The sequence below is a fragment of the Alligator mississippiensis genome, chromosome 5 (genome assembly GCF_030867095.1).
Source record: "Alligator mississippiensis isolate rAllMis1 chromosome 5, rAllMis1, whole genome shotgun sequence".
Taxonomy (NCBI): Eukaryota; Metazoa; Chordata; order Crocodylia; family Alligatoridae; genus Alligator; species Alligator mississippiensis.
The window spans coordinates 89,299,280-89,371,368 of record NC_081828.1 but is presented as its reverse complement, the minus strand read 5'-3'; the positions used below and the strand labels follow the sequence as shown (position 1 = coordinate 89,371,368).

Below are 72,089 nucleotides of genomic sequence, written 5' to 3'. Positions count from 1 at the left end.
CGAAAATCATCCATTTTAGAATCATAGAAAATTAGGGTTGGAAGGAATTTCAGGAGGTCATCTAGTCCAACCCCCTGCTCAAAACAGGGCCATCCCCAACTTCATCATTTCAGCCAGGGCTTTGGCAAGCTGGACCTTAAAACCTCCAAGGATAGAGATTCCACCATCTCTCTAGCTAGTCTACTCCAGTGCTTCTTGTACTTGAAGGATATATCTTAATTCCGAGGCAACCTGAATTTTAGCAGTTCCCAACTTTTATGAAGTTGACTTTGTATTCTTAATAATTTTCTTTTAATACCTTTGTTGTGTAATTTCCCAGCTCATGAAAACATGATTTACAAAATAAACCCAGAGATTTCAAATAGGAATTCATAGTGTAAAAAACATTCTGACCTGTTGCGGTCTTTTTGAGTTCTTTGCAGCAGAAGCACTCTATTATTTTTCTGTAGTCAAAACAGTGAGTGAAAATTAACAGCTGGCATTGTCTAAGGTGCCTTGAGTCTAATAAGGTTGAAAACCACTGTTCAAGTTGTTCAAGAACATATTGGTTGCTTACAGAGATTTAAAAAACACTTGGCTCCTATGCTGAGCCCAGGATATGCACAGAAGAGGCATCACATTAGTTGGATCCAGCTTGCCCAACATCTTTATAGATTGGGCACTTTAGTGAGGCTTTTTTTGGTGCTTTTATCTAATCAGCTATTAGATAAAGCACCAAAAATCCCTGATGAAGTGCCCAATCTATATAGATGCTGAGGTGCCAGGTTGGACTAATGCACTGCTTCTTCCAGTAAATTGTGTTTTGTTTTGTTTTTTCTGTAAGCAGCCGTAAGTAACAACTGGAGGCTCCTCCATCTTGATCCTGATATTCATATAAACTGTCTCATTAGCATCAATGCACTTGCTTATGGCAAATTTTGCAAACTTAATTGCCAATAATAGGCACAGAAAAAAAAAGGACTTAAGTGCTAAAATCACTTTAAATGCCTAAGTCCACTACTGGAATCCTCAAAAGCTCTGCCTGCCTGCTGCCTAACTCTGAAAGCATCTAACCTTACTTTTTATTTTAAAGTTCCCCAGACTCCAAAAATCTTGCTACTGTTCCTTCCCAGAATGTCCTCGGTCTTAACAGAGCTGATCATTTTACCACAAACCCGTGCCTCATCTCAGTCATGATCCAGGAAATGTAGATCAGCAGTTCTCAAACTTTTTAGACTCAAGTCACCCCTTGGAAAATGCTCCTATATTTAACCAATTTTTTGACAATGGAAAAGTAACAGAGCAACTCTTCTGTTGCAAAGAACTGAAAAAGATGACAATAGGTCAGCTTGTTTTTGGCAACATGAATTCCTATTTGAAATCTCTGGATTTACCTTATGAATCATGCACAGGTGTTTGTACATGTAACAGTGCTAATATTGCATGGCATCCTTTAAAGGATCTCATGGCACTTTGGTTTAGACCTAGATGTTCCTTCTCCAAAATCCCCCAAGATACTCAATCCAGGCTGTCTTACAGCATGCCTAACACACTGACAGCATTAGGCCTTACACAAAATGCAGCCACAGCTTTTATCCCCTGAGAACAGTACCCCCAGGGGTGCTGTGGAAGCAATGTGGTCACATCCTTGTGTTCTCAAATCCCAGCAACTCTTCTTGGAAGTGCCACAAAGATAGGAAGCTATGTACATACTTAGAAGATGCCATGACATGACTCAGAGCTAAAAAAAGCCTAATTATTAATCCAGTGTCTATCACAGTGGGGCTCCCGACCCCAAATATAACCTCTCATTATTAGCACAGTACCAGATAAAATGTGACATCATAAAACAATGGGTTAAGTTTAGCTAATAAGAATTAGTGGGGAAAGTTTTAGGGATGAAGATTCCACACAAGAAAATGAAGCATTTTATGTTTGTTTCTTAATCAAGTAAAACTGCAAAATCTTTCTCTGAGTTAATGTACCCTGGAAGGTAGTTTAATTAATGGCTTTAGAAAAAAAATGTAAGAGACAGGATAAAAATCATGGCCTACACTCTGCTTTCACTCCTTAATATAGCACTAGAGGAACTGTAACCCCTGAGCTGGAAGTCCATATGGAAGTTGGGGAATAGGGTCTGGATCCTAGGAAAGCCACAGGCTTTTAAGGACCAAGCTTCTGGCATACAATCTCAAACCCCGTGGGAGGTGCCTAGATTCCACTTACAGAGAGAACCAGGCACCTCAGTCTGGGATCTATAATGCAAAACATCAGCACAAAGAACAGATACCCCAAGAACTAAAAAATAGAAGGGTAGGGCTATGCCGGAAATTCTGTCCCTCTTTGGAGGAACAGAATTTCATCCCTTCTTTCTCTGGAGGGACAGAGGGATGTACAGAGGAGCCTCTGTTTACTTAGGATATATAGCCTGATATCTTCTCCTGAGGGTTGGCACCTACCAAAGAACTAAGCAGGCCAGAGATGGCCTCTTTCTATCTCATCTATGAAATCTTTATTGTACAGTGGAACAATTATAACAGGATTCATGGAGAATATTACCACCCAGAATAACCTACCACCTCATGGTAAGGCTTTGCTTCTGGGAAGTGGGAGATAAGGATTTCAAGCCCTCAGGTCAGGCAGGAATTGAACCTGGGTTTTCTGCTTTCTGGTTTAGGCTGTAAGCACTAGGGATAAAAAGTACACCATCATCCTCAGCTTCATTTTGTGAAGAGTGTTGATATGGCATATCCTAAGAAGGACTATATCATGCCTAAATCTCATTGTAGGCAGCTCTTGTGGGTTGGAGCCCACATGGTATATGCCCAGGATCATAATTGCTGAATATGAACTTGATGTTTTCTCAATTAATACATTGCTGTTATAGCTGTGGTGGTCAAGGCAGATGAGAGAGTTGGGAGAGATAGGAGACAAACTTTTAGGCTTTAAGCTCTGGGAAAGAAGCATTCACAACCCAGGCAAATAGAAGCAAGAAAAAATGCTTTAACCTAATTATGTTAATGAATGTGTCCACATAAAAGGGAAGTGGAAAATTATCACTTGTAGAGCAAGGAGAAACAGAGGGGCAGACAAATTATGACCCATAAAGCCCATGTCTCTGTATGGTTTGTCCAATAAAAGATATAGCCTGCACTCACAAATCTTGTTTCTTAACTATAAAATAGGCATATGCAGCCATGGCACATTATATATGGGGTTGCTTAATAAGGAAAAATCTCTCCTGTTGTTCCTCAGAAGATCATTAAGATGCTATAGAAGAGGGGTGCTCAACTTCTGGCCTGCAGGCCAAATTCAGCCCACAGAGCCATGGTATATGATGGGTCAGGAAATTTGGTGGCAAGGGAGCAGTGGCAAGTAATATAGCCACCCTCCCCCACTACCAAATTCCCAAACTCTGCATGGTAGGTTGGGGCTGGACCACACCCTTTCCTCTCTGTGTGGTGGGCTGGGGGCAGGCCATGGCTCCTCCCTGCATGGATGGATTGGAGCCAGGCCACACCTCTTCCCCCCGCATTTGGACTGGGGCTGGGCCACATGTTCTACCAGGCCCAGCCCCAGTCCACGCCCTTAGGACCAGGCCATGCCCTTTCCCCTCTGCTGAGCCAGATGGGGTCTTGCCACATCCACACCAGGCATTGGAGTGGGACCACTGGCTGGATCTGGCCTGTGGACAGACCAGGCACTGTCCATCCAACCTGCTGGCCAGAAAGGTTGAGAACCACTGCTCTAGAATATCTAGAACAAACGTTTACCATCACAACCCTGCTTTGAGACAGGACATATTGTGACCTCATGCACACACTTACTGCTGTTCATGTGCCCTCACTTAACAGGGGGAAGGGATAAACCACCTTCTCATATGCTGTGTAGTAATGATCCCTCAATCCAATTTCAATCCACCATTGGTGCATCTACACATGCAATTAGTACGATGCAATAAACTATGGTTCAGGTTGCGCTTGAGTTTATTGTTCCCAAGCATATTGTCTTCACATGTGCCTAGAACCACAGCACATTGAGCCAAGGCAGTGCAGGCCTGGCTGACAGGAGACCTGGGGAGGATGAGCTTGCAGCCCGGAGCTGCTCCTGCTGAGTTCAGCATACTGAGGAGGGGCTGTCTGGGGCACAAGAATGCTACACTGTGGTGCTAACCATCAGGCAGCTGCCACCCTGTAGCATGCTTAAGCTACTGGGCACATCTAAATGATGTTACATCACCATAGCAATGAGCTACTGCACTGTAACTCATTGCTACAGCAACGTAGCATCACCAGGCACAAATTGTTGATGGTGATGCTACTATGCAGTAGCATCCTACAAAAATAACTGTATAGTAGCAACTAAAAATAACCTTGTGGCAATGGACTGCTTCATAATGCTATTTACTGTGGAGTCATTTAGTACTAATGAGTAACAATTGTGCAGTCTGGCACATGTGTAGATGAGCCCACTAAGATGTACTTGTTCCCTCTTCATTTGGGAACACTGTTTATGTGCATAAGGTTATCTTAAAGTAAACATAAGCTAAACCAGGACAATTTATCCTGGTTTTAATCAGGGATAAACTAACCTAGTTCAGCAAGAACAAGCATAGGGGTACCTGGAACATCTTATGGGACATCAATCAGCCAACAAACTACCATACTGCCCCCCATACTGTCCCTATGCCTTTGATTATAGGCATAGGGACAGTTACTGCTATTCATGGACATGCAATTAATTAGGGGTGGGGACTTACTGTACCTCAGTTGCTCTGTATTAACTGTTTTTTCATCTGGCAATGGGATATTTTTACCCCTCCTGCCTCATACCTTCCCCAGATGAGCAACCCCCACCACATACCAGCCAGTTCCCCCAAGCCTGCCAAACCCTACATCCCACAAGCCACTCCTGGTTATGGTGCTGGGAACCAAGGAAGTAAGTTGGGGTAGGGGAGTGGCTTCTGGGATTGGGGTAGGGGATAGATTTATTGGGGGGGATTGGTCATCTGGGCGTGGAGGGGGTCAGGCAGTTAAAAATAGCACCTGGTTGCGGGGGATGGGGAGAGCCCCCTCATCCCTCCAAGCCACTCCAAGGACCTGCTGCCCTCCCTGATCCTGCCAAAACCACCTCTTGGATCCCACCTACCTCTCTGCACAGCCCCTAGACCCCCTGATACCTCCACCCCCTCCGTGGACCCCACGTGCCTCACCAATCCCCCATCATCTCCCAGAGACCCTGCCTGCCCCATGATTTCTTCTGGAGACCCAACCTTTACCCTGATTCCCCCAATCCCCACCCCCATGGATCCCACCTGTGCCCCATCTCCCTGCAGACCCTGCCAGCCCTGATCCTCTCCATGGGCCCTGCTTGCTCCCCCAATCCTCCAAAGTTCCCCTGATAGACCCCCACATCCTAACTTACCTTAGATTGGGTGGCCATTTTTAACTTAATCTAACCTCCCCCTAGTCTCCCTGAGTGTCTGCACATACCCAAAGAAAAATAATAACTATATATCTCCACTCTCCAAAGCTTTCATTTTCAATTTCAGCTAGTGTTCAGCCAATTCTAATTACCCTTTGTTGTACACAATAAAATGTTTAGTGGGACAACTTAGGGAAGCAGGATATATGAGAGAAATTATGCAGCAAATGGGGAATTGCTCAAGTTGTAATATACTAAATATTGTTGCATACCTGTGCCAGTACATGATGAAGAAAAGATCCTCTTCAATTAATTTATAATGGTCAATTAACTCCTGGATAATAACTAACTGTATTTATACACAACATGACCTCAACTTCTAAACCTGGGTGAGCCAAGTTAGGCATGTAGATATAACTTTTCAGCACTCGTGCATTGAATTTTTTAAATTTAAATATGAATTTAAGTCACTAAATTTGGGATAAAGACATGTGACAACAACTCAGTAATTTAAATCATTTAAGACATGATCTTGACCAACCCTGTGATCTCTAGGTTCCTGCTTTTAAAAATAAATTTCTGTCTTGAAAAAGGAAATATTTCCCCTAGGTTACATGGAGATTGTTTTAAATACTGACCTCAAGAAGAGTGGACAGGGAAGGTTAATGAAACGTATTTACTTGATAATATTGGACACTTCTAAGTAATTCCAAATCCCACAAACCAAAAAAGTGTTACTTATAGCATGACTGCAATTGTTCCACTGTGAGCATGTCTACATGAGACTCTAACTGCACTGGCCTAATAACATTGTGCATTAGTGTGTCAGGAAAAAAACATGCTAATACACTACTGTGCAGTAGGTAGTATTAGGTACTGTAAAGTAAGTGTTGCTAAAAACCTGTGCACCGGCGCTACTGCATAGTAGCTCAAGTTACTTGTGTTAGTTAGTTGGTTAGTTAACCAAGTACTAAACTTAATGTGCGGTAACAATGGCACATTAATAGATTTATAGATTTCATAGACTTTAGGTTCAGAAGGTATCTATTAGATCATCGAGTCCAATCCCCTGCCCTGGGCAGGAAAGAGTGCTGGGGTCAGATGACTCCAGCCAGGTGTTTGTCCAGTCTCCTCTTAAGTACCTCCAAGGAAGGGGACAGCACCATCTCCCTTGGAAGCGTATTCCATATTTTGACATCCCTTACTGTAAATGTTTTTTGCCTGATGTCCACTCCTGATGTGCTCTCCTTCAGTTTGTGGCTATTGTTTCTAGTTACCCCAATGGGCACCCTGGTAGGCATTGTATACCCTATTTCCTGCTGTCCAATGAGTTTGTAGACAGCCACAAGATCACCTCTCAGCTGTCTCTTGCAGAGGCTGAAGAGATTCAGGTCCCTCAATCCATCCTCATAGGGTTTTCCCTGTAGGCCTTTAACCAGATGGATGGCCCTCCTCTGAAACCTTTCCAGGTTATCTACATCCCTTCTAAACTGTGGCACCCAAAACTGGATGCAGTACTCCAGTTGTGGCCTGATCAATGCCGCATAGAGGGGAAGTATCACCTCCCTATGCCTGTTTGTGATGCACCTACTTATGCAAGAAAGAGTTTGTTAGCTTTACTTACTACTTCATCACATTGGTGACTCATGCTCATTTTGGAGTTAGCTACAACTCCAAGATCCCTTTCCACAGTTGTGCTACTTAGAATGGTACCTCCCAGGCTATAGGAGTGTTGATGATTCTTCCTCCCTAGGTGCAACATATGGCTCTTATCTTTGTTAAACTGCATCCTATTCTGTTCCGCCCACATCCCCAGCCTGTCCAAGTCCACCTGGATTCGCTCCCTGCCCTATAGTTTGTTTACTTCCCCCCATAGTTTGGTGTTGTCTGCAAACTTGGACAGAGTGCTTTCTACTCCCTCGTCCAAGTTACTAATGAAGAATAGTACTGGTCCCAGGACAGAGCCTTGGGGGACTCCACTGCCCACATTTCTCCAGGTAGAAACTGACCCGTTCACCACCACTCTCTAGATGCATCCCATAAACTAATTTTCCAACAACCAGACTGTGTAATAACCTACATTGCAACTGTTTAATTTATTTATAAGAATTGGGTTCAACACTGTGTCAAAGGCCTTTTTAAAATCTAAGTAAATAACATCTATCTCCATTCCTTCATCCAAGCATTTTGTGACCCAGTTAGTCAGGCAGGATCTGCCTGCTATGGACCCATGCTGATTGCCCCTTAGCATTATTTTACCTGCTGGTCCCCCACAAATGTGATCCTTAACAATTTTCTCAAAGGTCTTGCCAAGGATAGAGGTGAGGCTAACTGGCGTATAGTTACCTCGTTCCTCCTTCCTCCCCTTCTTGAAAATAGGGACCACATGGGCCCTTTTCTAGTCCTCCAGGAACATTTAGACATGCCCTATATGCCTTTTATTTCTTTTCTTAACACTTTATTTCCATGAGGGAATCCTTGAAAAGAAATGGTTTACCGTGTTATGTTCACTTCCAGTGCTTTTTCACATTGTCCTTCCTTAAAGAAGTGTCAGATGTTGGGCACTTAAATAAAACCAAGTGTAAGATTTTCTTCCCAAAATATTTCACAAATTATTATGGCTAAGTATAAGAGAACTGCTTGTGATAAAAGAAGTGGCTGGACTTCCATCCCAAACTCAAATAAGACCACAATCAAACCACAGCCTAACAACTTGGTTTTACTTTTTGAAAAATCAATTTTTTAAGTATCTGCCAGTAGGTAGAAGAAACAGGTCAAACCAGGAAGAGAAGTGGTAGAAACAGCAAGAGCACAACATAATACTAGTAATAATTTACTGTTCTCTGAAATTTTAACATTAGGTCCCCAACTGGTAGAAAGTGGGGTATTGTTATTAAAGTGACTAGAACCTAGGGAGTGACCCATAATTTTTGGATTTTGTTTCTCTGGAAACTGGCACTCTTAGGAATGACAATGCAATACTTAAGTGCCCAATTAATTACTGACATTATAACATCATCCTTAGAGAAACCAAGCACCAGAGGAAATAACACTTTACTAAGTGGCAATTAGGAAAGTCCATGTAAAGATATAATTTAGTGCTTATATAGCAAGTCTCACTTGTGAAATACAATTTTTTTTTAAAAAAAGGCAGGTAAGTTCCGTCATTCTGTTAAATGTAGGTAAACAGATTCCACAGTAACACAGCTGACTGGAGAACTAGCAACAGACTTGCACTCTAACAGCTTAATGCTAGGTACCAAGTCATACAAAATGTCCTTTAAGCAAGGTTAGACAGAATAGCATGACCTTAGAAATGTGCTGGGAAGGATTCACAGTCTGTGTGTGGAGCCTGTGTTCTCTTCTGTTCTCTTTGACCAATGTACCTGCTCTGTGTAAAGCAGAGTAAATATTTGCCATGATCAAAGATGTACTTTCAGTTCAGGCTTCTTCGCTGCCAGCCTCAGAGTTGTAGTTGACAATGTGAACTGAAGAATCTTGGCAAGTACCTTTCCTCCTCATGTTTGCAGGTCAAACTGCCAGATGTGAACATGAGGAGGGTCAGCCAACTTCCTTTTCAGCTATAATAGTAACATGCATTTTTACTTGTAAAGTTGTGAAAGATTGTTTTGTGGCCATCATATTGCTGTATTCATCTGTGAGCAAAGCTTTTAATGATTATTAATTAAAGTAAGATGTGCTATTTTTAAGCAGTAAGAAAATGTTGTTTTCTTTCTTCTTCTATGGTTCAGCATACCAAGATTTCAACTCTTTTTTCATTATTCCTAAAGCAGGCAGATTCAGCCTGGTCTCATTTAATGCACGGTGGGGATGGGGGGGGGGGAGGGGAGGAGAGATGAACAATTATATTTTAAATTTAAAAAGTGTGTGGGATTTACCACAGTTCAGTTTATATGTTTTTGGAAGAATGTCAACACTTCCATTTGTCCGGTTCTTTCCTTTGGTAAGTGGAAGTTAAATTGAGGTTGTTTAACCCAGAAGGAAACAAAGTTAAGTTACCACAGTTTGTCTTCATTTACAGCAGGTAGGAATGGACAGATGAAACAGTTAACACTAAATCAACTGGTATACACACTCATAAATGATGTCATCTCCCTCTTTAAAACGGTATAATTTTTCGTTAGTCCACATCCTCAGTTGATGAAGTCCGTTGATGTCCATAGATCTAATAAGCTGATTCATACCAGCTGAGGATATAACACAAAAACAAATATAGTTTTACATACAAGGCCTAAAGCATTGGTAGCCAACATGTTCAGCAGGGGTGCCACATAGTAAGTTCAAGCATACCACAACTTACGCTCTACTCCCCACCAGTTTACTCCTCTACTTCCCATACCTGACCCACTCTGTTGTATAGAAATCATAGTGGCTTCCACTGACACATTTAGCACGTGTGTCACAAGATCTAATGTGGTTATGGGGTCTAATTTTTAGAAGTTCTGAACACTCATTGCTTTAGTCAGGCTTAGTTGCAGTTGTGGGTATTCAGCACCTCTAAATTCACAATAAAAACTTTAATTCCTCAAAATCAATGGCAGATTTCCCAGAGGCCTTTGTAGGTTCAGAATGTAAGCCTAAGCCCTTAGCCTTTCAATTTACAACCTAAGTATGACACCTGTTTCATTATAAGGACAATTAAAATTAATTTGTATTGATGGAAATGTCAGATTGATTACATTAGTGATCAAAGTCATCCACTTACCAAGGCTTCCCTTTTTACTGTGAACCATTTTGTAAGAACGACAGAGCAGAATACTCACTGATTGATTTCTGGAAACAAAGTAGTGTTCAGTCCTTTTCTGGATGCCTAGGCAAACCACTTGTAAGCAGGGTAGCAATCTCTTCCTGGGCAAATAGTCATACACATGTGGAGGTTATGCATGATTATATTCTTGTGATGACAGACCATGCTCACTGTCAGTCAAGGCCCCTATGTTTCCCCCTCATTGGCCCATACCAGCTGTATACATGTGAAAATGGAGTTGTCCAAAAACCATGACTTAGCCTTAGGAGACAGAAAAAATGTAGGTAAATGGGTGCACCCATCCTTTTGCCCCATAGTTGAATGAGTAGTTAACTCACCTGGCATGCTGGAGGACTGGGCCCTGGGTCACCCTGAGGCTGGGGGTTTAAACAGGGTCATTTTCATTTCCCAGTGAAGCACACTAACCAATACCTTATGGATCAGCCATTGCTCATGCCCTTCTCCAGCACTACTTTTGAAGCTGAGCAACAAACACAGGCACTGGAAAAATGGATAGAGGGCAGTACAGGGGGAACTTCTTCCCTAATGGGAGCAATAGCACAAGCTGGCAAACAGGATCCCTGCATTACAGACAATTACTTCTCTGAGCTACAGACCATTTGCCTTGTTCCCTTCCTTCTGGTCCTGTCAGGGCCTATGATCAGGCATGCCAAGCTGGGCCAAGCCAATGAGTTGTCACTCCTGCCCCTGATCCCTGGCTATTGTGACTGCCCCAGTTCTCTGCAACTAGATTGACTGATGAAAGTACCACTTACCCCTTATAAGCATACCTGCAACCTCAAGATGCAGATAAGCCTTCATAAATCCTCATTCTGTTCTGGAAAGCCTTGTGTTCTCTGCCCTATGGTTCTCCTGGCCTCAGACATGGCTTTCTCTAACCTTAATCTTGGATCTCCTCTGAACCTGGGTGCTAGCCCTTTTCTGTTTGGTTTCCCCAGTGTCCTGACTCAGCTTGGCTTCCTCAATCCTGACCTCAGATCTTCCGTGGAACTTGGCACTGGTTCTCTGACTCCTCACTCTTGACTTTGGCTTATGTCCTTAAGCATGGGCATTCTTCAGAAAATGAGAGTCCCAAAGTTCAGAAGGGGCCCATACAGAAGATTAAGCTCCAGTTTAAGCATCATACATAGTTGGAAGACAAATTTAAAGAATACAACCTTAACAGTATAAAACCTTACTTAACATTTAAGATGAAATCCTGACCTCTCTGAAGACAACAAAAGTTTTGCTACTGACTCTAATGGTGACAGGATTTCACCCTGACAATTTTCTCTTCATTGCTTTAGGAAATTAATTTAAATTTAAATTAAATCCACTCTCTGCCTCAAAGCCCTAATTACATGGCTGTGACCACCCCTTTCACCATGCCCATGCCTTGCAGATGATACTCATTCTAGCTGATACGTGTCCTTCCTGCCTCAGTTCTCACTCCTCTTGGGTTACCAGCTCTTTAGCTCCCTCAGTCTCCAGCAGTGACCCTTGCTCTTTGGCTTCGCTCTCTTGGCTCTGCTCCTAGGCCAGCTGAGACGTCTGGGTTTCCCTGCCCCCCTCCCCCCAGTCTCTGACTGTGTCCCTTCTTGGCCTTTGGCCCATCTTTGGGCTCTCCTCCTCGCTCACTCCTCATGGGCTACAGATCTCTGGGCTCCCTGGCCCTGGTGACACTCACCCCCTCCTGGGCTATAAACCTCCGGTCCCTCTGGCCCCTCTCTCTCTTCTCAGTCAGCTGGGACCTCCTTGCCTCCCTTTCATTCCTTCCTCAAACCTCCAGTGTCATTTACCCAGCTCAGGTGTTACCCAGGAGCCCTGCTGCCCAGGAACTCCTCTCTCCATGGCTCTCAGGGCAAGCCTGTCTGACCAGCTCAGGTCCTGCACTTTTATGCTTCAAGCCCAGCCCCCTTCTGGTGACTGGTCCCTAAGTGCCCTGTCACAATCAGTAAATACTGTGTGCTACATTTGCAAAAGTCGTGAGTGAATGTGAGTAACTCAGTGAGAGACACCTTCAAGTGGATTGATTTTTTAAAAGTTTTAAACACCTGCCCTGTTGTAAATCAGGTCTTTTCAAAGGACCCAAGTCAGGCACCGAAAAGCAAGATATTCAGTCTCATTAGTCACTTTTGATAAATTAGATGCAACCGTCTTGGTAATGAATGTGCTGAAAGAGATAGGCAGAGTTGCTTAATGCAGGTGTTAGAGCAGTATGTTGACACAGAATATCTTGGCTTCCACTGGTTTGTGTCAGAGCTTCAAAAATACCCTGAATATTGTCTCTATATTATTATAGAGATTGAAGTAATTGAAATGAAAGGGGAATTTAACATTCATTTCACTGGAAACTGCATCGACCTCTTGCTAAAACTTTATCTTGCTCAAACAAAATATAAAGTCAGACTAATCCACCAGTGAGCATAAAAATACCCACTTTCTTTGCAATGACCTGCATCTACAAGTCCATTTCATTTCCAATGCCAATACATGGCATTAAAGAACTGATTTCTTGTTATGCTTAGTACTTATGTAATTATTCCTCTGGTTTCACTTAATTATATGCCCCACCATGTGTTACTTTTCAGTATCATAAGTGGTACCATCTTACTGCCAGGAATATTAAACAATGAAAGCCAAGTTCCTGTTATTTGGTTATACAGCATGCTGTATCACACTTCAGGCTCTTTTCACAGGTCCCCTTGGATTCTAAATTATATCCTTTACAAGTGTTTTAAGGATCTGCACATACAGAGATGGCACTTGCTCTAAAATGCTGCTGCTTGGCCTTTTTTTATTATTCCTGAATTCTCAGGCTTTTTCCACTGAGTCAGTGAAATATGAAACTACACTGAATGTACATGAGATGCTTACGTCGCAGTAGCTCATTACTACTGAGCAGCTGCGTTGCGGGGCACGAGCCCAAGTACTAAATCACTGTGCCGTAACTAGCATCCTCACACAGCTTCATGGTATGTAAGTACTAAATGACTGTGCAGTAACAACTGCAGTCAGCATCTTGGGTAGAATGGCCAGAGTTACACAAGTTTAAATTGAGTTTTGTTTTATCCTAACCCTGGTAGGATCACAAGACAGCAGTAGAGTCAAGGAAATAAGTGTTGAAAAAGCAATTTATTTGTATGTAGTATTCATAAAATGCCTAGGCTTATGTCTTCTAAAACAACAGGGATGCTCAAGGATGAGCAAAGGTGCAGACAGAGACTGAAATTTCCTATCTTTGGTTACTAAATATATGCATATCTACTAACCCCCACTGGTATGGCCTCTGCTGGTATGGCCCCCCAGAACTTGCGTACCACCACCACTTAGAAGATGGACAGCCCTGCTCTACACCAAGGATTCAGTTCCTTTTTAATTTGCTGCCTGTCCTGTAGGGCGATGGGTATTCTATATGCTATTGCTAAAACAAAGTAGGTACACAAAAACTGGACTAAATAGTAAATACAGCCTTGAATACAACAACCTGTTAATCATCCTCAATCAACCAATCATAACATTTAATCATAAGCAGTGCTGTTTTGCATCTTTTTCTGCCCCTAAGCTTTTCATTAATATAGTGTTTTCAAAATGCAGATATACAAACAGTCCTTAAAGCTCATCTTCTATTGGAGATTAGAGATGATAGCACTTTACCATAAATAGTTGATAGAAACATTAAGGAATATATGCTTTTAAAGCACGTTGACATTTCCTGCATTGCAGTTTCTAATTTTATTTTATTTTTTTCCCTTTTGTGTATCAATATTCCCTTCAAACACTTCATTGTACTTTCACTAAGAAACATACTACTCAATCCACTATGGGGTTCCATTTAGGGGTTCCTTTTAATTTAGGGGTTCCTTTTAATTAAAGGAGAAATACGTAGAAAAATATAAAGTCTAGAGTTTATCAGAAAAATATCCAGTGAAATATTTTTATCATAATTTGCCAGTATCTGAACAATAAAACTTTTCATTGGGATAGTATATTACTAACTAGCTTCTGATGGACACCGGCACAGTTCTGATGGGGACTTGCCTGCCTGGTTTCCACCTAATTTTGAGGCCTCCAGTCTCCTGACACGAGTCTCTTTATGGCATCTCTATGGCATCCTACTATGAAGGTTGACTCAGAGTCACACTTACACTTTGTATTTCCTTAAGAAAAGAGACCATGCTTTCCAGAGTTCATAGCTCTAGGACAGCTTCCCAAGCAGATGATACAAGGTTGAAGCTCCATTCCCTTTCAGGATGAATTTCAAAATGCTGATATGATTTTCCAATGGAACAAAAGCAAAATTTGAAAGATAAAAAATCATCCATGAAACAATTATTATTCCTTGCACATCTCTACAAAGGGCAAAGGAGCACAGGTTCTCTATTTCTCTCTTTCTGTGCTATTCTTGAGTGTCTGATTCTGAAAATACATGGAAACCTAAAAGAGCATTTAAAATGTCAATCCATTGCATGGCAAAGTCAAGCTGATGAAAAAAGGGTAAATGTCCACCTGAGCTTAACAGCCCATCAGGCTAATACAGTTACAGCATGCTCGTTTCTGTATTACTCTTGTAAGTGGAAAAGGGAGAAGCCATTTCTATAAGTGTTTGCTATGGTAGGTAGAATAAGAGCTTGAATAAGATTATATGTCTGCACAGAAGCATAAAGTGGAGTAAGACCTATCTCCCATACATCCTAGCACAAGCACTCCAGTCAAGTCCTCAACAGAGGTGCTTGTACATGCCATGGTGTATAATCCTCATTAACTTAATGAGCATTAACATTTTTAGACTGGTTTATTTTGTCATGTCAGGTTTGTGTTTGCATGCACCAGGCTTTTGAATGAGCCAAATACCAATCTACCCCTGGTTATGTCTTTTCTAATGAATTACAGCAGGACGTACCTGTTCACCAGTAAACCAGCCTCCACAGTCCCCACCCCCCACTAGGATACTCACACTAACCCCCCCCATACAAGCTGTGATCATCCCAAAACCCTGTCAACTTGCACCTCACTTGCACCCCACTAGGCTGTGTCTGGTCTCCAGTAGGCAACCCCATGGCAATCCCAATGCCAAGCCTTGTGCATCATCCCCTCCCCTCCCCTCCCCTTCCCTCATGTTAAGAAGTAATGTAAATTTATATAAGTATTTTTTAACTGTATATATCATATTAGAAATATAAGGGGATGAGATGTCATAAAAGAGAGAGATAGAGAAAAAAATCTATGAGGTAAAATATTCTTGGAAGCCATTCTGGACAATAGACGTTTCAAGGATGATAATTTCCTTAAACCCATTGGGGAATGGGACAAAACGTTAGTTGCTATGGTGTGCATATTGACTGTGGGAATATTGAGAAGACATATGCTATGAGATAGGATGGAACAGTAGTAAGAAGAGTGTCATAAATACCCAGAAGAAACCTGACAGGAGATCTAGCAGAATTAGGTGAGGAGGGAGTATTCCAATCATGTTTAGCATATGTCTACACAGCAGAACTCTGTCCACACAGGATGATCAGAAGTTCCCTGCTGAGATCCTGCTTCATTGAAAGTTAGTTTGGGTATCTATCCTAAAAACTGCTGCCTGCTATTGTCTAGGTCAGTAGTGCCCAACCTTGTGCCTCTCAGGCCAGATGAGTGGCACTGAGTTGATCTGCAAGGTAGATCTTGTGTGCAGTCCATGGGTGTGATTACACATGCTAATCCAACCCCAGGGGCTTGGATCTGGCCATATGTGGGTGCAGTCTGGCACACAGGGTCACATTATCTGGCCCTCGGTGATCCTCTTAGCTCTGGAAATTTAAGAGCAGGGGAGTTGCTATTAACACTGCCACTGCTCTTCTGCTGCCAAATTTCTGGAACTTTGGGTAGTCCCACAACCAGATAATGTGACTGTTCATCAGATTTTGCCAACATGTGCCCAGATGACACATCTCCCTAGGCTGGATCTGATCCACAGCCAGAGATTGAAAATTCCTGGGCTAAGTGAAAAAGTTAAATATAGGTAGGGAAACAAGATAAAATAATCCTCCCTCCCCTCACAAAAGAAGGCCCAAAGAATGAGAAATTAGTTATTTCCATAAAGTAAGAAAACCTCCCTGGCTGTTTCATTATACTTTCTGAAAAGGGACACAAAAGAGTTACCCAGAGTTAAAATGATGGAAGTAAATTTATTTACAGGATGAACAAGTAAGTTGGTATGTAAATAGCTTCAGCTTCCCAGTGTTTTTCAAAATTCTTTTATGAAGCTAGAATTTGTTGAAAGTATATTATATTAGACATGTTGAGTTCTGAATAGATTCCCTCAAAGGGAAAAGCCACATTCATTGCCAACATAAACATTCTGCTCTGTTTTAAGACCCCATATTCACTCCCATCAACAGCTTAGTGGAAAAATTACAGTTTTAGGGCTACAGTTAGTTTCTAAATAGACCTGATTTTCCATTTAGTGCTTTGTATAGGGTGTTTTCTGGTTTTGTGTTTCTTATAACACAACATTAATGCATTTGAGGAATGGTGAGAAGGATCTGAAATTGTACACATGAATGGATCTGTGAATTGCTCATGTTTTCCTGGATGGATACTCACAGCAACTATCCTGTGACTTTCTCTTGGCTGATCTCAGACAGATAAATTGTTAGGGTCAAATTGTGTTCTTTACAATCTGGCTTACCTGGGGGATGTACCAATCTGTACTCTTGCATACCCTATCCTAGCTTTCCTCACACAATAAAGGGAGCAAACTGATATTATTATCACCACCTGTTCCTCTCCTAATCCCTTTGCTTTCCTCAGAATTACATGTGCCGAAAAGGGATCATAAAAAACAAACTAAGGCCTGGTCTAAACACACAGATTATATACTGGTATTTTGCTCACCAATGTGTTTTTTCTTTTTTTCTTTTTAATGAACACGTCATAGTGACAATATCCCACTGTGGGCGAAATTAAATTGGTATGCAAAAGCGTTATGCTTCTTCCCATATGGAAATAAACTGTATTATATATAATTACCTTCCTGTTCCTGTGATAGAAGATATAATTTAGAAATACTCCCTTATTTAGATTACTTTAGTTGGGCATTGGGACATGGTCTCTCAGGGTAGTTAGTGGGAGACTAGCAAAGGATCTGCAGAGATTTTCTACTGTTCCACAATAAAGTTCATTATTTAATTCTTTTCACTCACCAAAACCTGTGTTTACTGGACCTGGTGATACTACATGGTGTCAATAATGGTGAGTAAGGAAAAACTTTGAGTTTTAAACTGAAAAAAAAGATAGAAACTGAGAGCAAGTGGAGCAACATAGCTGCATGGAAGGATAAGTACCACTGTAAGTGATAGTTCTATAAAGTTATTGTCTAAGTACACTTGGTCATGAACATGTTGCAACCTCTACCTGTCCTTCTGTTGTCAGACAATGTAGCAGAGAACTGGAAGGCATTAGGACAAAGGTTTGAGAGGTATCTAGCAGCCACAGGAACAGAAGAGAGAACTGACAAAGTCAAACCTTCAGTCTTCTTGCATATTATGGGGAGAAACCCCTGGCTGTTTATAACACCTTTACCAAAGGACAATATATACAGTTTAAGTGTAAGACTGTCCAAATTTGCAAAGTACTACATGCCAAAAATGAGGCCTTTGAAAAATTTAGATTGTTTATGTGCAGAATAACAACACGAGAAAGTATAGATCAGTATGTTACTGAACTGCAGAGACTAAGAACTGTGCTTTTGGGAACTTGACAGAATCTTTGATTAGAGATAAGATTATTTGTGGCATTGCAGACACTAAACTACAAGAAAGTACAGTGTGAGAGAGACTTCTCCCTAGAACAGTGGTTTTCAACCAGTGGGCCACAGACCCCTGGGGGGCTGCAGGCTATGTTTAAGGGGTCCACAACAGATGACCACGATCAATCAAAAGTATTTGAATACCTGCACTTACAATTCAGAGGGGGGTCTTCATCTCCTTTCAGAATTTTTTAGTGGTCCACAAATTAAAAAAGGTTGAAAACCACTGCCCTAGAAAAGACTGTCTAAATATGTGGGCAACAGAAACTATGAAGGCCCAGACTGCAGAGCTGAATACACCAAAATGGGTTGTTCATGCAGTAGGCATGACATAATGTGGTCCAAAAAGCAAACTTACAGGTAGATTTTTCCATTTACAAAAAGAATGCTGAGAGGGAGAGACCAAATAAGCAGATATGTATCAAGTGTAGAAGGCAACATGACCCTAAACGTCCTGCATTTTGGAAGCTCTGTTTTACCTGTAACAAGAGGAAACATTTTGCCAGGTGCTGCTTATTCCAAACACAAAAATCTGAAGTTCATACAGTTGAGAGCATACCAGAAGAATTTTATATAGATATGGTAGGTCAAGCAAAATCAATGAGAAGGACCAGATTTTGCCAGTGGAAGTGAAAGGAATGATGGTTTCATTTAAATTGGACATTGGAGCACAGGTTAATATTTTACTAGAGCATGATATAGACAATTAAAATTGAAACCAAAAAGAGAGTCCAACAAACATTAAAATAATTGGCCATTCAGGGGGAAAAATACCAGTGGAGAGGAGATGCATTGTTAGCATCCAATATAAAAATTCAGCATAGAAACTCCAATTCATTGTGATAGTGTAGCAGAAAGCCCCCTTTTCCTCTTGCCTGCATTTGCTCTCCCTTCTTTGGATATGTTCCTCTTTTTCTACCTTTTCTTCCTTCCTCTCTCTTTCACTTTAAGATAAGGAATTGTGTTTTAAAATTTGTATGTGTGCATTTTGTAACTCCCCTTGTATTTTGGTATTTTTATCTATTTGTGTGCCATGGCATTTGTAGCTTATATTTTATACTCCTCACCTTTCAACTTTCAACTAAATGTGTTTTAGTAAGTTATACATTGTACCAATGTTAACAAGGGCAGGAATCAAACTGTCCTTCTCTGTATCAGGCTGGCCCCTGAAAGAGCGAGTGAATCAGTGATTGAATGTGTAACACTGTAGCAGCAGGCAGCAATTAACACCTGGGAAGCTGCAGATCAGCCAACGGAACAACTCAATAAAAGACAATGTAACAACCGGGAAATCTCTAAATGTCACTGATCAGGGGCTAGAAGTCCTGGCCTGAGTTAATCAGCACTGGGGACCAACTTTTGGGCTGAATATCTCCAGATCGACCACTCCCAGAGCCCTATTCTAAATTCATCAATGGACTCCCAAACCTGCATGTACATGCGGATGACCCCTGGGGCTGACAGATGCTGTCCAGTAGCCACCGAGGGGGAGAAGTCCCATGAGGGTCAATGACCCCTGGATTGGGCAAACCTGAAAACTGGGGAGTCACCAAAGTCTGCCAAGGACAGATAAAAGGCAGTGAAAAGTGACCCTCGGGGGCGCCCTCTTGATCTCCATCTCGACCAGACCTGTCCAGCCAGAAGGACCAGCCGGCAACCCCCTTCTGGAAGATAACACCACACTGAAAGAAGCCTCAACGACAGACTCCAGCGCTTGTAGGATAGGTATACCTGACTCTGTAGCCTGCTACTGTGTGTGTGTATGTGTGTGCATGTGTGTGTGTGTGTGTGTGTGTGTGTGGGGACCAACCCCAAGGTTTATGATTACAGTGTTTCAATCCACCTAATAAACTAGAATTTTAAGGATCCCGAGTTGGACATTTGTAGCCAACAATAGTTAGGGAGGTGACACCAAGTTGGAGTCTGGCAGTTTATGAAAAACTGAAGCTAGTGAAAAGTGTGCGTGCAGTACAAGAAGATAGAACCGTCATGCTTCCTGATAATTTTGGCCACCATGGTCCAAATCTGGACAATTTACCTAGGAAGAAACAAGCTTCAACAAACAGCCATCTCCTTACAGGAAAAAAATGTACTTACCGGTACAGATGCAAATATTATCATGCAAAAAGAAGAAATCAGCCTCAGCAGTCTGTAGCTAATGAACTATTATATGTAAAAAGACAGATGCCAAAAGTGTAAGAAATTATACTCAATATACAGACTAAAGTCTGTCAAGACCTGGAGGAAAATTTCCCACCAAAAACAAATCAGAAACAGAATCAATACTTCTTCAGTCTAAAAAGAAAGTGAAACCTCCTGAAAGACTCATAGAGGCTTGTTAAAAGAACCGCAAAAGGAGGGAAAATAGGAAAGTAAGTATAACGACTCACTTCAGAGTGAAGCACTAATAACCTCTTTTCTATAGATGGGTGTTAATTGATTTTTTGCAGTTATTGTTAAGAAGGAAGATGTAGTGATAGAAGTTATAATTTAGATACACTCCTTTACTTAGAAGTCTACCGAATGTGGGAATTGAGAGATGGTCCCTCAGTTAGTGCTGTTAGAGACAAACAAAGGGTATGCAGAGGTTGTCAACTGCTCCACAATAAAGTCCATCGTTTAGTTCTTCTCATCCATGTATGTCTGTGTTTATTGAACCCAACAATCACTGCAATTACTGTAGAAAAACAGCTAAAGTGATATGACTTCTTTATAGGTAGGTAAGGCCATATAAGAAAACAAAAACAAACAGTTAGCAATGTCAGGGGACAAAATTCTTCTAGGCCGAAAGGGCTCACCTGAACCACATGAATTCATATTTACAGGTCAAGGGCCAGATACTCTGATACCATGGGGTGGGAATGAATCCAGCCCAGCATGCCTTGCAGTGGTGAGTAAAGGAGGAGTGTTTGCATGCACATTTGGGGGTTTTCAGGGGTTGAGAGGGCTGCAGTCAAGTAGGGAGTAAGGAGGCAGCTGGTTCTTAGAAAGGTATCTTTTTAATAAACAAGCAGTGCAACAGAGCCTTAAAGAGGTATGCCAACATATAAGGGGGCAGTAGAGTTGTGGCTGTGTACCAGTGACCAGCTACAGTAGTTGAGTGGGGGTAGAGTGAGGAGTGATGTAGTGTTGGATGCCTGGAGGACTGGCCAGATCCATGTCATGGAGCGCTTGGTGTCCACTCCCAAGACTGAACTGGTTCACAGGCAATGAGTTTAAAGGATAACTTGATTTTTGAGGTAAGTGGCTTTAAACTCAGGCTTGCATGTCTGTCTGCCTCAGGTTAAAACTGCATTTAAGCTGGTCTAAGTGTTATGTGTATCCAGACCCTTAGATTAAGGAAAATAATATCTTCCCTAAAGTCATTCTGAGTACAAGCACACAAAGAGGTAACTGTAAGGTAAATTAGAGCATGAGTACACATACTAGTTACTCTGAGGTAAACTTACAGCTACTCCACAGTAACTGACACAAGTGTCTTGCATTTGCCAGTAGTCTTCATGGCAAATGCCAGGCACCTTACTGCTTAGTGAAAGCACAGCAAATCCAGGGACTTACCATGGTTTAGCTCACTGTCTAAGTTCACACTGTAGCCTGTCTCATGTGCCAATACTCTCTGTCCCTTTCTGTTTCACTGTAAAAACTGTGTCTAATATCTTAGTGCCTCCTTTCTACCTACTTGTTGCTATAGCAAAAATTGATTGTGAAGCAAGAATGTAAAGAATCAATTGACATCTGTCAATCGAAACCCCCACAGGGAGAAATGAAGGAAGGAAAGTTCTTTCCAAGTTTTTCCTTGTGAAATTTGCTCTACGTCATTTTCTCCTGGAGAAGAGGAGAATGAGCACAATATTTTTTTCTCCCACAAGCCAAAGCTCTCAGTAAATCAGCTAAAACCTGGGGCCATTTCCAGAGAATCTTTAGCCTCTGTTCACTGCTTGTGGACAATACTGCTCAATTGTTGTCATGCTCCCCCATAATCCTTTTCTTCCTGGGAAAATCCATTTAAAACATGAAATAAACTCATGGGAAAAATGAAATGATACAGCAGGTTGAAAAATGGACAATAATGACTCTTAAAATGATGGAGTCTCAGAGCTGTTTCAATGTAGTAGGATTTGAAGTTGATTTGAGGTTGTTGTTTTATTATGTCCATGTTATTTAATAAAAAATTTGTATTGAAATTTTAATTTGCTACAATATTGGTCTATATGGTTCCTGCATCTTGAAGCTCTTAAAAGGCATTGAAAATCTGATACTAAGTAATTCTGGGGTCTTAATCCCATCCTCAGGGGTGTCTTCCCTGAAATGAAAACTTAATGTAATGGTCTAGATACTACCATTAAAGATATGAGACTATCAAACTGTTTGGAGTGTGAATTAAAAAAAAATATGATTTTCAGGAAAAAAAATACTGCCTCTGCATTAAAGTGTCCAGCAAGTTATTTTTTTCATGTTTTGTACAAATTCTTAAACAGTTATTATGCTTAAAACAGCACTTTTACATATGTTTCCTCTAATAAAGACAAAGAGGAGAACAGGAGAAAAGGAGCATTTGGATTAATGCACCAAATCCAAAAGAAATCTGAAATCTTATTTTTTCTTCATACCAACAGAGAGACAATACAAAGAAAGCTTGACTTGAGCTGTAGATATTCACAGATCAGGCCTCACACACAGAAAGCTATGCTTATGGAATATTATTAAGGTTGCAAAGCCAAGCACTCAAGAGTCAGCTAAACGAGAATTAACCTTAATTTGGCCCCCTTCTGTGTATGCGTTATGATACAGTCTTCCATGATTACATACTATTTTTTCCAGGGACTCCTGCCTCACTTAGTGCATAGGATGGATAGTACGCACTTAATGAACAGCTGTTCAATATTTTGTTTTATCTTTTTTGTTCAGTGTGTGGCTGTAGGCCTTGTTTACTGAGCACTAGTCAAACCCCATGTGGAAGACAGAATGATTAATTTCCTTATGGGCTTCTCTATCATGCTCTTCACTGTAGTCTATGAATGCTTCACAAACATTGATTCATCTCCTCACAACCACTTTTGCGGTCAAGGGGTGATGTTGGTCTCATTTTACAAATGAGTAGTTAGGGCATAGAGATTAAGACTAAAGACATATTTTGGGTGCACAGTCTGAGCTGCCTTGAATCTCCTTATTAACAGAATAATTGGCTTAATATATTTAAGCACAACTCCCATTCCTTTCAGTTGGAGTGGTAACAGCCCAATCTCAGGGTCTCCTCAGAACTCAGCAATTATGACCACCAGTGAAAGTTTGATTTAAGTTACTTGCCCAGCATGACAGGGCAATTGTGGTAGGGTCAGGTATAGACTATACATCCTCAGAGCAAAGTTAACCTACTTTGGCTATAAGGCACTCTCTTTTTCTTTCTTACTAATACTATTTACTTTCCAACTTCTGCAGCAAATGAGACAAAGATCATTCACACAACAATTTCCTTCACCACATAAACCAGATTCATTCCAGAGCTATATTAACCTATGTACTGAACAAGGCAATGGGGGCCAGGGACAGAAAAAGCTAACTAAAAGAAAGGAGACATTCTATAATATCACATCATATTGACCCTCACGTGGGCTAACCACAGAGTTTGAGCCTTTAGGGAGACAACCAGAATACCTGAACTAAGAAAGTAGTAGTGGTAGTAGATTATCATCCTCTGTATGGACAGCCACTAGGTGTGGTTGAGACATTTTGTCTGTGGCTTCACAGACATTGACTAACAGAAGAAGAGGTGTGAGACTCGAGGATCATGAGCTTATTCCAAGGGCCGAAGGGCAGTTTGCACTCATGGGCATAGACTCTTCTGGCAAGTTCCCCTCCAACCTATCCATTTTCCAATCCTGGCTTCTCCCTGTGCCAGGTTCCTAATCTGCATCCAACAATTCATGTCTTTCATGTCCATTTACAGGATGGCCTTCTATCCCAGTCCCACACTTCTGGACTGTGCAGAGCTAGTTATCCCCCTCTGGGTTCATGGTCTGAGACTTAGTTATTCTCTCCTGACTCAGTATTTTTTTCTAGTCTCAACACAGTATTAGCCTCCTTGCACAAACAATGACAGTGTTCCCTTCCTGGTCCTTCATTTGATCTCCCTCTCCCTTAGTCCTCCATTTTCTACTTCCTTTCCTATGCTACTTATCCAGTCTGGGTCTCCCTTTTCCTCCTTCCTTGTCTCAGTCTTTTTGCAGAGCCAGTCCTATTTCTCCTTCACATGCCCTAGCTCCACATCTGATCTTCTTCTCTCCCCTACCCTTGTTCCCTTCCTTCTACTGGTTCCTCATTCTTGATGTCCTAGTTCTTAGTTCCTAGTTCTAGATGTCCATGGAGTCCCATGACATTCTCGTTTCCTCTATAGAGATAGCATGTGTGCCACCAATTCAGCACTCAGAGCTGTGAGAACCCTGATCATGATAACTGAGGATGGACTTTTTGCAGATTATTGCTGTTAAAATCAAAGAAACTTCTACTGAGCATATGCAACCTACAATTTTTCAAAACTATGCAACCTTGTAAAATATATATGGATTTCCACCAGGATGCTAAAAGGTCCATTTGTAACACACACATCTTGCCAAATTTCAAGTCCCTCATTCAAAGCATAGCGGTATGAAAGCCTTTCAAATAAAAGCTTAACCTTATTCTCAGAAATGACTGAAACACTGAGATAAAGGAGGGAAAAAAATCACCAGACTAAGGGAGGCACCCAACATGGAAAATATAAGAGCAAATGGTTATAGTTTTGCAGCATTATAATCAATTGAAAGCATAGAAATCCTCAGGCAACTATAATAATAGGTGGCATGACCAATCCTGCCTATAATAAGCAACAGAAGTCTTCATTTTTTAAATAAATTCAAATTTGTATGAGCCCCCATCATGTCTCTTACAAACCAATACATTTTTTTCTCTGACAATGATTTTGATAATGATTTAACATCCATACTGAAGTAGCTCAGGTGGCTTCCATCAAAGCCCTACTGTGCTAGATAAAGGAAACATATATAATGAAAAGATAGGTCCTGCCCAAAGAAGTTACAAGCTAAACCCCTGATTAGATAAAGGCTTATGCTTGGGCTTATCTCTGAGCATGTGTGTAGTCCCATTAAACCATGTTGGTTTCAAAGACAAATACATGCATTGGTCTTTCTGAGACTTGTGGAAATAATTAGTGCTTTGTTAGACATATAATAGCTCTGGTGAACTTGCAGGCCTGAAGACCTTGTGTAGCACTTTTAAAAAAATCAAGTTTGTTCATCAGGCTTCCTTTTTAAATTAATTGCTAAAAATATATTAGAGCTTGCATGAGGCTTAACAGAGAAAGCCAGCAGTCCCCATTCAATTTTTTTAGTTCTTTCCTGAAGTTTCAGTCCCTTTTTGTTACAAAGTTAGCTTTCAAATCGTAAAGTGATCTCTAGGGTGGAAAAGAACAATCAACAGGGTTCCACTTTGCAGCAAGAACCAGTAGACTAAGAAACTAAAGATTCTAATACACAATTAGACACACACACACACACACACACACACACACACACACCCCGTTATATAAAATTTGTCAGATAAACTTAAATATACTCAAAGAAAGAGCTCTCATAATAGTTAAGTAGACCCAGTGCCTAGTAATCTACTGAGAATGCCTGGTAATAAGTTAGGTTTAGTTCTCCAAATTGTTTTCTCAGGCCTGTCCCAAAATGTAAATGTCACTTCTTCTAGTTAAATTTTTGTCTCTCTCTGATACTGGGCACAAGATGCTTTACTGCACAGCAGACTAATTTGCTGTGCAGCAAAGCATCACTATCTACACATGAGCAACAATTAGACTAATTTACTGAGTAGACTAATTTACTGTACTGCTGAATAGTCCTGTCAGATAAAAGTGGTATCAAGCAGCAGAGCAAATTACTGCTTTTAAATGCATGTGTAGATCGTGATGTCAGGATTAGTTTACTCTAGCTCAAAATTGAGCTGGAGTATATTCAGTACATTACTAGCATGGGTAGATGATCCCACTGGCACTGAACTAGTTGTTGTTTACCCTGTTGCCATTACTGTACAAAAGAATCTGATATTACTGTGTTCATGATGGCTTCTAGAGGAATAACTCCCCCATATTTGTTTCTCCATAAGCAACACTAAGAACATCCTCTATCTTAGTCCATCTGCTATTTCAGCAGCACATGAAAAGAAGAAAAGCATACAATCAAAGACATGTCAAGTGTGTCACAACCAAATTAAGTAGTGCCCATGTCACAAACAAGTAATAACCATTTAAAACAGTTTTTTCTGCACTAGGTTAACTAAGGGTTAACAATAATGATAGTAACCGCTTTTTTCTGCGCATGTCAAAAAGAAATTTATTGCTGCGCCACTAACAGAGATAAAAACTTTTGCCTTCTTTGCTTTATATAAATCATTATAATTGGTTAAAGAAAACAAGGAGTAACCCTGTGAAAATAACACCCTAGCAAAAACTGCTAGATAATTGGTGATTCTAATTAGATTTATGACGTGGCAAAAAACAATTGGCTATCATACAAACAAAACCCGCTTACATTTTTCGCAAAGTCGAAGACAACTCTGCCAACACCTTGGAGTAAATCTGACAATTTAATCAGTTGTCAGCGTCTTCCTGCTGCGACCTCCCTGGTGTACCCTTGCCCCGCATGCCCGATAAGCTGACCACTGGCCCGTATATATATATCTGCAGAACGACTGAACGACAATCTCTAAGCTGTAACTAACTAAGGATCTCTGACCTCCGTCTTACACCACCTTGACGTGAGTAAACAATCTTGCTTTGCAACCGATAAGCGTCTGTCTAATTAATTCCACTCCAAGCGTCACAAGTACCCGCCTAATGGCCTTCTAAGGCCCCGGACCCTTATCTGCCCGGGTGGAAGTCAGGGAGAGCTGCTGGCTGGCTGCCCTGGGTCCTGACAAAGTGATGTATCATTACTATTCCAACTCAGTGGAATAGTAACTTAAGAATAGTAACGTCAGGTTAACATAAGTGCACAAATATAAAACGGCTCCAGCCATGTGATGTGCATTTTGCATTCAAAGGAATAAAGATTTGAATTTCAGGCAGAAGGATGACAATGGGACAAAGATAGGTATTTACAAACTCTTCATTGACACATGGCTCCATTTATTCTGAGAGACATTTCACACAATAGGCTAAACAAATGATTCATGAGAAAGGTCCTTTTGTGCAGTAGAGAAAGCCTACATAACATTGTAATGAGCAGAGCCCTGTGGGCCTATTCTACCTTCAAAGATTCCTTTGTAACCCCAAGTCACTTAAATCATTGAAAATGTGAATTATATGTGTGTATCCCAGAGGATACTTTGTATTCAAGAGGATATTAGTAGACAGAATTATGAGGGGTACTGCATGCAGCTATGATTATGTTCATGAGTACACGCAGAGCATTTGGCTACCATATAATGCACTCTGTGTAGAAATATCTTAGTGGTTAAACATAAAATTTAAACTGGAAATAGTATTATGGCCCACGTAGAATTTTTATTTTTATCTTATTTTTAAAAAATAGAAAACCTTGCTTTACAAAGAGATGACAGGAGAGAGGTATTGGCAATGGTCTGAGGGCTTGCATCTACAGAAAAAGTTGCAGCCTGCAGCTAAAAATCATCCATTTCTCAACCAGACACTGAATATATTGATCAAATACATCCCTGAGTCCAAGTAACCAGAGACATACTTGGATGCCATAATCTTACTAGAGGCAACAGGGCCAAAATAATATCACAAATTCCAGTGGTAGCAGACCATAAGTGGTAAAAGGTTAAAAAAGGCATAACGGAACATTGAGAGATCTTTTTGGACAAATGATCAATTCCCCTATAGAACACATTTAAAATAAAAGCATGATTCATAGAAACAAAAAAGTCATTCTAAAATGTCAGTTCTTCCTAGGGTCTGCTGACATGCCAAAAATATATCATGGCTAGGTAGAAAAGAAATATGACATACCTAACAGAGTCACTTTATATTTCTGTATCTCTAAAACAAGATAATCAAACAATGCATTTCCCAGGCAATATCAAGGCCTAAAGTAATTGGATAATGGAAAAATAGGTCATCAAGGGACCTCAGGAGGTCATCTAGGTAGAATCATCCCTATGTAAACTGTCCTGGACAAGTGTTTGTCTAATCTGTCCTTAAAATACTTAGTAACAGCTGTTATGTACAACTAACACAAATAATATCCAAAACATCAACAAACAAACCCTTTAATATGCCACAGATACAGTGTCTTGAGAAGCTTTCTTAATGAGAAATCTGAGATAGATCAATCAGTGAAAGTGGGTGCACCAAGATATGATGCAACAACTGTTCTGCACTTACTTCATGTATGAACCTTCATATTTCGCATTATATGTACACTATCAGTGTGGAATAAGTTTGAGTGGAGCTAATGTCAAAAATGTATTCCACCATAACTGTTCTGGGCTATTCTTCATGTAAAGAACCCCAGTAAGACACTTTGATAACCGCCCCTTCTATAGACATCAACTATTTTCTCCAATAACAGGACTAGATAGAAACATAGAGTAAATAGGATTAATGGGATCAATACCTAATCTAGAAAAAATTAGTCATGAACTGACTCGTGCAGATTGATAGATGTGTATGGAGCTTATTCATGAGTAAGTATAAGTAACATGATTTTTTTTTAAAGAATAAGAAATGAGTTGCAGTTACAAAATTCAGATGGACAGACAAATCAATGGGACTTCTCCTGTGAAATAATTTTGGCACTTTGGAAAATCTCCCTCTCTCTGTGCAGATACTCAGGCTATGGACTGAAGTAGTACACAGACTCTCTATACCATTTATTTAAAACACCAAAATAGGGAAATAAAACAATCATGGATCCAAAAACTCCACCACAAAGCACGACCCATTATTCCTCTACACTAAATTGTGAAGTCAAGACAGAGACCCTTTATATAAAATGAAAGAGCAGAGAAACTCTCAGCATAGCTACTCAGCTTACTTCCCTACAGAGAATCATCATAGGGATCACCTGATATAGTTGACTTCGGGCAAGGTCTCTATGTTAGTGTAAGTTTTATCTTGATAAGCTGTTCTTTCTGTGCACAATTACATACAGTTAATCATTTCTACTTAGAAACATTTAAAATGTGTCATAAGACATAAATATTGCAACAAAAAGTGATATACTGAACATAATCCAGTAGGATTCTTTTCACTAGTTAATTTTCTCATAAATCTAACTTCACTCTGATATTTTAACGTTATATTTAGCATATACATTATTTTCTACATTCACTAGGAAGTCCCCTTCTATCACAATAACATAGGTTTAAGTTATTTCAGTTGATTATAAGATCTTTGCTTCCAATTGGAATTGAAAATTACTAAAATTAAATTTTGTCAGCCAGGCACTCTAGATTGGAAAAAAAGATTGCTCTATTTATGTTTCTCCCCTTTCCTTCCAAAACAGGTGATGCTGCTTAGATTCTTTTTCCAGTCTAGTTTGCATTTAACTTGACTGCTGATGATGTACCTCTAATTTGTAATTTAAACTGATTACTGATGACGTACATGTATTTATAGTGAACCCTATAATCAGTTAGCTTGCATTTACAAATGTGTAAGAATTTGGGTTCCTTAATTCAAAATGCCTGAAAGGGATCTGACTTTTCAGGGAAGGCTGAACTTTCACTCTCTGAAAAGCAAGCCCCTTTAAAATGGTTGTGGTTGACTGTGGTTAAATACCTAATAACGGAAACATGCACAATCACTGCTCACTTTTGAACAGACATTTTTTACGCCATCTTTCTCTTCATTGTAGTATTTATTTATTTATTTTGGTAGAAATCTTGGCTTTAAATACATTTCTCATGACCTCTTTAGGACAATTAAATCTCTGTCTCAGTATAACATCTTGTAAGTGCTTTTGATATACCAGCAGGTCTTTTGTGGTTTTGGGGGGGTTTTTTTGTTTGTTTGTTTGTTTTTGAGTTTGTATACTTTATTCTGCATTTTTTGTTTTTACGGAAAACTATTACAGTACTTAAAAATGACATCAGTGGAAGAGACCATTATCACAGGGAAATATATCCATCAGCTATATAAATATTGGAAGGAGCCAAGTAATTATAAAATAAAGAAATGATGAAAAGAAAACTTTATAGAGGAAGAGACATTAATCCTGTGATACAGTTCTACAAAGCTGCTTCTGTTATTTCAAGTGTCTCATGTAGATATGATCATTTTCTCTGGTGGAGGTTGGTGTGCTAGATAAAGTAGGCAATGTTCCTCCTTCTATTATTGTGGAACTTGCATTCCCATTGTTATGAATGACAGACCTGCCCAATATTTCAACCAGTGGAAAAACCAATTGTTCGTATGGGTACAACATATGTTTTATGGATAATTTATTTTCTAACTAGCTCTGTTTATTTTTCATCTTGCAAATAGGAGCAAGGGCAAGTCACATAGCTCTTTGACTGCCTATCAGATCCTCTACTTTGCTGGTGGTGGTTGATGTTGGGGGTAAAGGGACTCAGAGCTGAATCATGTAAAAGGTTTTTGTTTTTTTCTTAATGTATTAAGTACTTTCAAGATGGCTCTTTACTAAAGGCAGCAACAGGAGTTTGGTCAGAAGGCTCTTTTTAGTGCAGACAGTTGTCAGTGTCTTTCCACACCTACAGTAGTCAAGGTTAGCCTCTTGACTGCAATGAGCTATCATATGCCGGTGAATTCTAGTCCATAAAAGGTACGTGCAAAAAAAATATATAAAAAAGCATTCTTCAACATGGTTAAAAACTTTGTCTGCACTATACATATACCTATGACAAATCAATAGGATATCACAGAATCAGAGACTGCCATTATATTATTTTTTTCTTCAGAAAATGTATAGATTGTATGGGTACATACATACAGAATATCCATATCTGGGGAGAAATTGATGGCATTTAAAGTCTTGCTGTCTTCATCTATTTTGGTTGGAAGATCATCTACCAAATTATAATGTCTGAGGTAAGCATTGTTATTTAGAACAGTCAATAGCAAGTTCAGCAGTGCAACTCATGATATTAACTGTTTCTTTATTAGAGGAGGGAGAAAGAGGAAAAGCGAGACCAGGAAAAAAAAAGGCAAACCGCTGTGCATTACCCTCTTAGTCAGGGAACGATTTGGGATGCCAGACTAAAGATTACATCAGTACGATCCAGTCAGCTCTCCATTATGCACAAATCCACTCCCACCCCAGCGTGTTACCCTGTAGCTGTCTGAGCAGGTGGAGAGAGCGACACAAACACAACACCAAGAGCAGGAAGGGTTAAAGGCATCATCGCAGCCATTAGAGGGAAAAGTTGAAGCGATGCAAGCCATGTAGACTCCTCTCCCCCCCTCCCTCCCTGCCAGTCTCCCCCACTCCCCACTTCCCAAGCCGGATCACTGTTTAGGGAGGGCAGTCATCACGCAATCCTGAGCAGCAGGAGCTGACGTTGGACGGAGCTGCCAGGTAGCTGGGGAAAAAAAAGGCACAGAAGGCAGCTGATCCCCACTTTCCATCGGTTTCTGAGTCTGGATCTGGACTTCAAGCATCACAGCGCCCGCGCCAGCTGATCTGAACCTCAGTGTATTACAATCCCCGCTCTTCCCAGAGACAAGATTGCACTGAGTAGCAGAATGCGAGCAGTGTCGCAGCCAGGGCTACAGCATCCAGCCGCTTTGTAATTTATCCCCCCCTCCCATCCCTCCTCCTCCCTTGTATTATTCCTTTCTTTGAGGGCACCTTTGGCTTTTGTTACCCTGATGTGACTTTTTCTTCGCTTTGGAATGATGGGGATCTTTCTGGCTTATGTTGGATTCATTTTCTTTTCAGTGATGTATATTCAGCAAGGACTTTCCACCCAAGGTAAGATCGCTCGTTATTCAACGTCTGCGGGGACGTGTTTCATGAGCTTCTGAGCCGAGCTTGAAGCCGACGGGGAGGGGGAATGTGGCTTAGGAATGGTATGGAAACAGCAAGAGAGGAAGGAGAAGTTTCCCCAAAGTGAGCATAAAACAGACTTATCTTACTGGATTTCAGAGAAGAGAGAAAAAGAAAGACTCTGGAAAAAGAAAAACAAAAAACAAAAACCCGCTGTGCATGTGTGTGTCTCTGTGTGTGCACGCGTGTATTTTTGTGTGCGTGTGCTTTCAATAAATGGACATACACGCGTGTTTGGTTTGTGTGTATATATGTCTGTGCACAATGCATTCCCACCCATGCATGCATAATTATTGCATTCACAAGGAGAATAGGATGCCTAGTCGAATGCCTCCCTTGCCTATCGCAATCTATAGGGGATTTGGTTCCCCTTTCCCTTCTTTTCTGTCATGTTGTGATTCTCCTGCTCAGACCCCTCTTTCCCTTCGGTGACTACGTGTATTCCTCAAAAAGATGGACCTCTTTGAAGCCCCCGCGAACAGGCGCGTCTCGCATCCCAAGCAGCCCTGGCTCTGCAGAATCCAGTTGTTTGGGACTTTAAGGGCTGCAGTGAACATTTCAGCACCATGGACAGGTCGTACCCGGCTGCCCGCTGAGCACTGCACCAGCTCTGCAAACACTACTCCTCTTGGGTTTTGTCGAGCACTGACCAAGGAGGAAAACTTCTTTTAATTTTTAAGTAGGCAAAATGAAAGATCCCTTTGCCTGTTCATTGCAAGCCCTGGCCCAATATCATGTAGGGTTTTACAAATGCCTTGAAAATAAATAAAATGATCGCAGCCTTTAGAAAGTCTGTTTCAAGGAATATGAATTTAAAAGTGAAACGGGTCCATTATATTCCCAAATCATCCCTCAGATCCAAGGATTCACATAACCATATTAGATGCATTGGATAGAAAGGCATGCAGTCCAAATGCTTCCTCCTAAGCTTGGTAATATGCCCAAATCAACTTGTAACAGCTGGCAATGGAAAACTACCTGGTGAATTATTTGAGCAACGATTCTAATCATGCCCAGCATTTCTTTGATTTGAAGCACAGGGTTTATTTATTTATTTCCTCATCCATTTGCTTGGTTTCCCAGTTTCCTGGCCAATGTGGGTTCCATAGGGTTGCACTGTTTTGAAGGAAGGTTCATACAAGCCTAGGAGAGTGCAGGGAGGCATGATGATGATGGGGTCTTAAAATACACCCATCTGTATGATTTTCTCTGAAGGGTGCTTCTACTGAGAGGACACAGTCATACTGCAGGGGATATCAAAATGAAGGTTAGTTTTTGAAAAGTGTGTACTAGGACAGAGGATGGTCAGAAATAGCCATGTTTCCGTTTTCCTGGTTAAGAATACAAGCTAAAGAATAAGTAACGACCATGACGTGCTTGAAATGTGGACTTTGAGGAGTGATCATAACCCCTCTCCTTAAAACCCTGCGTATTTAAAATCTGTATTTCCGATAGCAACTCAAGGGTCTAATAATTCACAGGCTCACGTACTGACTACAGTAAATCGGCTGGGCTGGTTGTCCCAATTGGTTTGTACTGAATCCCTCAGCGAGTTGGGTGAATATTTGGATATAATTATCTGTAACTTTGCTCACCCCAGGGAACCTTCCCTGGTGTATGTAGCCCTCACATCAGCGGGACGCGAGTACAAGATGGGGGAGTATAGTGAAGAAAATCTGCACCTGTGTGAGAGAGAAAGGGTGGGTTCCTGGGGGAGGGCAGGCTAAGGAGAAAAGAAATGGGGAAAGGGGATCAGAAAGAGACAACGGAGACATGAGGAGTGGGTGGGGAGAAGAAGAGGAGCAGCCGGGAAAAAATGCAGGGAGAAGGAAAGTAAGGGAGAGGGGGCAAAACCCAGGAGAAAACAGGGAGAGGAGAAGAGAGAGGGAGGCAGATCCCAGTAAGCTGTGCCTTTGTTTTGCAGCAAAATTCACCGAGTTCCCCCGAAATGTCACCGCCACCGAAGGGCAGAACGTGGAGATGTCTTGCGCCTTCCAGAGCGGCTCCGCCTCGGTGTACCTCGAGATCCAGTGGTGGTTCCTGCGGGCCGCCGAGGACCAGGAGGCCGGAGCCGAGGTGACGGGCACTCAGGTACTGATGCGCTGCCGAGGGAGGGGGAATACGGAGAGGGGCAGGGAGGTGCTGGGTCTCCCCGAAGGCTCCGGTCGGTCCTGCCCAGGCCAGGGCACGGGACCTCCTTCAGATCAGAGGGAGACCACACGGATCGCCCAAAACCCGGGTCTCTATTTCTAAGAGCGCATGCTAAAAGGCTGCTGCACGCGGGGATTTAGTTCCCCAATGGCAAAGATCGGCGATCAGTGCCTCATTAGTGCAATGCAATGTGCAGGTCTGACTACTCCCGCCCGAGTGCAGCTGCAGGAAGAGGAGCGGGGAGGGCACACGCCCTGCAAGGGAAGGTGCAGGACTGTAGTCTTCAAAGGCGAACACCCAGGGCACTGACCAGATCGCTTCCTTTTAAGGAACCTCCCCGGGCCCCTTCCGTTGGATTGCTAGTCACCAGTCCTGATCATCTTAAATAGCATGAAAACACGTATGCCGTGCAGAATAGCATGAAAAATGTATTCCATGCAGGATTTCAGGACAACCCCACAGGAACCTACGTGGTTTAGCTTTTCCAAGGTGGGATCAAGCCTGCCTTCGCTGTCAGCGTTTTCCCTGAGATAGGAGTGAGGGATCTGTGCCCTGTCTCAACAAGCTCTTCCCCCTTCTGTTCTCATTCACAAAGGTCTGTAAACTCAGGATCCACGCTGAAGCCAAACAGCACAGGAGAGCAGTCCAGAGCTGCATCCTAAACCAAGGCAATATCCCTCTGTTCTGGTTTCCAGGAGAGTGTGTGGTGTCAGTGAGCCCCAGCCCTTTCATGCTCGCTGCTGGGAGAGCTGTAGCAGAAAACTGATTTGGAATTGTTCACTTCAGTTATTTTTTCTTTCTTTCTTTCCAAGTCTGCCAGCCCTTTGCAGCACACAGGAATGTGTTTTGGCCCGTAGGTGGCACACTTAGCATGCAAGTGTTCTCAGACAGAGGCTGCCTGTTGGCTCTGCCTTAATGATTAGCTTGCAGAAGGCACAGCAGCCTGGCACTGCATGCAGCTTGTCACAAATGTTATTCTTTCCCAACAGGTGGAGCTCTTACCAGAGAGAGACTTGGACAATGATGGAACAAAGATAAGCGTAAGTATATGGCAAATGAGAGATCATTGCTAGCACTTAGTTGTTTTTCACTTATCATTAATTAGCATGTATCCAAGACCTGTGGGCTGTGTACTAACTGTCAATACTGTTGAGTTCCTGGGCTCCTCTTGCCTTACTTTGAGTCTAGTTCCTCTGTAAGAGGGGAGTAGACAGAGATGCTTTCCTGGCAGTTACTATAAGGGCACATCAGCAAGAAAATTCAATTAGTAAACATAGCTTTTTTTGTTTGTTTGTTTGATTTTTTTTTGTTTTGGGGTTGTTGTTTTTTTGGTTTCTTCACTGGCATCTTGTGGTCACAGAAACAACACAGATCTGATGAGTTTATTAAATTACATTGTTTAAAAAACCCTTAACCAAAGCAAAATATAGGACTAGAACATGTTCCCAAGATATGTGTGAATATTCTCTAGCCTGTGAATGTGAATAAGGCAGATTTCTTTCATCCACATTACTGCTCCTTCCATATTCTGCACACATGTGCATACACACAGTTTGCAAGACTGAAGAGGGTTTTCCATGGAGCTTGGATCTGCCAGGAGACAGTACTGAGTATACTGAAGGCAGGGAGTGGTGTGCCACACATTGGGTAATGGTGAAGTCAGAGTTCCCTTTGTACCTGTCTGTAGAATTCAGCAAGAATGATCATTCTAACTGCCCCTGCATTATTTTGTTCATGGAGTCTCTTCATGGTCCCCATAGTACGGTGTCATCAGAGTAATCATGCCAGACACTGAAGAAGGGGTTATAGGGATAATGACATGTAAGGGTTTTCCCTTGGGCTGGTCCTGGTTCCCTTGGGATTCCCCAGGATTTCTGCAAAGGGTGAGTGTACATGACTCATTCAGTAGTGAAGAACTGCTGCTCCCTTCAGCCCCTCTTCCCAGCAAAGAGAACTCTCATGAAGGTAGACTAACTTGGTTCTGCTGAGCCAGAACAGTTTATCTTCCCTTTGGATGTACCAAGGGAGGGAATGATACGGCTTCAGAATTCTAAATTAGAATTAAATTCTGAAATTTCTTTCAAGTTGGCATTTCCCTTCTGCTTAGTATATGGCTATTTACACAGGTGATTTAAAAAAAAATACTTCTAGCTGGTGGGAAACAGATATTACTGCGACTGTGAAAAGGTTTCATCCAGTACAAGCGCCATAATGCAGCTGTTATTTGGGCAAAGCCCTAGTGACTTCAATGGGTGTTTCTCCTGAGTGAGACCTGCAGGGTCAGAGTCAATAAGGCTAGATTTAATAATTAGCTAATCTGTCTGAATTACAAGTCAGACAGTGTAGGAAAAGGGGTATGCAGAAAAAGGAAGATGTGGGTCCATTTCCTTTCCTTTGCACACCTTTCTGGAACGCTAGATCAGTAGGTTCTGTGCTCAGAGAGGTGAAGGGACTGTTCTGTCAGAGTCCCCCAGGGAATTTGAGGAGGCAGTGGGTGACTCTGTATGTCCCTCTCCTTACCAGTCAAAGCAGTGGGGATAAGGATTTCCACAAGTTCTGGAAGCATTGTTCATTTTAGATGGGAAACCAAAGGCATAATTTCACCCTAAATCAACAGCAGGAATATCAACTGCAATATCGGCAAATCATTTAAGATTCAATCCTGTATTCCATTCTTGGATGCATAGCACTAATTAAAGTTTGGTTGCAGCATGCATTTGTTCATTTCACATTAATAACTGCATATGTTTTGACCATAGTCCTTTTTCTCACCCTTTCCGTGTTCCTATAAACCTTACACTGTAAACCTCTTATAACATGGTCCATGTCTTTAACAGTTTTTGTACAGTGCCTGGCTTAATAAGACCCAGATCGTGATTTGGCCTTTTTGGGGGGAACTACTGATTAATTTACTTCTTTCTCAGTATCTGCTTATTCACAATTCCCTTTGAAGGCCATAGGAATTTTGATTTCATAAAAATTGTAGATTATGGCCCATCTTGAATTGTTTAAAATCCTAGCTATCTTCAGGTTAATAACGTTCATCTCATTTTGTGTGCCAATATTATCAAATACTGCACTGATGGCATGCAGTCAAATTTTTTTTATAAGCTTAAGTAAAATATATTTACTTGCTTTAAAATGTATATATCAAATTGGTCTTCTAAATATTCTTGCTATAAAAAGTGGTTATTTTTTCTTGAATGCATATGTAGAAATCCCATTAATGTTAATGAAATCTATCTATACCATAGGAAGAATACAGTTTTAAGGACACTTGGCAAATTCCTACAAAAAGATGGCATTGTGTGAGGTATTGGGCTCATCTGGAAATATACCATATGTATGCAGAAACACATCATTTTTTTGGAATTTGGAACAAGAAAACATATAAAATGAAACAACCTTATCTTAATACCATTTCTACTTTTCAAATGCAAGCAAAAAGTAAATTCTCACTTCCTCCTCTGAAGTGCCAATGATTTTGCTTATAATTGAAGGTAGAATTTGGTCTGTATGTCTGATTTAAGATTATGTTGAGTTTCATATTTCTTTGAAACTATTTTCATTTTGACCTGATTAAAATAGATATTTTATTATTACTATTTAATACGGTTGAAATAAATAATCAGCCGGCACCTCTTGTGTATATAATATTATACTTGAAACTCCTCATCTGTTTTTTAGGTATAATTTATCAAACAACATACTTGCTCTACAAAGAGGGAAACTATAATTTTTTTGTTGTAAGTTCATCTCATTTCATAGTGTGATCCATAAGTATTGTCCTTCATGTAGTATATTAGGCAGAATAAATCTGTTGCCAATACTGGGGATGACAATATGCTAAACTATTAGGCACAATATGTTGAATAATCATAAATAGCATATGCCTGGTTGCAATCTAACTTTCTCTATGATCTGTCACATCTTCATTATCCTAATGTTTCCCTGCTGCTTGCCATCTTCATCCTTTTGCTACTGTATGGAATAAAGCTACATTTGCAGCTGAATTTATATAATGGATATTGGTGGCAAAACCAAGGCAGACTGCAGGGCTCTCTCAAGATCATATTTGTCAGTTCTGATGATCCCTTCAGCTCGTTTTTTTGTGGGGCCACATCTATAAAAACCGTGGTCAGCAATCATCACCATAAAATAATAGCCTATTAATTAAATATAAGTGACTCAAAGGAACGAGGTATACAAAGAAAGGACTCTGCTACTTTTTCCTGTATCTCTTGGTACCTTTGACTTTTGAGTAAATTGCAATGTCTTGTTCCATATTCAAAAATGCATGATTTGTGTTTTGAAATTAATTATACAAGATGAAAAATATGTTATATTGCATTAGGATATCAAAGACTGCATTGAATGGTTTTGTATTAACTAAATCTTTCTAACAAAACAATACATACTCTGTGTTATGTATTGTCAAATCACCAAAATGTCACATTCTTTTAATATATGTATGCTTTTGTATATAATAGATTTTTTTTTTTAAATAGCTACGTATCTTGGTGGCCTCATAAATACAGCTGAAAACAAAAGCAACAAGGCTTTGGACAAGTCTGATGTGGAGAAATTCTATGTGCAGTGATAATTTTTAACACAGTGAAGAGTACAAGATAATCTAATAAATTGTTAAAGAAGCTTAAATATTGGCAAACATCTCCAACAAGATTGTTAATGAACCAGCTCAAGAGTTGAATGATTCAATAAAGTCATGTAATTGGAAAGATTTAACCAACAAAATTCAGCGATATCAGGTTTATGTAAGAAAGCTCATTAACAATGTTCATGATCTTGGAGAATTAATTAAAAAGAATGTGAAAGTTCAGGTTGTTTGTCTGAAACCAATTAACACTCAGAACACATCATACAAAACAGTTTTGGAAATAAAGCACTAATCTTCTATATGAATATAAGGAACTATATTTACCCCCAGTGGAACTTTCCTGAAATTAGCTAGTTTTGCTCCTGATTAATTTGGCATGCAGTCTTTTAGAATAGTCACACTCGGTGTCTCAGGATATTCTGTCTGGAGAAAGAATGTTGGAATGATAATGTCTAATGTGTTTTTCCTTTTTCCTGGAAAATTTGCAGACAGTGAAAGTACAAGGGAATGACATCTCCCACAAGCTGCAGATTTCAAAAGTGAGGAAAAAGGATGAAGGCTTGTATGAGTGCAGGGTGACAGATGCCAACTATGGAGACCTTCAGGAATACAAGGCTCAGGCATTTCTCAAAGTCAATGCGAATAGCCACTCTCGGCGAATGCAGGCCTTTGAAGCATCCCCAATGTGGTTGCAAGATGTGAAACCTCGCAAGAACATCTCAGCAGCTGTTCCAAGTAGCAACCATAACTCTGCCAATCAGCGTGTGCGCTCCACTTCCAGCCCTGAAGCAGCAGCCAAAATCCCAAAACAAAGTCCACAATCAGGTATGGAAGAGCATTTTGAGCATTTCATTTTACTTCTGACCAGCATTCAACAAGAACTTAAATAGAATAATGAAAAGTTGTGACTCAGAAAAAAAAAATGGTGCCCAATATGTACATTTTTATATCCAGTACAACCTCATTATATAATAAATCCTGTTTATTGACAACCCTTCATTTTACAATCCCAACGAGAGGCACCTTTTTTTTTTTTCATTATTGTGATGTAGCAAATTGACTAACCCTATTACAGTGAATCCTCTCTTTTAATTAACTTTTCCCATGGGAGGTTCTTATAAAAGAGATTGTACTGAATATTTCTTTTTACATGCTAGGCACAATAAATTGAAAACATGACAGGAAGCATTTTCAAATGTCTTAGTCTAATTCCTGTTTTCAAAGTGGTTTGGACATCACGAAACCTAAGCGTTAGTGAATGTCAATGAGAAATAGAACTTGTCTACATACAAAAGCTACAATATTGTAAGGTAGATTCTGAATTAACAGTATGATAAATTAATACCCTAGTTTGGTGCATGATAAAGTCCCTGTGGGTACATGAACAGATGCTATTAGCGTGGAGCAATAAACTAGGGTGTATATCACTCCAGAGTAAATTGCTCCTGGGAGCTGCATTTACATGTGTGCCCAGGACCATGGTTCATTGAGCTGGGTTGGAGCAGCCTGACCCAGCTCAACTTATTGCAGAATGGCTGGCTGGGGCATGAGGGTGCCCCAGTGTGGAGCTAGCCGGCAGGCACCCTCTTGCCCCAGCCAGACCTATCAGCATTTACATGTGTGTTGCTGCACACTAAAGAATGCCACCATAGAATAGTACTTCTGCTTACAAGTACTAGCCTACGGTGGAGTTAATTAGTTTACTGAGGCCTAATAGGGTTGCATGTGTAGGCACTGAGACTTTAATGTATAGCTAATTAGGCAGCTCTGCAGTAAGTCTCATGCACATGTGCCCTCCATAGTCAAGCCCCTAAGTTTATAAGTGCCTACACCACTTTGGAAGATTAGCCTTTGATTCCAAAGTCACTTAAATATTTTTTAAATTTCTGTCCTTCACAGGAAACCTTCATAGGAGAAGTTTCAGGGATAATTTGGATTTGCCAGATTTGTCAGTTTTTAGAACACTAAAGGTTTGATCCAAAGCTTAAATGGATTTTGGATCAGGCAATGCCTCATCGTCTGTTACAGAGAAACTGCTAAACTATTTAATTTGAGTACTTTTGTCTATTGCTTTATAAATAGGCTATATGAGATTGAGCCTTTATCATTGCATTCCCCACAGGGAATGCCAAAATTATGCAAAGACACATATACATTGTGTGACCTTCCACCATTATATGCTACTGATGGCAATGGAAAGGGAATGAGGAAACAACACATTTGGGAATGATCAAAACAAGCTTCTTGAAACTGCAAAGCAATCAAAAAATGTTCTGAAAAGGCGGTTGTGCAAGTTAAAGCTTTTCTGGGTTACGTCCATTTACAGAACAAGGGAAACGCTGAGAAAGTATTCAAGGACATCTCCAACTTTAAACAAATGAGCAAAGCTGACTGAAAATGTTCTGAGTGAACACCAGAAAATACCACTTCATCAAATCCAACTTTTCCCATGGGAATGTATTTATTATTATTTACAAGAGGCTTTTATTTATCTTTTTTTTTTACGTCAAAATTAAAAGGAAAATTTGATTTGATTGAGATGATATTTGCTTTGATTCTTTCAGTTGATGCTATACCAAGCTTTTTGTGTAATTTTCATTTCACAGGAGATTTAGGAAGCCTTCAGTTTTATTTTGATTTGAAAAAAAACCAACACATTTTAAAATAGAAGAATTTCCTATAAAATGCAAATTGTGGTTCCCAATCAACTCTGCATGAACTCAATTATAATCTGTTATGAGCTTAAAGTTAGATGTGTGCTAACAAACCTTGCTGAATTGTAGTGAGAGTGTACCTGCAGTGGGTAGTCTATTGAACCAAGCTGGGAGCAACACAGGCATAAAATATTCATTTTTTCCTATAATTAATCCATTGCTTTGCCCTGTTAAGGTCTGGTCCTGCCAGTAATCTGGACACTGTTCTTTATTAGTATTCTGAATTTATAAAGTTTTGAATATATGATTATATCTCACAGAGGGCTTTCTTTTGACATCAAGAAGCACTCCTATATTCTTGCTCCACCTTTTTTCCAACAGCAATACTTAGTAGACCAAGGTTAGACTAGTCTACTGATCAAATATTACAGATTTAATCTCTTATCTTCACTCATGATTTGTGATGAAACAGATTTTTGCTCTGCTTACAAGCTGACACTTGAGTCCCTGGCACAAATTAATTTAATGGTGCAATGGGATATGATCCCTGATTTCAACAATTGTGCCTCCTGCCAAGTCACACACACATAATGGGAGGCACAATTTGGGGATCAGGGATTTGCCCTTGACAGCTGCCAGTCCAGGGCAATCCAGGGTCATCACCATGAGCTCCCAAGGCAAGTTGAGGCTTTTTTGGAGAACTGGGGTCAGTTGCAGACCAGGTCTGGCCAGGCCAGTGCTGGCAATGTTGTCAACAGGCAGTTGGAGACTAGGGTCCAGGTCTCATTTCAACTTTATGTCCAGGTCTCATTTCAACTGATGACTCTCAGCTGACTGTTGGATATCTTGTCTGGACAACCTCAGAGTATGAACATGCCATGCATTCAATTAAGGTGCCATACTAAACATCCATAACAATGTTCTACATTATATGTGGAACATTTTTATGGCTAGCTTGCCATTTTATGGACTATAAACTAGGTGTGCATGTATCATTCTTGTCATTTATGGTGTGATTAACATGCTAATCACAGTATAAATATGAAGTATGGAGGGGCCGTCAGTTCATAAAGGGTCAAATAACGCCAATCATAGATAAAGCTCAAAATATTTGATGTTGTATTCTGGTTCCATCAGAAAGTGCCATAATATAACTGACAGTGCAGTTTTTTTGCCAATAATTTAACTTTTGAGGGTCAACATTTATTTTTCCTCATTCTGAAAAAATAACCTGATATATTTTGGTGATCTTATAGATCCAACTTTTCCTTTCTTTATTTGTCAGTTGAGAATTTGGACATAATTAACTTAGTGCAGTAATTTCAGCTGAGGATGGGAAGGTATCCACCTTTGAGAAATCAGACTGGCAGAAGGCAGATTGTAAATACAGGCAGGCACACAGTAAATGTTCTTTCTTAATAAGGTGTTTAATCAACATGTGTCTACCACAGGGTTTTTATGTAGTCAAAAGAAAATGAATCCTTTTTCCCATACTTCAATTTAGTACTTAAGATGCTGGTATGAGAACAGACATCGTTCTGCTTGATTACATTGCATGTCATTAACATCTATTCTGCAGAATGGAAATATTGTTTAAAAAATACAGCATTCTTGTATAATTCAAATGTTTGTGTGGGATAACTCTGATCCCCTCACTCATTTGAGTAGGGCCCTAACTTCAGTGGGATTATCTGAAGAATAAGCATTATTCAGGATAGATGATGGGTATCAGAATTTAGGCCAGTGTTGTCTTCCTTTTTGCCTTGTAGGAAATTCTCTTATGTTTATAAGCACATTGAAGAGAAATGTTGGTTTTATAATGAAGAAAAAAAATGACTTGGGAATTAAGAAGAGAGCAACTTTCACATATTTTGCAAGCATAGCTATGGGGTAGGACAGATCAGTTCCTTTTGATGGCAGGAATATTCTTTTTCTCCAAAATGTATATCTAAAGGGTACATATCACTTTGTTGAACTCTTTCATTGCTGATTCCTACTATAAAATTCTACAAAGTGTCAGTTTTGCACTGGCAATAAAGATCTAAAAGGTACCACAAGAGAAGCATTTATCATATCCAGAGTAGGCACCACTATTTAAAGAAAATCATAATTTGCAAAATATTATCATAGAGAAGTATCTGAGGGTACTGCTTTTACCCAGGCAAGAGAATATCTGTGATAGTTGTGAGAGGACTGTGTAGCAATGGTTGATAAATAATGAATTTTAATAGGCTTGTGTATATTTCTGTGGTACTTGTGTATCCTTTACTGACCTCACAGGATGTTGTGAAGCTTAACTAATAAACAGCTGTGCAGTATTTCAAGAGAAACTCTGATATGAAGGCTATAAAAGTGAAAAGGATTAATTATGGCACGCAATGTTCTTTGCAAGCTTTTGGGCATAAATGCCCTTCTTCAGATATAAGGAGACTCTGCTGGTGTTACGTTCACCAAAGTAGAAAAGAAGTGGGTGTGGCGGTCAGTACAGTTGAGGTCTTGGAACGTATCCCTATTTGTTACACTGTAAAGTGGGTTCCCTTTATGTGAATTTGAGTTGTACACCATTTTCCAGGAAAGCATGTACAGCATAAAGCAAGGGAAACTTGTATACAATTACCTGTGGGTACCCACTTTTCACAAGACAATCACTCCCTCTCCTATCTCTCAGTTCTAATCCTCAAAGGGAATTTACAAAGCACCTTTCATAGATGAGCCTACAAATTTAACTTAATAAATCTACTGGATACAAAACATTATGGACAAAAAATATAGACATTGAATTTATGACACATTACAACCTGCCTATCATTTGATAACCCCAGGGAACCTGCCTGCAGCTGACCATTTAGATGCCTTCACACATTTCCCTCTCTCCCTGCCCCTCCCCTCCTATCTCTACTTATCATCTTGCAAACTACCACTCATTTGCATTTTCACAGACCTGCATGTTGTAAATTAGCTTCTTTTAGACCTTGGAGAACACATAACACCAGCAGAGTCTCCCTATGCCTGAAGAAGGGCATTTGTGCCTGGAAGCTTGCAAAGAACATCTTTTCCAACTATTTAGTTGGTCTAATAACAGATACCACATCTACCTAAGAACCTTGCCTGCCTTACACCAACATGGCTACAACCAACAACACTGCAAAATTATTTATTATTGTTTGTAAGCTAAACAGCCATACAATACAGAAAGTGTGGAAAATAATTATTAGAACATATATAAAATGAAAAAAAAACAAACCCTAAACAAACATTAAATGTCTATTGAAACTGGAGGGAGAAGCCAGGAATGCAAAAGTCAAAGCTGTCACAGCTTGACCCTTTTATTTCATATTCATGGTCTGTTGCAAATGAAGTCTGCCATAACAACATAACACCAACCTGAGTAATGTGACAGACTAATCTGCATACATTCAGAAAGTGTCCCATGTAGGTGGAGTGATAGACACTTTTTCTGCATAATACATAACAGCATATTATGTTCCAAAAGTAAAATTACACATTTAATTTATCAAAATTTCTCATAAATCTAAGCACTGGAGTAATTAGCCAGGGGTCAAACTTCTAAAAGAATCATTTTCCAGCAAAAAGAAGCCAATGAAGCTACAGACTGAGCTTAATTTTGTTTTTTTCATGGGAGTTAATCTAGAATAACTCCATTTACTTGAGTGGCTCCAGATTCACATCAGTGTTACTGACTGCAGAATGTGACTTGGTGACAGTATGTACCTCTCAGAAACTATTCCCAATCCAATGAACCTCTGACAGAGGATCCAAGCAGGCTACTGGCTACAACTCAGTGGGTTTTTTTCAGAGTCATCGTCACCAAGCACAAAGGGTATTTGGCTACATATAAGAAAATCATGCCAGGTCCAAATTGTGACTGTTTACAATTAGACTCTTACTTGTTTCCTGAAGGAACTGATCCAGCCACAGAATTAGCTATATGGCCAGAGCTACCTTTGCTTCCCTTAACTATTTTGCTATTTTAGAAAGGAGATATGTGCAAAGCAATTCCTCAGATACCTGTAGTGCTTTGATGTGTAATTTATGAGAGGGCAAAGAAGGGAAGGCAGGTCTTGGCATCTTACAGAACCAAATGAATTCTAGAAATCAGGAAATACTGCAACAGTTCACAGTATTTGGCAGGAGGGTGACAGGAGGGGATATGAAATACTCTGGTAGCCAGTAGATCTTGATAAAATGGATGGAAATTGCCTACCCAGGTTTGGGTCTGAGAAACCCTGTGATTTGATTGGACCAGGTCAGCATGCAGGCACAAGGCACGGGAGACGAGACAGGTACATATTCCCAAACTGTAGAATATGCACCATGATTTTTATGTCTTCTATCTGTATATCTCTATATACAGTCAATCTACAAAAAGTCTTCACCCTGGTTGTAACATGTCAGGGCCCCAGTGCCTGCGATGCCCCCAGGTGGCTCTGTGACTGTGCCCCTTTCCACCCCTAGGGTGCTTTACTGTCTCTCCTGCCGTGCCTTGATGAAAATATCAATGAATAGGGAGGGTGCCCACAGGCTTTTGCGTGGCCTCAGTCCAACTGGACCCTGCTAGTCTGTCTGTGCTCAGGCCCCTTCCTGGGCTTCACTAGTCCTTATGCCCCTTGCTAGGCCTCACTTTGTAACTGTGTCACCGAAGGGCACCTCAAGCCTTAAGGGCTAATTGCGTGGCTCCAAATCCGCCCCTTTACCATGCTCCATTCCTTGTGGGTATTATTGTAATGTTGTTCCCTGTGTGGGGCTTCAGCTTCCTAAGCCTCTAACCCTTTAATCTTGCTAGGCCTTCTAGCCTGGGCCCACTGAATCAGGCTGGGCTTTGAGGCTCTAGCTCTGTTTGTCCCTTCTGTCACCGAGCCCCAGGCCCCTGTCTGCCAGGCCCCTGGAACTTGTGTGACTGCACCTTTAATGGCACCAGGCCCCTGGACCCTGTGTGGCTGTGCCTTGCACTCTCTGGCAGCGATGGGCCCAGTAAGTGCTGAGCCTTGAGCCTGAGCCTAGCAGGGTCCAAGGAGATCATGTACCCCTTGAGTACCAATGGGACTTCCTGCCACCCCTATAGTCCCAACCCTAAACCACCAGTCCAAATGATAAAGTAAACACAAGCCCACAAGCTATAACATAACACCAACACAGAAAGGAGGCCTCTTTATGTTTGTAAGAGGGCAAACCTTCCTTACCCTTGGACTGTCATACCTCCCAGCCTGGCTCCTTGTGGGCTCCCTAAGCCTCAGTGTTCCCACAGGCAGCAAAGCGATCAGACCGCTGTCCCTGGGAGCCTCTCCTGGGCAGGAGCTCCTAACCCTGCAGTAAGCAGGGCTAGCCTACTTGCCAGTCCAAATCCCAGGTTTATGTATTCCCAGGGTTCTACCTACTTCTGGGTGTCTGGGTTGGCTGCTAATTGCCTCATTAGCCCTGTTGCCCCAGCAACCGGCAGCTGCTTCCTCCTGCCTAGACTGCAGAGCTCCCTGCCTAGGCTGCTGTTATCTTGGAGTAACAGGGAGCCCTAGGCTCTCTGTTACACAGGTCCTACCTTCACTCCAAGATGACTGACAGAATTCTCACTTATTCAAAGGAAGTATGATTTATTTGGTGCGGATGTTTTTAGGATTGCCGGCAGAATATCTTTAGAAGTCAACATTGTTTGTTCAGCACTGTAAGAAGGCAGGTCAACATTTTTAGTGATTTATTCAACAGAAAAAAAGTACTAGTATTTTTTGTTGTTGCTGTTAAATGCTTTTAAATGCTAATTTCCATAATTCTATCAAAAAGATGATGAATCAGCTATATAATTTCTATTTAAATTAGATATCTTTACATACTATTATTTTTTTCTTATTTTAAGAGCTTACATTGCATTAGCTTTCATAGAAATACAGCAACTATTTTCAGTTATTCTCAAACAATAATTCTCAAATAATACCATTGTGAATTTCTTAGATGATACACATTGGGTGCTTCGACACAAGACGCTGACTTGCACAGTAGCCCAATACTACTGCACAATAGTGTCGCATGGCAAAAACAGTGCCAAGATGCTACTGTTCAGTAGTATTAGGCTACTGTGCAGTAGCATCACTTAAAAGGCATTTGCCAGTGCTACTGTGGAGTAACTCTGGTTATTGTGCATTTATTTAGTACTTGCTTATACAAGTACTAAATAAATACTTAGTAATGACTGCACAATAGCAGCTCATGTAGATGCGTCCAGTAAGAATATATGACCTTAACCTGTAAAGAACTGATCATCTTCAGAGAAGTGCTCTTTGGTTCCATTTGACTTTACTCATAATGCAAGATAGTATAATGACTGAGGGACCAAGATATCTGAACAAAAAAAAGGGAAGAAAAAATTCTCTCTCAAGATATGACTTACACTGACCCAGCAAGTTCTATATTCTTTTTTCGTGACCTATTTTTCTCCTCTAATGATCAACAGTAATCTTTAAACCACTCAAAAATGTGCATACAATATATTAAACATCTATATTAGAAATTTCTAGTTCTAAGGTCCACCTTGGAGTAAATTTTGATGACAAGATTGATTGATTTATTCTGGGATTTCCAAAGAAGATTAAAGGAGTCTCTGAAGGGAAGTTAGATGGTTTTGAAAATCCTTCCTTAATTTTCTTTGTTTCAATTTTGCATAAAGAACAAGGTTTTCCATCTTCCTGGCACCATGGGTGATATTCTTGTCCCAATGAAAATTGCAAAACTCCCATTGACTTCATTGGGGCCAGAATTTCACCTCCTTGCCCACACCCAAAGCCAGAACTGCCTGCTGACTCCCTTCATAGAACTGCCAGTAAGAAAGAAAACATTACAGAATGAAATCTTACCTTGCCTCAGGTTTGCAAAATAGGTTCTGTATTTACCTGATAGGTAAATGCAGAGACCACATTTCTGTGCATCCACATTTCTGCATATCTGCATATCTCTGGGTGTGTCTACACATTCATTAATGCACCATAATTGTGGTGCATTAAGTTTAGTACCTGTAATCACAGGTACTAACAATGCACTGTAATCAGTGCTATTGCGCATTAGCAATGGCACATGCTTTTTAAGTGATGGTAATGCACAGTAGACTAATTCTCCTGTGCATTAATTAGCGCATTAGTACTTTTTTGTGCCATGCTAATGGGCAGTAGAATTAGTCTACTGTGCCATTAGTGTCTTGTGTAGATATGCCTTGTGTGTTAACCACTAATGTTCTACATGGTTGGGCAGTTACAGGACTCAGTGCTCCAACGTGCTGAATACACAAACCAGATATAGTTAACCTCAAGCTTAACATTAAATGCACAAATATTCCTGTTGAAGTCAGTGAAGGTCTTTCTATGCTTAATAATAAGCATGTCCTGGAAGTGTACCACAGTGTTGCACTGCTTTCAGGGCTGAGCCCAGGAAGAGGAGCTGAGGAAGAAGTTGCTTTCTTCTTTGAGCTCAGAACTCATTAGCTGCCTTTTGTGAAGTCAGTTCAGTGCAGTGAGAACATACCTTACAAGAACTACAGATAGAAATGTTCCAAGATAAATCTCCACTCTTCTGAACCTACTGTTGATTATTCTGGTTGGTTAATTACCTGCATACATCTATACTGTTTATCTGCATACATCTTTGCTAGTATCTTTCTTATTCTGCTTGCACCTGCACCACATCTATTCAGCTATCCAATGAACTAACTAGCCATAGACATTGGCCTGTTTGTTCAGCCCTTTAAAAAAAAAAAGGAACAACCCACTTTTATGTCTGAGAGTTACCTCTCTCTCAGAACAAAAAAAATACTAAATGAAAAACTGTCAGGGGATCCTCTCCAGAGTTCCCTTGGCAGAGGGAGGATAGACATACTCCATCTTTTCCATTTATCTTGTGCACCTGCTGATTACCGACTGGAAAGACTACAGATTCATCAAGCATACTGAAAAAAGAAAGGACTGTTACTTAAAAAGAGACGGTGGAAAAAATTGTTTGGAACTTATTAGTCTACTCACTCAAATTATCTATCACAATCTGGCAGCTCATACTGGATCATCAAGAACTGCAGCATATGTGACAGGGCCTATTCCTGGAATAGCTTTGCTTCAGAAAACAACCTCTTTGTTGCTGAACAAATATTGCTTGGTTTCAAATGAGGATCAAGAACCTTATTTTTGTTATAGCAAATCTTACGCCAAAAATCCTTTACAAAGTATACAGTTTTAAAATGGGCCAAATTCTCTGCTGCTTTTCATACAAAAACAAAACAAAACAAAACAAAACCAAACAACACACACAAGCACAGAAGCCAATATAACGGTATCTGTTTATGATAACAGAAAATTTGGCTCCAAAAATGTTAATAATGAATATTAGTGTTCTACAAAGCCCTAGGGTGGAAGCAGAGACTTAGATGAATTCATGTTTTCACCATCTTATATTATCTGCAGAGGTATATGAAATGTCCCTGGGAAAAGAATGGAGTGAGAAAAAAATTGAATATCCCCACTGAAAATGATTTTAGCATTTGTCTTTCTGAACCTTGAAGGACTCTTCTCCAGCTGTTTTATTTTGAAAGCTTAGCTCTGCATAGCTATGAAGCACAGACTCCTTAATATTTCTTTCATTCTCTGGACAGAGATTTTCTATTTGACTAAATCATTTACAAATTACAGAGGCATTAAGACACATACCCTTCTCTTACACCAGTAAAAAATTAATTAATCCTAGTTGGTTGATTATAAAGCTGAATGTCATCTGAAGAACATACTCTCAGTCTCTCCTTCTCTGCACTGTGAATAGAACTCATCCCTCTCTTTCAATTTACCAGGATCACTCAGAAGGTGCTAGTGACATGGTTTGCCATTACAATTTGCTGTACTTATTTTTGGTATAATTCAGAGGTGCACCACATTGAAGTTTGTTCTCCATCTTTGACCAATGATGCCAGATAAATAAAAAACTCTCTACCATGGTGCAAAGAAAGAATAAAAGCATAAAAGTTAAAGTTAATGGCTGCAGCCTATATTATAGATACTGATCCCATCCCATAGGTTCTGTGGGTTCTGCAGCAGTGACTTCATAGCTAGAAAATGATGATGTTCCTGTTTCCAGTGCTGCTCACGTTGCTGGTATTGCCTCAGCTGCTATTGCTGTGTCTCTGCCTGTGTCATTGGAAAAATGGTTTAGGAGAATTCTTGCTCCTACAGAAGGGTAGTGCCAGTTCACAAAATGATAATTCAGATATACTAAGCACTCTGATAGAACAACCGTATTCCTTCTTCTCCAATTCCTCTGTCACTGAACAAAATAGTGAAAAGACAAGACCTATTGGCCGGGGAGGGGGGGGGGGGGGGGGGGGGGGCATTGAGTGGGGAAGGGAAAAGGGGAAAAGGGAGAGAAATAAGAACTAAGGCCCCAGCTATAGGTTACTTATCTGTGGGTGCCCATCCTACACACATGGCACATCCCACAAAATAATAAAGGACTGCTCATGACTCTGATAAACCACAAACCTTAGCAATCTGGTGGTGGGGGGGGGTGGGAACTGAGGGAAAGGGAAATATTTGGAAAAAAAAATGTTTGGAGTAAGAGGAAGATGAAATTATGCCTGATTTTCCCTTTGCACCATTTTTACATCCATGCATTTTAGTATTGTTTTATCTTATTTATTTGTAGTCCTACTGTTCCTAAGAGCCCTTAGTTATCATTCTGTGAGGAAGTATCCAAATACAGAAGAAATGGTCCAGAGCTTACAAATAAAAGCTAAGGAAAGACTAGGTAATAGGTACTTACAGATGGGTGCATAGAAAGAAACAACCAACCTAATTTGTTTCCTTTAATTCTGATTTACATGAAGGAGAGAAAAATCAGGCTAGGCTTTACCAGTAGGAATGCTCAAGATAAGATGTCTGTTTGCCTACCTAGCACAGATAGGTTTTTCTATGAAAGATACTTCATCTTCGATGCCTGTTATGTATGAGCAATTTTTTTAGGGTTGAGGGCCATTTTTCTGTTTTGTAGAAAACTGCTGAAAGCTTTTGAGACAGATTTGGGGACCATTGTGCTTAGGATGTTTTTGGGATGGGGAGTGGATGATAAGTAATATCCTGGGGAAAGGAGGTGATGGATAAAATTAAGTTTTGATTTGAAATCTAACTCACATCTTTGTGGATAATTTTAAGGTCTCAAAACCATCCAGGACATGCAGTCTTTTTTTTTGGCTTGGGGTTCAATCTTAATTCTATGGATAAAAAAGTAATGAACATTTTACATGGTAACCATGTTTGGTTAAGATGAATTTTCAGAAGCTGATCAGAACACAGCTGCCAACAATGAAAGAAGTCAGTTGCAATGGAAATGCTGAGTAGGTATTAAACAAAGAAGGAATGCCTTATTTGCTCCTTTGCCTATCATACATCATACAGTGTTGGAGACATTTTCTACTCAGAGTTTCTGGTGGAACAGTAAAGGAGTAGGTGTTCAGCATAAAACTAACAATAACAGGAGTCACAAACCATACTACCAACCATTCCCACATATTAGGAATAACCCTACCAATTTATGGGGTTAGGATCTCAGCTGCTTTAGCCACAGTCTATTGCCTCCCCTTTTGTTCTGCTTACTCTAATGTACATAAATCTTGGCCTGTTCTTGACACTAGCCTCAGTAGCTTGCACTAGTATTTCAGGAGCCAGCAGACAAAGAATCCAATTAGCAACCCTGTTACTGAGAAGTGCTTGCTCTCATTAGCAGGCAATGGAAGTCAGTGACATTACTCACAGAAGTAAGGGATATTTAGCAGTATTGCAGACTGTAGGCCCTAAAGTAGGGAGGCAAGCAGAATAACAGTCACATACAGCTGAAGTACTTACGTGCACAGCCTTGACCAAAAACCACAGATAAACCATACTACAGTCTTACAAAGGTAATTAAATGGATCAAGAAAGTTATCAGATTAAAACAAGAAAGACTGTGCCGTTACACTAATTAAATAACTATGAAAGTCTCGGGGTGACAGGAACATTAACTGACTCAGATACATCAAAAATATCTAGATCCTTGCCCAAAAATTTGAATGAATTCAGCCATTTTTTGTTTGTTTGGGGTGTTTTTCTGAGCTTTGAAGAACTGTAAGGGCCTAGAGGAAGAACCTCTGTGCAGTTAGACTGCAAGGCTGAAAGTCTAGACTTGGACTCTAGTATTGCAACTACTGCTTAGCCCAGAAATCTTTCTGCCTCATTTTACCAGTCTGCTAAATGGATAATTAATGCAATTTACTAGGCCTCACAGGATTGCAATGTCTTAATTGACATTTTGAGATTTGCTTTGAGATTCTCAAATAGGAATGATTTTTCGTGGGAAAATATGTCCTTGATGAACATCTGAAATTATTTCAAAAGTAAAAAAAGAGTTTAGATAAGCTTCTCATAAACAGTACTTCCACTCCTAGTTAGTTCTGCCCATCAGTAACAGCAACATGTACTAATGATGCTTACCATGGGGTAAATGTAGTATCATTAATTCACTACATGCCAAGTTTTTCTTATCATGTGAACAGCAAAGTATCATAAAGCATTTCTTAATAAAACATAATGCAAATATATATTTTTAATGGAATAGGGCAAGCTGGATCTTTTTGGGGGGTGGGGCAGGGGGGGCATAAAGGACCTGAGTTCTACACAATGAATGTAGCAACTTAAAAAAAAAAAAATAGATGGAATAGGCCTGCTACATTATCCAGCCCACATCTCTAGAAATATGTGATCATCCCAACGTCACACTTGTTGCCATTTTGTCTAATTTGGATGAATATCCCAAGTGACTGAGGCTTCTTCTACTTTGCTTTGAAGGTTATTCTAAATCTAGGGCCAGACAGATGACATATGCATAGATAGTTTTAGCAATGACAGTTTGGATGGAAAGAGGGGAAAGTGTGTATTTGGAAGGCAAAACAGGTGACTACTGAGCTAGTCAGGGGAAGTAATAAGGGAGAAAAAAAAGTTTAACTTGAAAGGACTGAAAGGAAAGAATACATCCTGAGGTGGATGGAGCTCTTGGTTATGGGCTGCATATATGGGGTAAGGCAAGAGAGAAAATATTCCCCAGGTTATAGTTCCTTCATATACTTTGTTAGCTTTTTTGCTCTGCTCTGAATTTCCATAGTGTTACCAAAGCTGAACTTATTGAAAAACAAGTGCCTAAATAGGGATCCATTAACTCTTGATATGCCTTCCATATATAAAGCCTGCACTAGCCTACATGTTGCACTTAAAGCTGCTCAAATATTGATCATGTTAGTGCTAGCTTGAGTTTGGAAAAGTCACACCTTAAGACTGTAAACCTTCTCTGTCCCCTACCTGCACAGCTGTGACTTGCCACTAGAGGGGTGGTGAGCAGGGGGCTGAGTAGGAGCTATAGCTGTGAGTTTCCACTAGGGCTAGTGACAGGTTCCTATCCCTGTTCTAGGTTGTACGTGAGAAATGGTTGGTTGGAAATAGGAACATGAGGCTGGGAGGTGGAGAGTTAATGGTGAGTTAAACCTCACTTCTGGACCTGTCTGTGTCCTGCAACCTAGCTACCTAGCAGGCACTCTGCAAGCTCTTTGTATGGGGTTGCACCCATGGTGGTGGGGAGGTTACACCCCCAAGGGCATGAAGGGGAGTTGGTTTAATGCCATAACCACTCCCCAGGCAGTAGAATTGAGGGAGAGGAAAGTTTATCTACACAGAACAGGATGGTGAAGGATGTGACACTGCATCCTAGGATGCTGGAGGACTGCAGCTTGGGCAGCTCATCAGTGGGGAGTGGCCACACATTAATGTAAAATGAGCTGGAGAACACAAATCAGAGATAAAACTGCCCTGCAGTGGCATAACTTTAAGCTGGCTAAAGTGTGTTTTAAATTAGTTTCAGGTGTTAATGTGTGGACAATCCAGGGGTTAAGCATTCCAAGAGTCATCTAGAAGTAATGTATAACAAAGCCCTGATTCACTGACTTCACCTACTGTAAATGGGCTTCTTATTTTCTGTTCAGAATCACTCCTCCCTCTCTCATGTCACAACTTTTCCTTTCCTGTTTTGGATCATGTTTTGCAAAGCATTATCTGGTAAATTCAATCTTGTTTTGTTTTATTTTGCCTATCTTTGTAATCCCCCAGGTCCTTGTACTCACAGGTGTTTGTAGCTATTTCTAGTCTTCTAGTCTAGATTGTGATTGTCACACAGCTGTGAGCAAATTACAGTGCAAATTATAGTGCATAACCCAGGGACAGCTTTAGAAAACATTATGACCTAGGCACAGATCTCTGGTAAACGTCTTTCCTTGCTGTTCACTGCTCTTGGAATTTGAGTGGACTGATTTGTTACACTTCTATACTAGCAACAAACGACTATACTCACTCATCTGTTCAGAACAGGAGGTGGGAGGGATAAAGTGAGAGTTTCATACTTACCACTCAGGAAAAAGGGAGGTATAAATGAGTACACAGCAGCTGTTTGGACCTGAAGATCCTGAGTTCTGGGTTGTCCCCCAACACATTTAAGAAATGTTCTTATTTGTTTATTTATCAGTATTTGATTTCTATAAGGTAGTCCAGTCAAGGTTTCACCCTCAATCTCTTCTGCTGATTTAACTATTGCTTTGCTTATTCCTTCTTTCTAAATGGTAAGGGTTAGAAAATGGCAAACCTTTAGGTAGGGTTTCAAGATTATCCTCTTTTTCATGGCTTAGTTTGACAGTGGCTGTCCCTGAGTTCAGGAGAAGGATAGGAACATCAGATTCCCCAAGGAAGGGAATTCTTCAAATGGCTGATGTGGCCTGTACTCAGACCTGAACAGATCAATTTGGTCATAATGGGATGGAATATTTTTGTTTTGTTGTATAACTTCTCTAGAATGTATATGAGTCATTGGATCTGAAAGTGTGAGATAGGAGAAATTCCCTCTGAAAACTGAATTCAATATCACTTTATCTTGAGGGAAATTATTCAGATCTGAGTCATTGGTATGTTTTAGATTCAGAGATTTGGAGAAGGTTGAGATTTCTTTATTTTTCTACAGTTTAAAGAATAAACTAATGCAGCAACTTGTATGGAGGAGGGGAGAGGTTTATTCATTCCAGGTTTTGTGAAATATATGCAGTCAGATTTGAAATTAAATAAGCATTACCTGGTTTCAACTTTCTTGTAGACCTAAAAAAATTAAAGGACCTTTCCTTCAATTTATGATTCACAAATCTTTCAAAAGAAGCATTAAGTGATCCTGAGCTGATTTTGCAGGGAAAGTAAGAACAATTATGACTTCTTGTGTGTTTGACTGGGTCTGCTTTGATGCTTGCTTTGGATATTGCAAACTTAAAATCATAAAACAATGCTGATAAATAGGGAAATATAAAGGCTTTTCTCATGTTTGAAAAAAAAGTGGCAGAATGGCTGCATTTAATCCAATTCTGATTGTAACTGAATAGAATTCAGAAAGTACAGAGATGCAGTACACAGATATAGTTATAGATATACAAACAGATGAACACTGGGAGAGTTTAGAGACTTGTAACATTTTTGAGACCACATGGTGAATGAAAAGGTTTCTGATTAACTGCTTTTTGCATACATCTCCTTGGCCTACTTCTAACACTTGAAATATCTGGCCACATTTTACTCAAGTTTGGTAGCATCTTATTCCCTAAAAGTTCCACTGAATTCAGTGGAACTCTTTCTGGTATAAGATACTATTATTGCACATAAAGTTGTAAAAGTCCAGTCATTAGAGTTAGTGCATCTTCAACTTAGTGCAAACTGGGAGCATGTGGGATTGTTTGTATGGGGGTGACCCAAGTTGAATTTGATAAAGGTGACCACTTTTAGAAGCAGACTGCCTTATACTTCAGCTTATTAAGCATTTCATAAGCCTTCAAATTAATGTACCTGTAACAAGGTGGAACTACAACAGTTGCAACTTTTACATAATACTTATTTTATTCATTAAGAGGCAACAGAGAAGCAAAAGAATCACAAAGTAGTGAAATTTTCTATTTATTAATTTATATTTTTATAAATAAAAGCTTGCTTTCCAAACACAATTTTTCTATAATCTATATCAAAATGGAAGCTGGAGGTACCAGTTAACCTCTAAGCATTGATCATTTTCATCAACAATACTGTGTATTTATACATTTCAAATAACACTGTCTCCTGAGAAGTAACATTTTAGAAGTTTAACTTTATCAAATTAAACTTAATTCCACAATAAAAGAATATTTAGCAGTCTTTATATATGCACTGAATGCATTGCAATTTTAACTATAAACATTAGTTTATTTTAAATACAAAGGTCAAAAATATGTGTTATCTTTTTTATTATAGTTTTTGGAACATTATTTCCATGGGTGAATCTAGGATTTTGAGAAGGAGGGTGTAGATGGCATCATCACATATAACACAATACACATTTTTATCCAGGTAAAAAGAAACTAAAAGCTTCACTAATAAGTAGGATCATACAGCTATATTATTCAATATAGGAGTGTAGCAAAAAACAAGAATTTTATTTGCATGTCCATTAGTTTGCTATATCATATATATGAAAACACAGCAAACTAGACAAAAATAATCCAAAGATGTTGTTTCATTAGTCTCTAAGTCATTATAGCTATATGTATGTCTCTTTTTCAGATTCATAAAACAACATCTAGCCTTCTTGAGCATCTGGACAGTGCCTCCAATGCTTCATTGAAAGTGATTTCCACACCTGAGTTAATGTTTTTAGCTAGAGCTAAAAAAAAAATATAGTCATCAGGGCTGTGAAATGGGAGCTACCTGACTAGGAGCAGCTAACAGACAGAAGCATTGCAGAAGTAAGGATAGCTGGAATAGTAGAACCATTAAAGACCATTTAAAAGGAAAGAGGGTTGTTCACTCCTCTAGAATGAAGATTTTAGAAGGAATCAAGCAAATTATAATCAGCCATGAAGTCAATGGACTCCCTCACTGCTGCCTCAATAGAAATGTTGCTGCCACTGCTAGGCAGTTGGCTTTAAACTTTGGATGGACAAGGAATCAAAGGTGGGGTACAAGTACATCAGTGCACCCCTCCCAATCAATCCTGGCTATTTCTGTTTTTCCTGCCATTTAATCACCTATTTGTATTAACCATTCAGAGTGTGGGCTACATTCTTATAGCATCCCCTGGATACATCTCCTATTCACATCATTTACTTGTGGCAGAGTGTTTGGCTACATGGAGAAGTAGCATTAGGAAAATATTTAATCTATGCTAGTCATTCAGTGCACTTTAGCAGTTAGAAACAAAGAGAAGAGCTAACAGTGTGTTATCAGCCAGATCTTCTGTCATCAGCCAGGAATTCTTATACTGGTCACTTGTGGTTCACAATACATAGAATGGCAACCTTCAGTCTGAACATTACTTAACATTTCTATAATAGCAATAACTTTTGCATGTACCCCTCCCCCCCCAGCCACTCTTCTTGCAGACTCCTGTCTTGCACCCTAATATAATCATATGCAAGCTCTGCACAGCTCTCTTGCTCTGCAATACAATCTCTTTTAGCTTTAATTTCATTAAATAGAAATGAATGTTAGGAATAACAGGGACATGAGGAGTAGATTTTGGAAATCTATGGATAGATTAATGGTTCTCAGTTGGCACTACAATACTCACAGTCCCATCTGTGCTACTGAAGTCCTCACTTGACATATATACATTGGATCCCAAACCCCAGAGAATAAGACCCTGGACTCTGGAGGTATTTGAACTTGGATCTGATTTATACAACTTAATTTAGCCTCTAGATAGAACTCAAATCTGTAAGGGCCGCCAAATTTAGATTTAAATTTAAAATTGAAATTGCAGTTTGATTTTTTTGTTGTATAGAGTGTCACTGTTCCCTGAAAACAAGAAATTAAAAGGAACGAATATATCATGGTGTCTATCACTGAGTTTAAAATAATACAACCCTTAATACAGGGGCAGGCAAAATACAGCCCACAGACCAGATCCGGCCCACCAGGCTATTCTATCTGGCCCATGGAGCCCCTAAAAATTTTAGTAAATTACTATTTATTCGCCCTGGCTCCCTGTCAAAGCTGGCTGGAATCAGGAGCATTAGGACCCAGAGGGAGCCCTCAGCAGGCTTGCAGCCTTGAGCAGCCCAGCTCCGCCCACCCCAGCCAGTTCCCAGCTTTCCTGCCTCCACCCTGCTCTAGCACCATGTGGCTGTGGCTCCTGGCTGCATCCCCGGATCGCAGAGCATGGGACCATGCTGGTAGGGGTGTGTATGTGTGTGCACGCACATGTCGGCAGGCACAGAGGCAGAGTATGTGTGTGTCTGCAGGCACAGGGGCAGAGTGTGTACGTGTGTGCATGTTCATAGGGTAAGTCCCACATGCACACCCCTCCATACACATGCACCTACACCCTCCTCTCGCACTGCCATACACAAACCCCAGCCACCCTACCCCCATACCCACCCACACACCCACAGCCCCCACAAACCTATACCCACCCCCCATAGTATACAAAAATAAGACTTAATTTTAAGCTATTGTGCAGTCACTTCTGTTTACACTACACAAACACATGTAAATCAGGACAATTTTTTTTTTTTAAATCAAATTAATGAATGTTGTAGATGATCACTTTTTAGAATATATTTTGGTATTTTTCTGGTTCTGAGATGGCAAAACCCCTTGCTGAAAGGAACACTTCCTGGGGCAAGGAGAGGGAAGTCTGGTGGCAAAGGTCGGGGATTAGGGGGTAAGACTTCTGGTCACAAGATGGCGACCAGGGAGCAGGGCACCTGTCAGGGGGTGGGGCTACCCATGCAGCCCTTGACAGGTTGCCAAAACTTGGTAAGCAGCCCTCCGCCTGAATTAATTGCCCGCCCCTGCCTTAATAGATTTTTTTCTTCTCTGTTTAATATTTTCAGTTTAAAGTATTTGCTTTCTTCCTCACACACGGAAAGGTTGTCATGATGGGGGGGGGGGGGTCTTTGAGCTAATATGTGTGTAAAGGAAGTTATCTTATGCTCCGATGAGGAAACTGAATACATGTAGATGCTAACTGGATTTCAGAAGGTATCTTTGAAAGGTTAAGAATGCATCTAATCTTCACAGCCATTCATGCTCACGATTGTAGCTTAGAAATCAATTTTGTTTGGTAGAAGATATTACTAGAAATATGTCTGTTTATACTGGATGACCATCACACAAGGGAATAATAACCTACTGGAACAACTAAACAAGTTCATTAAGGGTTCACATCAACCTTTGAGACCTGGTTTAGGGGTTCTGATGCTGGACTATAGCTTATTATGTTTTATATTCAGAGTGACTTCAGATACCCTTAACAGCCTTTAATTGTGAAGCTTGAAATATTTTAGCACTAAGCCTGTTCCCAAGCTGTCTAATATCCTTTAACTTGCACATGCTTTATATAACCCAATATATAATCCATTCAGAACAACCAAAAACAAACTCACCATAGGAAAATAAATTTATGTTTATGCAGTGGAGACTGATTTCTGCAATGGTTGAGGTAAAAGAATGTTATCTTGAGTATGCAGGCCATTACCATTAATTCTGGGATCAACAGAAGAGATGGTATAAAATGAAAGATTGCTTTGCTAACAAGTATTGCAGTTTTGTCTTCTGGAACTGTGAAACCTGGAAGTAAGCTTTGTTTTGAAACATATTTCCCTTCCAAAACATACAACAGTTTTAAAATTATCCAGTTACACTATAATTTGTTGTTCAAAACAGGATCCTTTTCCAAAACTTCACATAGCATTTTTGAACATTTGTCAAAAATGTGTTCTTTGTATTTCATGCAAAGAGTATGTGGTTCCAAAACCCATTACAAATCATATTTTTAAAGATTTTGTTTGATAGATTCATATATGATTTCTTCAAACATACTTAAGAGAAAATAAAAAGATACAGAAACAACTTACAGAAACACAACTTAGTCTAACATTACAAACATCCTCATTAAGTTAATTCAGAAAAGAGGAAACCTCCTGACGGTATAAATCACAACTTTATATCTTATATTATTTTAAAGACACCCCCCATGATTAAAAATATACAGAAAATTCTGTTTGATTGAAGATGCTAAGGGTAGATATTAAAAACTGGGTTACGTTAATGTTTAGGTCCATTCATATACACACTTAGGGATATAAAAACATTCTGTAAGAAGTAGTTCCATTGCACTCCTGATCATGAAATTCACTCATACATTTTTGTAGACTTGGGTCATTGTCATGCATCATGGGGTTTTTTAATTCTGATATGTTATGTTCTACTGTCTATGGGGTGGGATTTTCAGAGGGGCATAAAGAAATTAGATTTTCAACTCAAGTTTTAATTGTAGTTGGTTGTATGTTAAGTATTAGTAGCAACTTCTGTATATGCAAGTTACTGTTGGGTCAATTAATCTGATTAATTCTATGTACATGTTTTATTTACCAAAGGAGGCAGTATATGGGAGATGAGATTTTATTTGGTCTCCATTCTGACAGGGAAATATTAGCAGAGAAAAGAAACCAAATATTTCTTGTTTCATATAAATATATATTCTCCAGGTAAAGGGGGATATTTAACTAACAGATGCCCGTAAACTGAGGGGAGAACTAACATTGCTACCAGCTCGTCAATCATTAATTGACTTTTCTTTTTCATAATGTATAATATTGTTGTGAAATTAGATGTATAATTTTTGATGCAGTGGAATTTGGACTCCCATTTTATATTAAGGTTCCATGTATAAAGGATTAGATGTTTTCAGAAATGGCTAATCAAGTACTAGAATGTTGCAGCTCAATAGGTTGCTTTAAGCATCAGTAATATTTTCTCCTTGCTGGTGCCTGTAATCATCTATAACATACATCCTACTACTGTCTGCTATATAATGCATAATCTATAAGCCTTTATTAAACCTTTATAAATAAAACCTTAATATAAAATGTAATTATGTCCAGTCTATAGCATTCTCCTAAATTAGTATAAGTCTTTTTGATCTGAATGTTTCTTAAAACATTTGTTTACAGTATAAGAAAGTGCCTATTAGATGTTCAGACTTATCATGTCACACATCAAGGATGACTTGCCATCATTTCGATATCAGTGTAGTTCTAAGATATTGTATTCTGATAATACACTTAACACCTCATATGACAGTTTGAAAGGCTATGATTTATAGGCTCATTACCATAGATTTCTTTAAAAAAATAATAAAACATACTAGAAAAGATGATTACTCAAATATACATACATAGACATTTTAGCATACATTAGTTTTCCCAGACAGTATACTGCCATTCTTTCAGGTTCCATAGCAGTGCTTCTATTTTGCATGAAAGTTTTCTGAGGCCACCAAAGGCTATAGCCCATATTGTCATTACAGGTTATCTATAGAAATTACTTTGTAAGGAATGCTTTGAGATGGAAGGTGTTTTGATTTGTTCCTCTTGATTTATGGTCACTGGATTACATTGTTTTAAAAGACAAACAGAAAAAAAAACAAAACCAAACCAACAAACCTCCCTGGGACTGAAACACTTTGTATGTGTTGTTGTTTGCAGTGCATGCCAAGACATTCATGGGCACCAGAGCCAAGCTGGCGAGCTAATTAAATATATAAATGTATGTGTTTAAACAGCCTTGTAAGGAGCATTGGAAATCTGCAAGATGAGCGAATATCTTATAACTTCTTCCGCAGGTGCAAGGATAGCTACAAGCCATGGACTTTCTGTCCTGCTTCTTGTTTGTGGCTTTGTGAAGGGTGCTTTGCTTTAACCTAAAAGTGCTGACTTTTTCCAATATCGCTTTCTCTTCTTAAAGCAAAGAGCAAATCGCCTGTAAAATCCACGGAGCGGACAGCAAAGTTGACCCTAACCTCCAACCACCACTCTGCACCCAATGTACTCTAAATCTCTACACAAGGAGCACCGTCTTCAGGAAGTACAAATAAAACAAAACAAAATAAAATAAAAAAATATATAAAAAAGAAGAGGATACCACACATTTTCTTGAATATATATTATTTTCTTTGACGTATCACTGATCTTTTATTTGAAGAGAACTGGTGTGATGTAATAGAACATTTTGTAATGGCAAGATCTTGTTTCCATTTCTTTTGGCAAGTAGAAGCATTATATCCTTGACTGCTCAGGGGTTGGCCTGTGAGTCATCAGTATTACAAGATTAATTGTGTATGGCATTTGGTTTCCAACTTTGAAAGAACTGTTCCAACCTGGAAGCAAACAGAGGCCAAAAGAACCAAAACAAATCTCCAGAAAACAAATTGACTCAGTGTCAGCTACAACAAAACACTCCCACAAACTTTGACAAAAAGCCATTTTTTTTTGTTTGTGGGGAGGGAGGGCAAACCAAAAAATTCAACCTTAAAGCAGCTAACAGGACTAAAGGATGTGGTTTCTGGACAAGCAAGCAAGAAGTTGTATTAAGGTTTTTGTTCTTTTGTTTGTTGTTTGTTGCATTTTTTTCCTTTCTCACTTTTTCCCTCCTCCCTCTTCGTTTTTTCTTGGTTTGTTTCTTGTTCAATGGTGGCAGTTGCTGACTTAGGCCAACTCCTGATGACTGCGTGGAGGTTAATATAAATACATCTTTTTGTGTGTTCTATATTTCAGTGTGTTTTCTCTAATTTTGCAACTCCTGTATATGCAAAACTAACTAAATTCTGTAAATTGCTAACAGTATGTGTGATATGACTTCAGAGTAGACATACTATGGTCTTCATGCAAGCCAGTTTTTAATATTATCTATATGTCGTGCCACCAACAGCCATCTTTGTTTCCTTTTTTGATGAAGCATTATTTTTTAATTTGTAATTCAGTACTGTGTGGATTTTGTAATACATACATTCACTTCCACTGGTTTGACCCCTTACAGATGGCAGTGCAGCCCTCTGTTTACTCTGTAAAATGCACATTAAAATTTGTTATGGTCTCTGAACACTGAACTATTTTAGTTTTGTGTACAGTGTGCTGCAGTTTGATTGCTCAAAGCCCATTTAATTTAAGATGCTTATTGAAGATGAAGTGATTTTAACAGTGGAGAATGTAAATGTGACTTTGCAGGGAAATACTGAATATGAGCAAAGTTAAAGGATGGGGGTGGGACAAGCTGACAAACAAACAAAAAAGCCACAAAGTGAACCAAACTGTCATGTTCTCGAAAAATTTATTTCAAGAATGGCTTTTACGAAGAATTTTACTGTACTGGTTTGCTAGAGCCACAAAAGTACTATGACTATGAGGTTGCTTTGTTTACCATTTCTATAGGTTTGTCATTGTTCATTTATACTCTTATTCAGATTAACTTATGCTATGCTTATGAACTGAAAATGAAATGTTGGTGTTGGCTGGAAGTGATATGCATAACACGAATTACACTCAGTAATGAAAAAAGGAAAATGTATTAACATTTGTTGCTAGAAACAGACAGTTTTTATTGTTTCCTCACTCTCTTTACTCTTGAATAATCCAAATCCTTCCTGCTGGTTCATCTATGGTCCAAACAATAATTTATACAGTACTTTACATGATTCCTTGATCTATTGATAAAATACCCTGCATCACAATATGATCAGGAGAAAGAATGGTATCTCATTTTAACCTAATATCTCTTTCTCCTCATAGTCAAAAAGAAGTAGCTACATTTAGTGTCCCTCAGATCTAAGGCAGGGGTTGGAAACTTATGGCCCATGGGTTGGATCTGGCCTATGGAGCCACTGAATCTGGCTCATGGAGTTAGAGAGCTTTGACTATGTTTGGTGGTGGGTGGCTATGCCTGCCCTGTTGCTGGGTGATGGAAAGAAGTGGTGATAATGGCAGCAGCTGGGTCCTAGTGCTGGCCTTTCTTGGATTTGAGCTAGGCCATTCCAGGCCATTGTCTGAAAATGTTGCTGGCCATTGGTCCAAGGCCAGAAGGTCTAATACTGCACTTTTCAAAAGTCTCTTAATGGTCTATTTCTCTTCCCTTTAAAAATTAATGGCATAGGGTCAGTCTGTGGACTGGATCCAGCACAGGGTCAGAGTTTAGGATCAGTCCGTGGGTGCAAATCTGTGTGCCAGCCAGGACTGACATGCTGGATCTGGCCTCATAATGATCCCATGCACTGGTATGATCATTCAACCCCATAGAGGCCCCCACTGGTATGAAAATTTGACAGCAGGAGAATGGTGGCAACATTAATTGTCACCACAAATAATGCTGCCACTACCCCATCATGATGGTGGGATCTTGTACTGCTCCCTCATTGCTACATTTCTTCCTCCTGGCTAGTCCCACAAGCTGAATGACAGCTTCATAAGTCTTGTATCTGGATTGCATAAAAGTGCAAATTGTGTTCACTTTGAACAGGAGATTACATTAACTTCACTAAGAGTACTCACAATATTAAATCAAACACAATTTGGAACATAATTTACATTTGTTAAAAATATATTTTATAATTCCCATATTTACTTGAATATAAGGCAACCCTGAATATAAGGGGACCCCAAATAATTAGATTATGTTTTTGGAAAATTTATAAATTCATTATAATTTTCCTAGTGTAGAATCTAAGTATTGAAAGGTTGTCTTAAATCCCCCTACCCACCATGTGCTTCATGCCTAGGATAGACCCCAGCCCACGCCAGAGCTGAACTGTAGTGGGTGGGGGTAGGAAAAAGAAGCTGAAGAAGGGAAGTGGAAGCAGGAGCAGGAGGGTGCTATGGGTCTGACTCTGGCCCTGACCTGGGCTCAGGGCCAGAGTCAGAGCCACAGCAGCCACCCATTCCCCCTTTCTGCTTCGTAGGCAAATATAAGACAAAGGACTTTTTTCTCCATCATGATTGGGAGGTAAAACCTCATTTTATATTAGAGTAAATACAGTAGTTTCACTTCTGCAATATCATTACTTCACATTTCCTTATCATTTCTTACTGTTAAATTATTATAATCTAATCCAGAGCAGAATGATACAGTCAGGCCAGAGGAGGAGAAAAAAGAGAAAGATTAATTTGTTTAAATGTCCTAGTACAGAATTTTGTGTTAAAGAAATTTTGTTAACATTGTTAATATTGTATAGCCCTGTTGATACAGAAAATAAAAAGATCCTTGGTTTAATCTGAAACAAGGCTAAATAAAATTAAAGAAAGACATGAAAGAGTCTGAGCTTCCAGACTCTTTTTGTGCAAACATCTGCAAGTTCCGCATGTAAGTGATGCATCTCAGGACAATGGGTTACACTTTCAAAATTCAGGGGGCTGACAAGCATAGGTGAACCATACATGTCCCCTAGGAAAGCAAGCATGTAAGGCCTGAGCCTAGAAGGTAACCCTGCAAGGAACTGAGAAGCTTCAGTTCCTATTGACACCAAGGGAAGCTGAAAGCTCTGATCACCTTCCAAATGTTTCTTAACATCTAGCATACTGCACGTAAGTATCCATTTATTGTCTGTCTTAATGGAGCTCATACATCAGCATATATTCACACTGGCCAATTTTAATGACAAATATGGGATATACATATGCATTTATATAGACTCTTCCTATTGCCTGAAGAAAGGTGTTTGCTCCCAAAAGCTTGCAAAGAACAGTTTTTCCAACTACATAGTTGGTCTAATAAAAGATATCACATGTACCCAAAGAAGCTTGTCTGTATTTTTGCATATGCATTTTGCAGGTGCAACTTAGCATCTAAATTCTGAAAATTAGGCCCTGAATATAATGTTGCATCTTCTGCTACTGTTTTTTTTTTCCCACCGACATGCTGTCTAGTCATAGTTTCCATGTAACGTGGTGTTAGAATAAAAATCCTACTCAAATTAAAAATAGAACTATGAGACACCTATTTCAACATAACATAGTAGAGGAAAAAAAACCCAATAGGCCATGTCCAGATGAGCGCAGCCATGCAGTATGTAGCAGCACAGACATAACTGCAGCGCCACACACTGCACATTCAACTATTCACTGTGCTACAAGGTAGCAGCACAGGTGGAATGGGGTGGAGAGGGGAGTTTGACCCCCAGGTATCCTGGGGTAAAAAAAGAGCGGAAAAAAAAAAAAAAAAGCAGACAGGTGCATGTGGGGGGGAAGTGCACCACCCAACACTGGAGCCTGGCTGGCCAGAGTCACACTCTGGCTGTCAGCCAAGCTCTGAGTGGCAGGATCGGCACTGCTGCATCCCCAGGAGGCCCCCAGGTCCCAGGTGAGGCTTCTGGGGCCAGTCCAATGCTGGCCTCAGCCACCACTCTCCCACCTGGAGGAACCTGCTGCATGCCAGAGGGCGCATGGCACAGGTGTTCCCCAGGGACACGTATCAGTGGCACAAGGTGTGTTGCTGCTTCTTGTCCTCAGAGAAACAAATGTCCATACTCATGTGGATGTAGCCACAGAGGCTTTGTCATGAAAAAGCTTGGCACTCTAATCTCCTAGAATTCTTCAACCATATCATCAAAAAGTGAATAAAGGAAAGCTGGGTGGCAATTTATTGGGCTTTTGTAAAGCATTTAACAAAATATCTTACACGAAACTAGTAAAGAGGATATTTTAGGTTTTTTTTAATGAGGTTATAAACCCTCATTCTTCAGGTTACAAGTAAACTACTAGTTCCTAAAAAGTGTCCTGATCAGTAGACTACCATAACGGTCCACTCAGAGCATTCTTGCACCTTCCTTCCTATGAATCAAGATACACTAAGAAGCAACAGTCTGTACAAGGACCAACTGCCATTCAAAGTTTTATATGGCAATTCTGCAGAACTCTTCAGCATATGCTTAAGTGAGTGCTTACCCCAAACTCCTGTTTCTAGGACATAAGTCCATAATAAAGCTAAGCATATACTTACATGCTTGGCTGAATCAGGATCCTAGAAAAAGGCAACCTGCACCTTGAGATAGTAATTATTTTCATAAGCCAATTTCTTTAGCATTTGTACAAAAAAAAGCTAATGTTAAGGAAGCCATTCAAATAATGTGTGATTTGCACCGGGTGCCTCCATGAATATGACTTGCATGTAACCATGATGCTAGCAATAGACATTAAAAAATGTCAGTATCTACCTTTCTCAACTATATAGAAGGTTCTTGTTCTCTTTAATACAAGAGTGAACTTTTAACAAGTCTGAAACACTTTCAGCTTTATGGTTAGGTGTCATCCAAACATAAAGCATGCATTTCATTATGTTGTTTATCACCAGTCTGCAGAATAAAAGCACATGAATATCATGTAGTGTAGAATAAAATTAGCCCTTCTTCTTTTATGGTACTGTACATATAAACTGTAGCATTTTTGACCTACTAACAAGAACTAAGGAAAACTCTTACGTGCTTTTCCTTGTATACTGCTCCACAAGCATCCCAAAGAGTTCATAGTCAGAAAACCTCACACAGAACTTGAAATAATGTTATCATCTAGTTGGTTTTACATCTGTTATGGATGATTATTATTGTTTGTCACTATCTAATATTTAAACTACAGCAATACACAAAAGCCCCAATCAGAATGAAGGCTCCACTATATTTGGCTGTGTAGAATCACAATACATTGGACATGAAATAAAATAGTACTCTTACTATAGTTACTCCTTATGGCCATGTGGGTCACTCACTTTTCCCTTGGTACAACTCAGTTATAGAAGTTAGTGATGACCACTTAGAAATTCATCTCTTTCAGCCATAAGATGAGGGTCCAGAGGAAGGCCACTCGTATGGTTAGGGGCTTACAGGACAAGCCCTATGAGAGACTGAGGGACCTGGACCTCTTCAGCCTCCGCAAGAGATGGCTGAGAGGTGATTTTATGGGCACCTACAAATTCATTAGGGGGATGCAGCAAGGGATCGGAGATGTTCTGTTTACCAGGGCGCCTCTTGGGGTAACAAGAAACAATGGTCACAAACTGACAGATAGCAGATTTAGGTTTAGATATCAGGGAAAACTTCTTCATGGTAAGGGTGACTAAAATTTGGAATGGGCTTCCAAAGGAGGTCGTGCTCTCCCCTACCTTGGGGGTCTTTAAGAGAAGGCTGGATAGGCATCTGGCTGGGGTCATCTGAACCGAGCACTCTTTCCTGCCTAGGCAGGGGGTCAGACTCGATGATCTGTTGAGGTCCCTTCTGATCCTAGCATCTATGAATCTATTAATCTATTTCTAGAGCTTTGCCGTGTGTAGCTTTAAATATTGGCACGGTAATCTAAACAATTTTATTAAGCTATTAGATGGCCTATTCACAATTGAATACCCATGTTCTAATCATGCGCAACTCTGTGTGTGTACTACTATCTATTTGAAAGCCACTTCACAGTACTACAGTTTTGGAGGCTGGACAGTGACTTGCAGAAGGAATAGCTCAGAAAGAAAGAACATTGCAAAATTAAAAAATAATCCTGTTGATATTTGCTTAAAGTTCTTCATTATTTCAATATGTATGTCTTCTGATGTTAGAGAATTTAGTAAACTTAGGAACATTATTTTGGGTTTGATTACTAGATGAATATTTTTCTGCGTTTGCTTAGTTATAGCCTTAAGTTCCCCAGATACCCTCAAATATTTTGTCTGCTTTGGGATCCTTAATTGTCTATTATTTTACACAGTCTAGTTGTCTCAGATAATGTAAAATATACTTGAACTAATTGAGAAGTTAGCTGTGATGTTTATGATAAAGTCTCCTTAATGCTCCTTGCATATTCCTTATTTTTGTAACACACTGACAAAAAATATTTAGGACAAATTTACTTCTTTTAACAAACTGGTATATAACATGACTAGGATTTCAGAAGACTATCTTTTGGTAAATACATATTGATATTTTCTCAAAAAAACCTATTGTAGGATTAAAGATATTTCTGTTTAATCTTTCATTACATGAGATCAATATGCTTCTTTATCATTTCTCAAAAAATCAATGTAATACTTCATTGATTTAATAACACCAGTCAGTTACAAACAGAGGTTCTAATTTGGTGAGCAACTTATTAAGTATGTGTGTAACACTCATCATCTGAAAAGTCATGGTGATTTCAGCAAGACTACTTTTTATCCTTAAAGCTATACCAAAGTACCTGGCTGAATCAAACGGAAAAACTGAAAAACCAGAGATAAAGGAACCAATGTCATTATTTTCATTTATTTAATATCCGTTGTTTCTTTACAGAGAAACAATGCAGTAGCAACTTAGCTAAAGAAACCCAAACCTTTGTTATATGCTGCATAATGGAATGCCTGTGCCTGACATTATTATTGGTAAATGTCAAGTGTTGTTTACAGAGCTAAAATCATTAAGTACCAAGAATGAGATCAGCATACTTTGCAATATAAATTTTTAAAGGTTAATCTGCCATGATTAGCTTAGCAAAATAATGCAATACACACAGTAAATTGCTGAATATGAGTTGCCCTAAATGGTTTCTGTTTTATGTTTCAAATTATTTAATCACTGATTTATCTGATTCTCTCTGTATGAAATTTTCACCCACCCACCCACCCACCCACTGATTTTATTCACTGCATCTGCAGGAGAGGTTATCTATACCATGCCTTAATTTCACCAACATGTAAAAGCTCTAAAGAGGGTTAGGTTCCCATCTATTAATGACTTACTGACAAATAGTAAAAATGCTGGGAAATAAAGAGCTAAACAAGTGCTTACTTTTGTTTAAAAGTAAAGGACCTTGTCACGTGCAATTGCATATTTTTAATTTAGTTTCTCCCTTCTGTGGTATTTTCTGTTGATACTGTACTTTAAAGCAAGACAAAAGTCTTTTTCTCTCCATGGAATATTGCAAAGCATAACATACATTTCCTCAGTTATGAAAGAAGCTGAAATTAATTAGGCTGCTTCTGGTTAACAGTAAATTTAATATATGTAGAACCATCAATGTCAAAGTGTTTTGTTTGTTTTATTTTGTTTTCTGTTGTCAACATGATCAATCATGTTGCTAGCAAAGCTAGCACTGCAGTGAGAACCCTGTTAGTTAATTGCAGCTGTAGAGTTAAGGGGAAGGGCCCAACATAGTGTTTTTTAATTTTTATAACAAGATAGGGACAAAAAAGTTTCAAGAACTGATTTTTTTTTTTAACAAGAAGGGCACGTCCACACATGCAAGCACGTGCACTTGCTGCAGCTCGAATAGAAGTGTTGCAAATTTGAGCTGTGACTTTGCCTCAGTGCACATGCTTGGACATGCACTTTGTTATGGAGCAAATTGTGCCACTTGGGGTAAAATAACCCTGCCTGGCTCCTCCCAGATCTGGAGCCAGGGGGAGCAAGAGTCCAGGGCCGGCACCTGTGCTGTCCCCAGCAGTATAAAAAGCTGCCCTGTCCTGGCCCCAGTGGTACAAAAAGCTGCCCTGGCAAGTAGCTCAGGGCTACTCACTCTCAGGAGCTTCTGGGCCTCAGCCAATTGGTACCTGGGGACACTACCCCTTGTGCCAGCTGGACTGCTGAAGCAGCCCTGAGAGTTCCCTGCACCCTCTACCCACTGCAGCAGTCTGGCAGTGGGGGCTGCTGCCTGACTGCAACCTGCTGCACACCTGCCAGACCTGGATGGGGACTACGCAGCCAGTAGAGGCATCTGCCCCTCTGGGCCAGCTGCCAGTGGGCTGTGGCTGCAGGGTTGGCCTTTGTGAGACACTACTGCTATGTGTGTCCCTGCCCAGCCATCTGGGCAGCTATCTCCCAGAAGGTATCCCCAGTGTGATGGCTTAATTTGGACTGTCAAAGCATGTCCTCCTGGCCCCAACTGGCCAGGAGGTCAGCCACCTTAAGCGGGATCCAAGATGGTAGCTCTGAGCAGGCTGGGTCCTGCCACTGGCCTCCCTAACAGGAATTCTGGTGTTCCCTACTTGAAAACTGAAAAATCCCTGATAAAAATATCCCAAAGTCACTCTGTAGAATACCCCGAAATCCATGTTCCTCCACGATTAAAACAAAAGACCACTATATATATAGAGAGAGAGAGAGAGAGTGAAAGACAGAGAAACAGTGATCAGGTGGGCATGTTTTATTGATATATTTACAGTGTTAAAGCAATTTGGAAGATTATCGGTGTCTCTATCATAATAATAAAGTGAATTGTAAATACATGTTTCATGAATTCATGAATATGTGTTTTGCTTCCCACTACAGGGGCTATGCCCCCCCACCAGGGGTTACAGACCCAAACAGGGGCTACAGACCTCCTACAGGGGCCACAGCCCCCCACAGGGGCTATGCCCCCCCAACAGGGGTTACAGCCCCTCCACAGGGTCTACAGCCCCCCCATAGGGTCTACAGCCCCTAAACAGGGCCCACAGCCCCCCCTACAGGGCCCACATGTCCCACCCTGCTTGCTGCCCCAGTCCCTCCAATTGCTGCCTCACCTGGCCCCATCCCCCACCAGCTCCTACAGCCCCTCGATGGCTGCCCCACCCCCTGCTCCCCCAGCCCCCACAATAGCTGCCCCCCCAAAAAAAGAAAAAAAGAAGAAAAAAAGCCTCTATTCACTCCAGGAACAGGGGCTGGGTGGGGTGGTTGGACCCTCCTTGCAGAGCCCCCCTGGGCAGCACAAGGCAGAGGGGGGTAGCAGGGTCCAGGCTGGGGTTGTCAACCTTCCCTGCATTTTGTGGATTGGACCCCAATTATCCAGATGGCAGCTAGAACT

General features: G+C 40.1%; 1 protein-coding gene across 2 annotated transcripts; it reads left to right on the top strand.

Annotated features, from left to right (window-relative positions):
• The first annotated feature begins 31,388 nt into the window (after positions 1-31,388).
• Positions 31,389-65,614, top strand: VSTM2A (V-set and transmembrane domain containing 2A). Of its 2 annotated transcripts, none has more exons than XM_014600635.3 (5): positions 31,389-31,921; positions 33,921-34,087; positions 35,137-35,187; positions 39,254-39,590; positions 62,278-65,614. In XM_014600635.3, the coding sequence occupies exons 1-5, from the start codon at positions 31,843-31,845 to the stop codon at positions 62,364-62,366; spliced, it is 723 nt and encodes a 240-aa protein (XP_014456121.1). In that variant the 5' UTR covers positions 31,389-31,842; the 3' UTR covers positions 62,367-65,614. The 2 variants fall into 2 exon arrangements, with proteins under 2 accessions (XP_014456121.1, XP_006275323.1); XM_006275261.3 differs by having other exon boundaries at positions 62,156-62,364.
• The last annotated feature ends 6,475 nt before the right edge of the window (positions 65,615-72,089 follow it).

Bases quoted from the DNA above. Each gene is read 5' to 3' on its own strand.
- VSTM2A (XM_014600635.3), top strand. From the start codon at position 31,843: ATGATGGGGATCTTTCTGGCTTATGTTGGATTCATTTTCTTTTCAGTG. The intron at 35,188-39,253 runs GTAAGTATATGG...GAAAATTTGCAG, and splicing joins ATGATGGAACAAAGATAAGC to ACAGTGAAAGTACAAGGGAA. The intron at 39,591-62,277 runs GTATGGAAGAGC...CTCTTCTTAAAG, and splicing joins AAAACAAAGTCCACAATCAG to CAAAGAGCAAATCGCCTGTA.